The sequence below is a fragment of the Sarcophilus harrisii genome, chromosome 3 (assembly GCF_902635505.1).
Source record: "Sarcophilus harrisii chromosome 3, mSarHar1.11, whole genome shotgun sequence".
Lineage (NCBI taxonomy): Eukaryota > Metazoa > Chordata > Mammalia > Dasyuromorphia > Dasyuridae > Sarcophilus > Sarcophilus harrisii.
The window spans coordinates 169972705-170044793 of NC_045428.1; the positions used below are offsets into that span (position 1 = coordinate 169972705).

Consider the following 72089-nt stretch of genomic DNA (forward strand, 5'->3'; position numbering starts at 1 on the left):
ACAGCTAGGAAAGTGATATTCTTAAAGCACATTTCTGACCATACCATTTCCCTGATCAAAAAGTTTCAATAATTCCTTATTGCCTCTACAATAAGATGTGAGTTCCTTTGTTTGGCAAAACACTTAGTAAGCTTTAATGTGGCATATAAATGTTAGTTATTAATTATTAATGTATTGCTGAGGGTCCAAGAATTCAGAAGACTATTATTCTTTCCATGGAATTTCAGCAATTAGGTTATTTCTTGCAACTATTCAATGGCTATTGAAAGTCTTGGGAGAAGATAGAGGAGAAATATCCTTCTATTCTCAATGGAATGATTGAACGATGGAATTTAAGTCCATGTTCCTCCAAGTATTAAGTTTTGTTTTTATGCACTAACTTCCCAGGAAGAAAAAAACCAAACCCAATATATACAATACTCACAGATTGATGAAGCCTCTCTTGAATTCCCTTTGGGTTTCTTGATTTCTTTATGTAATGGGCTGAAGGTCGAGTTGATGCACTGAGGTCCCAAGCATGTGAGGCTAAATAGTAATTGGACCATACTCTATTAATATATATGTTTGGAGAAAGAATGGCCCCGCCCACTCTTTGTGCAAGTCCTGATGTGTTGTATAGGAAATGAAGATTTTGGTGGATGGAGGCAGAGGAGTGGAGAGAGGCAGGGAGAGACTGCTGAGTGGCTTCTTGTCGCGGCTGCACACATTGCTATCACAATCCCCCCTTCACCTCTGATCCCCCTTCACCTCCCATCTTTCTTCACCTCCACTAAGAATAAAGATTGAAGATTTTCCCTTAATCTGAATTCCTGACTCCAGCTGATTTTAAATACTCAGTCATCACATCTTTACTTTATCTTGTAGGGGTTTTGAGTTTTGGGGGGCTTAGGGCTAGAAAATCAGTCTTGAATTCAGAATTTTCCTTTGTTGAAATTCCTTTGTTGTAGTCTGGTGTCACCAAAATGATGTGTGACTATAAGAGAATACTAGGGAAAACCACTCTTGTCTTAATCCTGTCACTTACCTCCTAGATAGAGGAACTGCTAACACTGATCAGGTTACTTTACCTGTGCTCATGCCAAAGGAAGGAGGAAGTGATAAGTTCAGTCTTTTCATTGTTTCCCTTCTGGATTATTTTAAATCTAATTGTCCTCAGAAGAAGGAAGAGAGATTAATCAAACAATCAACTTATCAAATCAACAAATATTTGTCATATTCCTCACATACAGTAGATAATTTATCAGGCTTTGGAGTTACAGAGATAAAAATAATAATTTCTGCCATCAAAAAATTTATTCTCTTGGGGGTCAGAAGGAGAACTGAGAAACACATAAGTGAATACAAAATAAAGTAAATTAAATATAGAAGAATGTAACATAACACTGTAACGGCAAAAGGGTAGATGGGTCTGTGGTCAGGAAAAGCCTTATGTAAGAAGTTGCATTTGAATGGAGCTTTGAGAGAAGTGAGAGAATCTAAGATTCAGAAGGTGTATTTCAGGCATGGGACCACTGGTGCAAAAGCATGAAAATAGGAGATGGAATAATATATGTGAGGAATGGCAAGAGGGGCAATTTAACTGAAATGTAAAATTCATTATGGGGAGTAATGTGTAATAAAGAAGGAAAAATGGGCTGGTATACTACTATGAAAGGCCTTAAATGTCAAACAAAGGAACTCACATCTTATTGTAGAGGCAGTAAGGAAATGGTATGGTCAGAAATGTGCTTTAAGAATATCACTTTCCTAGCTGCATGATCTTGGGCAAGTCATTTAACCCCAATTGCTTCAGGGGGAAAAAAGAATATCACTTTGGTAATTGGATGGAGGATGAATTAGGGAGGGATTATTGAAGAAGAGAGTCTAATGAGTAAAAAGTGAGCAAAAAATAAGAAAAGAACTTGACATAGAAAATTTTTATGGGAACAAAGAGAATCAACATACAAACTTTGAAGATGACAACATTGTCAAAATGGCTACATTTGAGACCTCATTGAAAATGTAATTTAATTTCAGGAACAAAAAGAATTCCTAGAAGGGCTTATAAAGGATTTTAAAGAGCAAATTAGAGGGAGAGAATTCTGGATAGATGGCAGAGTAGTTCAGAAAATTTCTAGCTCTCCAGGTGTCCTCCATAAACAGAATAAATTTGTGCTTGCAAGCAAACAGATTGGTGGAAAAACAAAAAAAGACTTGGGCTCTATAGAACAAGGTCCTCCTGAGACAAACCAAGTAGACCCTGGAACAGGGTGAAATGCAAACACCTCTAGGCTAACTCCATAAAAACAGACAGCAGGAGCTTTGAGACTATGTGGATTTGGCTGGAGCCTTAGCTGGAACCACAAGAGCTTTCACCTTCTGGACTGTGTGGAGAATAGAGGATTTGAGACTGGGACTGGGTCTGAGAAGGCCGGGGGGAACCTCTGCTGATTAAGAACACCAGGCCTGGCTGTGCTATTGAGAAATAGGCCTGGGCAAGAAGGAACCAACACTCCCAGTGAGTGCAAAAGCAATAGGGCAGGGACACTTTTTAGCTGTGAGCACTTGCAAAAGGATGGAGCTTTTGGTTTGGGTTTCTAGGTCAGAGGAAGAACTCAAATGAAGTTAGAGGCACCATCTTTCCCACCCCAGTATAAGAGGTGCTTAATTAATGAATATTTTTCATTAAAAAATGAATAGAGAAAGAAGAAAAAATCCAACTATACAAACTTACTTGGAAATAGAGAAGACTCAAGTTCATCTTCAGAGGAGGACAGTGAAGTAAAAAAAAAAAAAAGAGCCTATTTTACCACAAAGAGTAACATTAAATGGTTACCTGCCTAAAAAGAATTTATAGAATTCAGCAAATATTTTAAAAATCAAGTGATAACAATTGAGGAAAACTAAAAATAAATAAAGACCATATTAAAAAAACAAGATTATGAAAAAAGTTAACTAATTAGAAAAGAACAGTCTTGAAAAAGAAAATAATTCTTTGAAAATTAGAATTGGCAAGAGGAAGAGAGTTATAACAAAACAAAATATAATGAAAAGATAGAACAGAAGGTGGAAAATAATATAAGAAAAACAACAGATCTGGAAATCAAGAAGAGAAGATATAAGAATAATTGGACTACCTGAAAGCTTTGACCAAAAAAAAAGAATGTAAGGGTCCATTAGAGAGGCCAGGCAAGCATAGTTAGGATGTAACACAGGTCTATGGCCTGGAGATCCCCAGACATGATTGACCATGAGTGCATAGGGACTTCCTTCGTGGGTGGGATCTCCAGCCACAGTGGGAATCCTTAACACTCTGAAATCGAGTCAGGAACTGGAAGTGTCTTTGTCTCTGACTGCCTGTGCCTGTGACCTCCTGGATCCCATATAAGCTCAGTGGAGGAGAAGCCCAACCCTTTTTCACCTGGAGTGTGGCTAGGTGGGGGAGAGACCAAGAGAGTGCAGGAAGTCATAGAGTGAGATGTAAACCACATAAATAAAGTCTTTAAGCTTGCCTGCTAAAACTCCCGGCTGCTCTGTTGTGCTTTAACTGCGTCCATATGAGATAGCAGCCAGAGGATTTCTGAAGACCTCAGGAAGAGGTAAGATTGATTTTAATATTTACCAGAGATTTCTCTGACGCCCTGGGAAGCAGGAGAGACTGGCAATAGCGAATGCAATTATACCATGTTGCAAAAGAACTTTGACACAATTGTGTGGTATAGCAAATCCAATTCAAAAATACTGAAGAGATATCTCAAGTGAAGAATAGAAGTGTTTATTAGAATCTCATGAGAAGCGGATGGTCTACTAACTGTAATCACAGAAAATGGAGGTCAGTTTCCACAGAGGCTGAGGGGGCTTATATAGTCACAAATACAAAAATCCATGACATCTCCCCTTTCCCTCATCGATCAATTCTCACTTCCCTGCTTAGTGGCACAAATTCACCAAATATCCAGTCCAGGCCCATATGGTCAATTTTACTGTTGGCAGGTGTGTTTTCCTAAGCTTATGAATTTATGGTTTGTCATTTTCACAAGGTTTACAACTGTTTACTTGAGTCAGTATGAAAATCCTATTTCATTTTCCCAAACCCCTCAGATAAACTGAATCCAAATTATAGGTTCAATCTACCTTAGTTAATAATTTTATCAGAAACCATATAATCCCCCACTGTGGTGGATAAGGAGATTTGTTCAGAGGTAAGTAATCCATTAAGCTAGAATAACCAAAAAGAATCCGTTTACTTCAGGCTTTCTCAATCAACAGAGATTAGCCAGTTTATAGATTTCTCAAAATATCTCCAGGTCATTAAATAATTAGATTCTTCCCTAAGCAGTTAAGTAAAGATCCAGGAGATCACCTCAGATGTTTCTACTAGAAGAGCAAGTCTGAACCACTCTTTCCTCCAGCATACTTTTAACTTTGTCCCTGAGCCAACTATAGGAGCAAGCAGAGTTTTCATTTGGTTGAATTATTTCATTTAAATGTATTGGTTAGTAGTCAGTCATAAGAAAAATATTCCCTCTCCCCTCCAAGAATAATAATGTGAATCTGAACATCAAAAGGGGCAGAGAGCAGGGAAAGCACTTGTGCTCTCTGACCTTGAGCAATTCAAACAGCACCTCTGATGCCTAAAATGAAAGATTTGGACCAGATGACCCAAGCAGTTCTTTCTAAATTTATAATCTTTTGGTAGTGACTTACAGTAAGGACCAGGGGAAATTAAGAGTAGAAAGAGATTATGGAGGATTAATATAACCAGAAAAGCTTTTGTGACAAAGCACAAAGTTGAATGTGATTGGAGTGGGTCAAAGGGAAAATGTCATTTCTCTTGAGGAGAATAGAGTGAACTAATATATGAAGTAGGGATAATGTGAAACTTGTTGGAGGCATAATGAACAATTTGATCATTTGTACCCATAAGTCCCTGTTGGGTGGAGCAGCAGGTTGATATTGGACAATGAGGCTGCAGAGGTATGTTTCATTGATATTTTGAAGGATCTTACTCAATTTTTCATCTAAGGAAAATGACAAGACAAATAAAATAGCAATGCATACATGCAATTAAAATACTTAATTGAGAGACCCATCCTGATCCTCCAAGGTGTACTGAGGTCAGGCAATGCTACATAGAGCCCGATTAGCAACCAGACCACCCATGAAAAGGGGACCATCCAAGACATCAATCTCTGATTGACCAAAAGCATTTTGCAAGAATCTCCAATGTTTGGATTTGGGGATAGAGCCATGAAGGCTTGTATATATATAGGGATCTCAGACCATTTCCTTTTCCATTTACAGAACAAGTCCAATTGTAAAACAGTATCATAATTTAATGACCCATTCACTGACCATTTCTTGCTGAAGTCCTGCTCCAGTAGTGATAAGAGTGTGAGAATCAGGGGCCAGGCAAAAGAATTCCTTATGAAATCTTCAAATTTATTGATCCAACAGACAAACATATATATGATTTCAAGTTTACATAATACACTCTTTGATATTCCTGTATCCACCCAATCCACTGAGATGCAAATGGGTAGGCCTGGATTTTGGCTAACAGAATTGTAAATAGCTGTGATACTCATCAGAGCATAATTATCACACCAATGTCCTCAAATACATTCCTCCCAAATGTCTTTAGTCTCCATTGTGGGCTGCTTTTCCTGTCCTAAGTTCAAAGGTATGTCTGATCCATTATATAGCTCAGTTTGCATTTTGCTTCGGTTTTGAGGAACTTTATCAATGTTTTAAGTAGGTCTATCTCCGCATAGTAAATTGGAAGGGAAATTGGTGAGTCAAGTTACAGTAAATTTTAAAACCTCAAATGGACTCGTGTGTATTGTGACAATGCCATATATTGCAGAGAAAGATAGGTGTTTTCAATTAAGATCATGTGCCTCAAATTTCTCACAATTCATCATCAAGCAACCCAGAGGTGAATCTCTGGGTACTGACAGTCCTTGTTCCATACCTCAAGCTTCCTTTCAAACTTCAGCATCCCAAAGAGTGGAAGGAGAAAAAGCAAAATAGATGTTGATAAAGTGAAAACCACTAGTTGCTGTTGAAGAGTTAGGGTCTTCTGGAAGCTCTGGAAGAGCTCTTTCAGAGGACCCAGCTGTGAAGTTGAGGATGAGAGAAAAGAGAGAGAGAGGGAGAGAAAGACAGGGGATGATCCAGGGAAGGAGCTATATCTGCTTCTTTTGACTGAGAGTTCCAGGATCTGTAAAAGGGATTCCTTTTCCCAGGTTCACATTTTTCTTAGGTTACAGACCTGATTTAATGAATACCCTACTTAATAAACATTAGTATTTCTCTATGGCATTTTGGATCAAATATAAATTTGTTTGCTATTTATAACATAGATTTATGTCATACATCTGACCTAATTTATCTTCCCAGCCTAATTGTATGTTTCCCTCCTTCATGAGCACTGGTTTAGTCATATTGGTCTTTTTGCTGTTTCTCATAAACCGGACTACATAGTCGTTTTCTACACCTTTGTACTGGCTATCCCCCATGGCTGGAGTATTCTCTTTTCTCATCTCTGTCTTCCTTAGAATCCTTAGTTTACTTCAAGCTTCAGTTCATGTTATTTCACACACAAAGTCTTGCCTAATTCAATTAGCTGCCTTTTCCCAATAAATGTTCTTGTGTTTGTCTTATTATCCCTCGACCTAATTTAGCCTTTCTGCTGAGATGGTTTAACTGGGGCATGATCGCTGCACAAGCTGCAGCTTCTTTGGGTTAGGGGTATAGCTGTCATGCCTCAAACCTACAGGTGAGGGAGGAGGATGCCTATTCCAAACATGTGAAGACTTTCTCTGGTGGAATGGACAGGTGAGAGTAATTGTTCCAATGGCTATGAAGGTGCTATGGAGCACTTTGAGCATAGTCAGACACTGAAGATGCCAGGATCATCTACTACATCCTGAGCCATTGCTAGTCATCTTGATTTTTGTTCTGCCACTGATATTTGATGATTCTGGAAGAGATAGTGAAGCTGATGATTTTGTTCAACTCTGGTTTACTCTAATTCACGTGTAAGTCAAGATTTCATCCTGTGATATTTTTGGTTCTTTTAAAAAATGAAGGAAAAAAGCAATGTGGATTTTATACACTAAATGGCTCACCTTGTTCATCAGATACAACACCCTAGAGTTCATGTATTTTCATTGATTGTAGACTATGCCTGGAATACCTTTATTCCTCATCTTCACCTTCTAACTTCCTCTAGGTCTCAGTTAAAATTCCATCTTCTGTTAGTTTGCTAGTTGTTCTTAATTTTAATGCCTTTTCTCTGAGATTACCTCCAATTTATTCTATATATATCTTGTTTGTACATAATTACTTACATGTTTTCTTATCCCATTTGACCTTGAGACCAGGGACTGGTTTAAATTTTAAAAACATTTTTATATCATTAGCACAAAGCATAGTATCTTTATTAAACATAGTTTAACAAAAGCTAGTTGACTATGAATACACATACACACATACACACTTTTGTTCTTATTTAGTTGTTTTCAGTTGTATTTGATTTTTTGTGACTTTATTTGGGATTTTCTATAGTATATTTATGAAATAGATATACATATCTATATGTATAGACATATCGCTATATATAGATAGATAGATATGCATGTCTATTTGTATATATGCATTATGCTCTAAAAATCTTGGTGCATAACACTTCCTGGGCAAGTCACTCAACCCCAATCACTTCAGCAAAAACAAAAATTAATAAAAATCTTGATGCAGTTTTAAATTATTAAGGTTTAAAATTGCATTGAGAATCTTTCTGTGTATATATGCACATGTGTGTGTGTATATATATATATATGTATGTATGTATATAAATTCCTGTATATATACATATCTATGATATATAGATAGTAAAACACATATATACACACATATAATACATATATAGATATAAACATCTATATGCATATTTATATCTACATACCTAGACATAATTAACTTTTATTGTTGGAGTACAGAAACTCAATGAAGCAAGAATTGTTTCATTTTTGTCTTTGTGTCACCAGTGCATAGCTTAGTGTTTAGTATGCAATAAATGCTTGATAAAAATTGTTGGTTGATTAATTGATGAGAGATTAGAGGGCTGGTAAAAAAAAGCTAGAAAGGAAAAGGCTTAGTATACATGTGGTCATGAGATTACTGGAGAAAATACAGAGGAAAATTTTAGTGAATTTCCATTATTTTCCCTCTTAGATCTCTGTGCGAAAAGTCAAAGTGGTTCCCGTCATCTTCTTCTTATAATCTTCATCAAATTTCTCATTCTGGGCAACAGTAAAATGGTTCTTCCAATCTCCTGGCATTCCTGAAACAGAACAAAACCACACTGTTAAAATATCAAGGTAGAAGTTTTAAAAATGGGTATATATTCATAGAATCATTAAGTGAATGGGAGATAGAAATTTGGCTTTTCAAGGAACACATAGGGATGTCATTGACTGGTATATATGTTACAGTAATAGTTTAAATTTTACAGTTTACAAAATGCTTTTCTTCTATCTTCTCTTATTTCATCTTTACAATGATTTTGTCATTTAGGCAAGTTAGGAAAAATCACCTGCTCTTAATAGTCGAGTAAGCTGAGACTCAAAGACTTATTGATTAGAGGAGGAGTTGGTCTTCTGATCAAATTCTGCTGCTCTTTCTGCAGTGTTATGCATTCTCTCCATAATATAGAGTGTTAAAGGAATTCTTAGACAAGTTACAATTAGCAAGCACTGGAGTTTGACTTCTCACAAACCATGAACTTCACATACCTTTTCTCATGAATGGGGAAATGGAATGGTCCATTATGCTTGTAGGCAAGGCAGTGTAATTTGCCATGGGATTTTGCTTCATGATATCAAAAGAAGTGTGATAAATGATCCTATTGAGGATTTCCTCTGATAAATCCTTCTCCATGAACTTCATCATCTTCTGGATTTCCCGCTTTGGGTTCTAGATGAGGAGGAGCCAATAAAAAAAATATAAAAAGTCCTTATAACAGACAAAGGGCCTTTCCATTTCTGTAAATATAGATGGATTTGAAGTCAGAAGAGAACTCAGAGGTCATCTAATCCAATATTAAAAATGTTTTTGATTTTATCAGTCAAAATTCCCACTCTACTCTTCCACTAAATGAGAAGAAACAAACATGTACAATCAGTCAAAACAAATATCCACATTAGCCATGTTTAAAAAAATTTGTCTCATTCTCCTGAAGTCACTCTGATTAAATTATAAGTAGTGAATTTTAACTTAGGACTTGATCAGACTGGTCATTTATTATAAGAGAGTAATAGGATCTAAAAGTAAGAAAGAGGTCTTATGAGATTTAATCCCTTGATAGTTTTTCCTTTCTCTCTAAGATGAGCTCAGCTTCATCTCACTTAGATGATAAATGCTTGTAAGTCCACAAAATGATGTGTTATATGATCCCCATGTCCACTAAATAAAAGTTAATTTAGAAAGAAACAATTATGCAGTGTTTGTGTTGAAGTATGTGTACATGAATATATATGTGTATGTATAATCTCTCTTTAGGAAACTTAACATCAGCAAACTGAATTGATGAATAAACATTTATTGAACCTCTGTCTGGATGCCATGGTAGATGTGCATAAGATGCACAAGATGTATAAGATACTAGGTTAGCCTCAAAGAACTTGAAATCAAATGGGGAAATAGATTATTTATATAAAAAAATAAAACAACAACACAAGACTACATAAAACAACTTTTGGGTTCAGAGGAAACTAAACAGAAGCCAGGATGATTTTCAAAGACAATATAAAATGTGAGACTTGAATTTGGGACTGAAGGCTGAGGAAACTGTTACGAGTAACAAGGTAAAGGCAGTAAATCAACCATGGAAGCAGGAATATATGTATGGGTTTTTCAGGGCTGTTAATTCTGACAAATTTAACTAGAGGAATGGGTTGGTATAGGGGAAAAATGAGAAATAATATAGAAAATGTAGATTGGGGGTCAGCTTGTGGGGGTTCTTGGATGCCAAGGTAAAGGATTAGCCTATGAAATATCCTTGTAAATCTAATAGCTGTTATAGGTCACATAAAATGGTCTTTTAGTCTTAGCCTTAATTTTAGCTTTAGCCATTTAAAGATAGCTAAATGGCTTAGTGGATAGAGCGCTAAATTTGGAGGCAGGAAGACAAATTTAAAACCAGTTTTAGAAACTTTCTAGCTATGTGAACTTGGACAAGATACAACCTCTGTTTGCCAATGGAGAGGGAACTGGCTTCCAGTATCTTTGGCAAGAAAATCCCAAATGGGATGGCAAAGAATTGGACATGATTGAAAATGACTGAACAACAACAAAATATTTGGATTCTTTTAGGGAAACCTGCCCATATGATTTCCCTTTCTTACACCCTATGTAATTTCTGCATAATATATACATACATATATATATATATTGCACTTAATTATCTGTATTTGTTTCATTTTTATTATTTAACCTCAGTAAACCATAAGCTTCTTTAGAGAAATGATTGGTTTTTTTTGTTCTGACTTCTGGCTTCAGTGGAATACCACCTAATTCCAGACATATAATAAGCTCTTCAAAAATACATGTTTATGAGTGAATGCTATAGTGTGGTATTCTCTTTTTTTCTATAATATATGATGGTTCTATGTGAGCAGGTTTCTTGGGGAGGTTTCTGGAGGCAGTCTTAGTTTCGGTTCAGAGTAATAATCACTCCAAATGCAGCCAGGTGTTAAAAGTTCAAATCTTTTATTGTCTCTTCAAAAATAGCCTGGTTAGCTTTCTTAGAGGCCTCTCTCCCTCCTTGGTTCCAAGAGCTCTTGCAGCTTGTTTTTAGCTCTTCCAGCTTCTGCCTCTAGCTCAACTCCGACTTGTGGCTTCTCAATCTCCAACTGAGGCTCCCCTCTCAATCTTTTCAACTGAATCCTCCTGACTGAGCTCAGCTGTTTTTATGCTCTCTTAAAGGTTGACTCCTCCTCTGAGAGTGAGATTATAGGAGGTGTGGATTTGGATATCTCATACTGAACCCTGAAATCTCCCAAACATGTGAACTAATATGTGAGCTAATGTGTGAACTCTCAAAGGTGTGAGCTCTAATGTGTGAACTCTTAAAGGTGCAAACCCAAGCACACAAGCATTGCTTCCATCAATTCCATTGAGTTATCACCTTGTTTCAAGTTCTGGCTCATAACACTATAGTGTCACTGTGACATTGGCAGACTTCCACAACTCTGTTTAGCAATACAACTTGGTACCATTAGCATAAATAAAGAAATCCACAGGACTTATGAGTAGGTTCAAACTTATTCAAGTATGTATAGACAAAAATATCATGTGATTCAATTCAACAAATTCATTATATTAAGCCCATAGCATTTATCATGCTAGGTTCTGAGGAAACAAAGTAAAAATTAAACACAAACAAAAACAAAACCAGTTCCTGACTTCAAAGAGCTTCATGGGCATAAACTCTACCTACTCAATTACTTCCTCACCATTGCATCATGAGGGTTTCTGGCTCTTTCCAATGGCTCTGCAGGTGAACTGTCTCTTAATATTATCTTCCCCACTTTTCCATCTCAATTATAAAGGAGTTATTTGAAAACAAGACAATCTTGATTTTTTTTTTTTTGGTTTGGCTTTTTACAGTGCTTAATACAATGCCTAGTACATGCAAAGTGCTTAATTATTTTTCATTCATAATCTGGAAAGAGGTGGATGACATAGAATGTAGAACAAGATGACTAAAAGAAATTCAGGATGAGCTGGTAATTTAGTATTTGATCGAGAAAAATTTAACAATGGAAAGTATTTGTTTAACTCACAATTAAGGAGGAAAAGTAATTGAGAAGAAAATGAAGCAAAAAGTATGGAAAGAAAAAAAGTCAACCCATATATATTTGGTGAGAAATCAGTAATGCCATTCAGAATCCTAACAGGGAATTATTTTTGGAAGCTTCCATTTCCAGAAAAATGTCATAAAAATTGTGGAAACTTGAAAAGAAATTTCCTTTAGGAAGGAAAACATTATCGGTATTTAAATGTTGGAAGGGCTATCACTAAAAGAAGGATTACATAGATTTTTCTTGGCATTAGAGGGTAGAACTGAGGTAGGAATTGAAAAGAGATAGATTTAGCTTCGAAATAATCAAAGTCTTCCTAGCAACTGGAGCTATTGAAATGTAAAATGGACTGCCTTAGAAAGTTGTGAGTTCTCCTTCATTAGAGCTTTTTAAGAAAAGGTTGGATGAACATCTATGGGAGACATTGTAATGGCATTCTTGGACTCTGACTCTGAGGACCCTTTTGACTATGATTCTGTAATTCTTCAAAAAAAAACCTTGTTGGGCCCAAGAACATTAAATCAGTTACTCACCTCTTTCATGTCTTCATAAAACAGATAAAGAATGGGGTGTTTTTCTTTTGCATCCCACCATCCTTTCACATGATCATACCAGGAACCCCAGAGCACTGGAAGTGAATGGAAAGAAACAGAACAGTTAGCATCAGTCATATTAACTGTGGAATGACGATTCATATTTCACTGCCTGACAAAATACATACTCAATTACTATTATTGACCTTATTGACTGCTCATAAAAAAAAGAACATCAGGAAAGTTAGATGAGATTTTTAGTAAATTCAATTAGGAAACAGCATCATAAGAATCACAGATTATTCTTTGCAGCAGAAATAACAGTACATGTGTAAATGAAGGTATATGTATATTTAAAGGAGTTGTTATCACAAACAGTGACAGTATTTGGGGGTTTCTTGGCAAAGATATTGAAAGGATTGACCATTTCCTTCTCTAGCTCATTTTAAAAGATGAGAAAACTGAAGCAATTGCTTCATTACAATTCAAAGTACAATTGCTACTATATCTATGTTGTTAATTGTTCAGTTGTTTCATTTGTTTCCCTTTTTTTTTTTGTTTCCAGTCATGTTAAATGAAGAGGAAACTGAAGCAAATAATAACAAGTAGCTTGTCCAGGGTTAGACATGATAATTTATTTACTATCAGTAAGTATCTGAGGCCAGATTTGAGGTCAGGAAGACTTATCTTCCTTACTCTAGACTTAACACTCTAACTACTTTGCCATAGCTGCCCACAAGCAGTATACAATTATTTAAAAAGCACTTCACTTGATCTCTAACATCTTCAGCATTTTATTTTTGATCTTTTTTGATCAACAGTTGGTTGAGAACTTGTGTGTACATACCTATAGAAGGCAGAAATGAAGGTTAGATAGAACCAGTGAAAATTTCCCTGTTAAAAAATATTCCATCCTCTGCATCATAGTGGGAGTGAAGAAAACAATGTTAATTCATCAGTAATTGCCTATATAGGAAACTCTTTTCTTATCAGAGCACAGTCTTGACAATCCTTCATTCTCATTCTTACCTTGGTGCCCTTGACCAAATTATTTATGCTTAACATAACATAGGGACAGTCTGATATGTTGGAAAGATGGATGAGTTGCAATCTGTACTATAGGAAGAACCTTTTAAATCAGTGAAATCACTGAAGCATATACTCATAGAGGTTGAGCATAAGATCTTTATGCATTACCAAGTTAATATCTTCCTGCTCATTTGATCCTTCCACCAACTGTAAGATAGGTATAAGATGTATGATACTAGTTTTATAGATGAAGAAACTGAGGTTCAGAGAGATTAAATGATTTGCCAAGACCATATGATTGTTACTACTTTTAGTAGTATTAAGATTATTAAAACTATGAAAATGCTGCCTACATTATATTCGAGACAATGCTCTACATATAGTAAGTTCTCAGCAATTGTTCTTTATTAAGAAACTGTTTTAGAAAAGAAATTATAAGTATTTTTTATTTTACTTTGAGTAATTTGTAATATCTGATTTTTAAGGGTGCCTGATTATATCACTGAAAACTACATACAAGTACAATTAGAAAATTTCTTCCCTTGGTTAGTACTAATATAAGGTAATTGATGAATCAGGTGATCACAGATCTAATTCCACTCACCTCTTCCATTCATGAATTCCTCAATGAATTCTTCCAAGGTACCTGGGTCAGGCACCATTTTATTCATTCTTGAGAAATGATAATAAGATATCAGGCAATCTTTTGCATTTCTTGCCACATAGATTATCTGCAGATGTAGTAAAATCCAATGAAAGGCAGTGAAAAAGAAAATAGGAAGGAAATGTTAATTCTTGTTATTAGGAATTATTTAAAAAATTTTTTTATTTTACTCTGAATCTCTGTTCTCCTCATTGAGAATGCAAGAAAAATAAAATTCATTATAAACATTTAACTTTACAAGTTTAAATTTACATGCAGCAAAATAAATTGCTGCATTAGCCAAGTTCCAAAATATGCCTCAGTATTCTCTCTGCATCTATTACCTCTCTCTCTGGAGGCATGTAGCATGTATCACTGTGTGTGAATGTATAATCTGTTCCACTGCTTAGTCTTACTATTTTTTATACAGTGCCAAATTATTTTAAAGATTACAGGTTTGTTATTTAGTTTAAGTTTGTGTCCTGGTTCTGCCAAGTCTTTTTCTTTCGTACTTTTTCATTAACTTTTTTGATATTCTTGAAATTTTGTTCTCCTTCCAGAGGAATTTTTTTTTCATTATTTTCCTAATTTAATATTTTTATTGGTACAAAATGAGAAAATTAGTTTAATTACTATTGTTATTTTGTTATATTTACTTACCCTGAACAATTCCTCTTCTCCCTTTATTTGTATGACAAATGTTTTGTATTTGTATACTTTTTGCATGTCTTGATAGGTAAACTCCCAAGTATTTTAGACTATCTTTATTTCAAATGGAATTTCTCTTATTATTTTTTCCTATTGAATTTTGTTGGTGATATACAGAAATGCTAATGTATGGGTTTATTTTATAGTCATCAATTTTGACTAAGATGTTATTTCATTTAGTTTTTTTCACTAAGTTTCTAAGATTCACTGACTAAACTTTCATATTATTTGCAAATGTAATAACTTTATTTTCTCCTAGGTTATGCTTATTATTTCAGCTTCTCTCTCTCTCTCTCTCTCTCTCTCTCTCTCTCTCTCTCTCTCTCTCTCTCTCTTTCTCTCTCCCCCCCCATTTCTATATGCCTCTGTCTCTATCTTTTTTTTTTTCTGTCTCTCTCTCTCTTCCAGTCTTAAATATTATAGTTAGCATTTGTAGCTCTATGTTGAATAGTAATGGTGCTAATGGGTATCCCTGCCTTACCATTAATCTTACTGGAAAGGCTTCTAGGTTATCCCCATTACAGATAATTCTGGCTCTTGGTTTTAGATAGATATTACTTGTCAAATTAAGATATTTTCATGTTTTCTAGGGAATGACTATTCTATCTTGTCAAACCTTTTTCTGTATATATTGATATGATCATATAATTTTGTTGTTTTTGTTATCAATATGATCAATTGAGTTAATAGCTTTCCTGGTATTTGAACTAGCTCTACATCCCTGGTATGTCACCTGACTGTAGTGTGTAATTTTTGCTGAACATGTTATTTGTTAGAAACCTATTAATGATATGTGCATATGTTGCTGACATGCTGCTAGAATCTCCTAGTTAATATCATGTTTAAACTTCTTGTACAACTATATTCATTAGAGAAATTGGTCTATGCTATTTTTCTCTGTTTTGACTCTCCTTTGTTTAGCTATCAAGACTACAATTTTGTCATAGGAGAAATCTGGATTTTTTTCATATTTTTTCAAATAATTTATATGGTATTAGAATTAGTTGTTCTTTAAATATTGTATAGAATTTGCTTTCAACTCTTCCTGGTTCTGACATTCTCTTCTATTCTTTCTGCCTTTTGACTTTGCTTTAATACTTCTTGAAGTCTCATGGATTCATTAGTTTCTTTTGAGCTCGTTCTAGTGTTCAGAAATTTATTTTCTTTAGTAAAGTTTGCTAACTCTTGTTCCAAACTGTCAATTTTCTTTCCATATATTTCTTGCTAATTTTAACTTCTTTTTTTCATTTTCTCAGGATACTGGAGTGACAGAATCAACCAAAATTTGGAGTGAAACAATTTTCCAACTTAAGATAACTTAGAACTTCACTCAGGTAAAAGGAAAGCAAGGCCCAGCACAGGCAGGCTGTGTGGAATCTAGTGGGAAGCTCCTAGCCATAGAATGGACCAGTGGAAGCCCTTTGGTCCTCACTCAGTGGGCCAGTGGCTCAGCAAACCAGCTGTAAGACTTCAATACAATAACAGAAAGAAAATTGTAAGCCCTCAAATCCTGTAAAAACAGGCAGAACTATGCTAGGCCAACCCAGCACAATGAGAAAGCCAGCAGCACCTCTCTTCCTACTGTAGAAATCGAACGAGAGACTTCTGTCCCCTTGTAAAAGAAGCCTGGGACAGTCTCCCCTGTGTCCTAGAAACAGAGCTCAATTTTAAAGAAATGGACAAACCATCATTTGGGGAATGATTAAATAAATTATGGTATATGAATGTAATAGAATATAATTATTGTTCTATAAGAAAGGATAAGCAGACTGATTTCAAAAAAGCCTGGAAAGACTTAAGTGAATGGATGCTAAGAGAAGTGAGCAGAATGAAGAGAACAGTTTATACAATAATAACAAGATTATATGATGATCAACAATGATGGACTCAGCTCTTTTCAACAATGATGTGATGCAAGGCAATTCCAATAAACTTGTGATGGAAAGTAATATCCACATGCAGAAAGAGAACAATGGAGATCGAATGTGGATCAAAGCATAGTATTTTCATCTTTTATTGTTGTTGTTTGATTGTTTTTTTCCTTTCTATTGTTTTTTCCCCTTTTAATCTGAATTTTTTTTTACACAGCATGAAGAATACAGAAATATGTTTAGAAGAATTGCACATGTTTAACATATATTGGATTGCTTGTTGTTGTGGATAGCTTAGAAGGGGAGTAGAGAGAGAAAACTTTGCAATACAAGGTTTCATAAAGATGACTGTTGAAAACTATCTTTGCATGTATTTGGAAAAAGAAAATACATTAAAATTAAAAAATTAAAATGAGCATAATAGTAAAAAGAGCCTTGACCATAGGAAGATTCTATGGTGACAGGGAAGATTAGAATGCAAATTCAGAAGAGAAGAGCAATGGCCAAATGCCTATATGTGAAACTCATATATTTGTTATTTGGTTTAAATTTTTTTTTTTTCATTTTCTTACTAAGGGGTGAAAATAGGAGAGAAAGAAAATACACATGTGAATCTGAATTTGAAAAAAATAAATTAAATAAAACATAAAAATCTCTTCATATCTTAATTTTGAAGCAAGTATTATATTTGTTCATCAAGGCCTTATCACAAGAATTCTCAGGTGAAGGGATTCTCTCTTCTTCTGCAGGTTGCCACATTCTCTTCAACTTAGAATCTTAGAGATTTGCCTGATATACTGAGAAGTTAAGTCACTTGTCCAAGCTCTTTTTTTTTTCTTTTTTGCTGAGGCTATTGGGGGTAAGTGACTTGCCCAAGGTCACACAGCTAGAAAATGTTAAGTGTCTGAGGCCATATTTAAACTCAGGTCCTTGGAACTTCTGGGCACCAGCCCTGCTCTGAACTCCACGACCTAGCTATTCAACTTGTCCAGACTCTTAAAGCTATTATATGACAGAGGTAGGACTTGAAATCTGTTTTTTTCTGACTATAAGGCTGACTCCCTAATGATTACACCATAATACCTCTCCATATGTGAGTAAATGACAATCATCTTTTAAATTATTTTCTACATGTAAAGTTAGAGAGAATGTTAAGAATAAAGCAAAGTGGGAAACTGACCCAAACACAGGTAATAAGAAAACTTTTGATCAGAAAACTCCATTCTTGATATGCAGAGTAATGAGTTCTTGGCACTTTAAAAGTACAGCTGCCTATCATGTATATCCACTTGATGCTTCTTTTAAAAATGACTTGCTTGGAAAACAAGTTCTGGGGATGGAGTCAAGATGTTGGAGTGAAGCCAGTAAACTATTTGAGCTCTCCCAGTTTCCCTTGAAAACCACATAAAACCAATACTCTGAACAGTGTGTAATACAATGAAACTACTCTCTAGCTCAAGATAGATTGAAAAGATTTCTTTTTTTTTTTTAACTTTTTTTTTTACTATTTTTTTTTTTTTAAATTTAATAGCCTTTTATTTACAGGATATATACATGGGTAACTTTACAGCATTGCCAAACCTCTTGTTCCAATTTTTTACCTCTAACCCCCCCCCCCCCATCCCCTCCCCAGATGGCAGGATGACCAGTAGATGTTAAATATATTAAAATATAAATTAGATACACAATAAGTATACATGACCAAAACGTTATTTTGCTGTACAAAAAGAATCAGACTCTGAAATATTGTACAATTAGCTTGTGAAGGAAATCAAAAATGCAGGTGTGCATAAATATAGGGATTGGGAATTCAATGTAATGGTTTTTAGTCATCTCCCAGAGTTCTTTTTCTGGGCATAGCTAGTTCAGTTCATTACTGCTCCATTAGAAATGATTTGGTTGATCTCGTTGCTGAGGATGGCCTGATCCATCAGAACTGGTCATCATCTAGTATTGTTGTTGAAGTATATAATGATCTCCTGGTCCTGCTCATTTCACTCAGCATCAGTTCGTGTAAGTCTCTCCAGGCCTTTCTGAAATTATCCTGTTGGTCATTTCTTACAGAACAGTAATATTCCATAATTTTCATATACCACAATTTATTCAACCATTCTCCAACTGATAGACATCCATTCAGTTTCCAGTTTTTAGCCGCTACAAAAAGGGCTGCCACAAACATTCGTGCACATACAGGTCCCTTTCCCTTCTTTATAATCTCTTTGGGATATAATCCCAGTAGTAACACTGCTGGATCAAAGGGTATGCACAGTTTGATAACTTTTTGAGCATAGTGATTGAAAAGATTTCAAGAAAGGTCACAATCACCTGGATGAAAGGGGAGCTCAGCCCAGATCAGATGGTATCTGGGAAAGCCAGTGAAAGGATCTTAATCACAGCAGAGCAGCAAGTAAGATCCTTGGTCTTGGCAAAGTAGCAGAGCAGACCAGAGTGACTGCCTCCATTCTCAGCACAAAAAACAAATCACCAGCCTTGGAAATCAGGGAGTTCCCTAGAGAGAACAGATAAGATTATACCCTGCTATGAGCAAGATGTCAAACACAAGGGGTCTCTGTGCTCAAAGTCAAGGCTCAAAACTGTACAAGAAGCTTGGAACAGCACCCTCTTTACCCTGGGAACGAGCTCAGCCATGAAAGTCACATAATAGGAAAAAAATAAAAGAAAGGAAATAAGAAAGTGAATAAAAAACACAAAAGAACCTTAGTCATAGAAAGTTACTGTGGTGACAAGGAAGATCAAAATATCAACTTAGATGAGAATAAATGGAAATGAAAAAAAGAGATACAAAAGCTAATTAAAGAAAATCACATATTAAAAACTAGATCTGGCAAATAAAAACTAATGACTCTATGAGACATCAAGAATTAGTCAAATAAACTAAAAAGAATGAAAAAAATGGAAGGAAATGTAAAGTACCTCATTGGAAAAACAGCCAAACTAGAAAGTAGATTCAGGAGAGACAATTTAAAAATTATTGGTCTACCTGAAGGCCATGACAAAAAAAAAAAGAGCTTGGATAACATTCTTCAAAAGATTGTGTCGGAAAACTGTCCTGATATATTGGAAAAAGTCCTGATATATTGCAAAATAGTCATTGAAAGAATTCATCAAGCACCTCTGGAAAGAGATCCCACAAGGAAAACCTCAAGGAACATTGTTGCAAAGCTGCAGAATTTTAAGGTAAAAAAATATACTGCAAGCTGCCAGACAAAAACAATTCAATTATTGAGGAGCACGAGTCAGGATTATCCAGGATCTGGCAGCTTCTACAATAAAAAAATTAAAAGGCCTGAAAAGCCATATATTTTTTCTTTTTTTATTAAAGCTTTAAAAAAATTTTAAAACATATGCATAGATAATTTTCAACATTCACCCTTGCAAAACCTTGTGTTCCATTTTTTCTTCCTCTCTTTCCCTCCCTCCCTTCCCTAGAAGGCAAGTAATCCAATATATGTTAAATATGTGCAATTCTTCTATACATATTTCCACAATTATCATGTTGCACAAGAAAAATCAGATCAAAAAGGCAAAAAATGAGAAAGAAAATAAAATGCAAGCAAAGCACAGCAAAAAGTGAAAATGCTATGTTGTGATCCACACTCAGTTCCCACCATGCTCTCTCTGGGTACAGATGAATCTCTTCATCACAAGACCATTAGAACTGGCCTGAATCACTTCACTGTTGAAAAGACCCATGTCCCATTGATGCATTGTTTGTGGAGTTGTGAACGAATCCAACCATTTTGGAGAGTAGTTTGGAACTATGCTCAAAAAGTTATCAAACTGTGCATACCCTTTGATCCAGCAGTGTTACTACTGGGATTATATCCCAAAGAGATTATAAAGAAGGGAAAGGGACCTGTATGTGCATGAATGTTTGTGGCAGCCCTCTTTGTAGTGGCTAGAAACTGGAAACTGAATGGATGTCCATCAGTTGGAGAATGGCTGAATAAATTGTGGTATATGAAAATTATGGAATATTACTGTTCTGTAAGAAATGACCAACAGGATGATTTCAGAAAGGCCTGGAGAGACTTACACGAACTGATGCTGAGTGAAATGAGCAGGACCAGGAGATCATTATATACTTCAACAACAATACTAGATGATGACCAGTTCTGATGGATCAGGCCATCCTCAGCAACGAGATCAACCAAATCATTTCTAATGGAGCAGTAATGAACTGAACCAGCTATGCCCAGAGAAAGAACTCTGGGAGATGACTAAAAACCATTACATTGAATTCCCAATTCCTATATTTATGCCCACCTGCATTTTTGATTTCCTTCACAAGCTAATTGTACAATATTTCAGAGTCTGATTCTTTTTGTACAGCAAAATAATGGTTTGGTCATGTATACTTATTGTGTATCTAATTTATATTTTAATATATTTAACATCTACTGGTCATCCTGCCATCTGGGAGAGGGGGTGGGGGTAAGAGGTGAAAAATTGGAACGAGGTTTGGCAATTGTTAATGCTGTAAAGTTACCCATGCATATAACCTGTAAATAAAAGGCTATTAAATAAATAAATAAATTAAAAAACAAACAAACAAAAAAAACCCATGTCCATCAGAATTGATCATCATATAATCTTGCTATTGCTGTTTACAATGATCTTATTCTGCTCACTAACTCAGCATCAGCTCATGTAAGTCTCTCCAGACCTCTCTGAAATCATCCTGCTTAATGGAAAACCATATTTGAAAGGAAAAGGATCTAGGATAACAATTAAGAATCAACTACCTAGTGAGACTGAGCATCATGTTTTAGGGGAGGAGATGCATCTTCAATGTACTAAATGAATTTAAATCATTTGTATTGAAAAAACCTGGACAAAACAGAAAATGTGATTTTTAAACACAGAACTCAAGAGAAACATAGAAAGGTAAACAGGGGAAAATATATTATTTCAAGATTAAATTGCTTTATCCCTAGACGGGGAGATGCTATCTGTAATTCTTGAGAACTGATCTGTTACTGGGGCAGTTAGAGGGGACATACAAGGATGGAGGGTATTGATATGAATAGATTCTGATGTGAAAAAAACCATTGAGGGGTGGGAAAAGTATTGAAGAAGAAAAAAGAGAAGGTAAAATAGGACAAATTAGATCACATGAGGAGGCACAAAAGACTTATTACAATAGAGGGAAAGAAGAGAGGGGAATGAGCATTGTCTGAAGCTTAATCTCATCAGTTTTGGTTTAAAGAGGAAATAACATAAACTCAGTTGGATTTAGAAATTTATCTACCCTATCAAGAAGCAGGAGGAAAAAGAGGAAAGAAAAGGGAGGGCCTGGAAAAAAAGGGAGGGCAGAAACACAAGGGGAAAGGGTTAAGAGAAAAGAGGAGGGGTAATAGAAGGGAAGGAAAGGATGGTTGAGGAAGAGTGTGTCAGAAACAAAAACTACTAAAGAGGGACAGGGTAGAAAGAGACAACAAAAGTATATAAGGGGAGAAAATAGGTTGGAGGGAAATACAGAGCTGATAATCGTAACTGTGAATGGAAATGGGATGAACTCTCCTATAAAATGAAAGTAAATAGCAAAATGGATTAAAAACCAGATTCCTACAATATATTGTTTATAAGAAACACATCTGAAATCGAGTGATACATATAGGGTAAGGGTAAATGGTGGGAGAAGAATTTATTATGCTTCAACCAAAGCAAAAAACAAAGCAAGGTATCAATTCTGATCTCAGATAAAGAAAAAAGTACAAATAGATCTAATTAAAAGAGATAAGGAGGGAAACTATATCTTGTAAAAGTGTACTATAGACAATGAAGTAGTTTCAGTGCTAAATGTATATATACCAAGTAGTACAGCATCCAAATTCTTAAGAGAAATAGTTGAGCCAATTTCAGGAAGAAATAGAGAGTAAAACTCTACTAATGAGGGACCTCAAACTTCCTCTCTCAGAATTAGATAAATCTAACCACAAAATAAATAAGAAAGAAACTAGGGAAGTTAGTAGCATCTTTTAAAACTTAAGATATGATAGACCTTTGGAGAAAATTGAATAGAGACAGAAAATAATATACCTTTTTCTCAGTAATACATGACACCCACACAAAAACTGACATTGTTTTAGGGCATAAAAATCTCACAGAGAGGCAGAAATAGTACGTCCTTGCTTTCCAGACCACAATGCAATAAAAATTATATTCCATAAAAAGCCAGGGAAAGATAGACTAAAAACCAATTGGAAATTAAATAATTCTAAAGAATGAATGAGTGAAACAACAAACTACAGAAACAATCCAAAATTTCATTCATTCATTGGTTAGCTACACAAGATTAGATATATATGATATAATAATGACTATAGTAATCTAGTATTTGATAAAGCCCAAAACTCTAACTTCTGGGATAAGAAACTTACTTTTTCACAAAAATTGCTGGGAAAACTGGAAAATGATGTCAGACACTTAGAAGAGACCTAGATTTCACACCTTATACTAAAATAAGTTCAAAGTGGATATATGATTTGGATGTAAAAGATGATACCATAAGCAAATTTACTCTGGAGAGCAAAGGATAGTTTACCTCTCAGATCTTTGGAAAAGGGAGGAATTTATGATCAAAGAAGAAGTAGGCAAAATGCACTACTTTAATTACATTAAATTAAAAGTTTTTGCTCAAACAAAATGAACACAAGATTAAAAGGGAAGCATATAGCTGGGAAAACTTTTTACAACCAAAGTTTCTGATAAAGGCTTCATTTCTAAAATATATAGAGAATTGACTCAAATTTTTAAGAATACAAGCCATTTCCCAAATGATAAATAGTCAAAGGAGAAGAACAGACAATTTTCAGATGAAGAAATTAAAACCATTTCTAATCATATGAAAAGGTACTCTAAATCACTACTGATCGAGAAATGCAAACTCTGAGATACCATTTCATACCTTTCAGATTACTAACATGACAGGAAAAGATAATAATAAATGGTGTGATAAAATTGAGATACTAATGCATTGCTGGTGGAGTTGTGAAATGATACAACCATTCCATAGAGCAATTTGGAACTATGCCCAAAGGGCTATAAACTGTGCATCCCCTTTAGTGTCATTACTTGGTCTGTATCCCAAGGAAATCATAAAAGATGGGAAAAGACCCATATGTACAAAAATGTTCCTAGCACCTCTTTTTATGGTGGTAAAGAACTAGAAAATTAGTAGAATTTTATCATTTGGGGGATGGCTAAATAAGTATATGAAAGCGTTATTGTTCTATAAAAATTATGAACAGCTGATTTTAGAAAGGCCTGGAAAGATTTACATGAACTGATGCAAAGTTAAACAAGCAGAACCAGGAATGTGCACAGTAACAGCAAGATTATGCAGTGATCAACTATAAAAGATTTGGTTATTCTAAGTGTTTCATTGATCCAAGGCAATACCCATAAACTTTGGATAAAAAAAAAAAACAAAAACACCATTTGTATCCAGAGAAAGAACTATGGACACTGAATATAAATTAACATGTGCTATGTTCACTACTTTTTTCTTTTTCTTTTTTTTTTTTTTTGTGGTTTTTCTCTTTTGTTCTGACTTTTATTTCTCAACATGATTCATAAAAAATGTTAAAAATGAATGCAATATATAACTAGAAAAAAATAAACTAAAAATGATTTGTTTGCTATTTTCTAGAATACAAGTTAACACTGAGCAAGATAGGTTTAAATTACTGGCTGATCTTTGAATTTTGAATTACCTTTGAATTTTGCTCCCAGAAGGATGGTGGTAACATCTGGACAGGAAGATGTGTTTTCAGTGTTCTTGGAGAAGGCATTTTATTAGCTAGATCTAGACCTGGGAAATAGTGCAGTGTCATTTAGATGCCATTTAGATATCCTCTGCTATATAGATTTTGTGGAACTGTTCTGCAGACATTCTAAATATGTCTTTACAGTACACAAAATGATCATTTTGACTGTCTTGTTCTCCTTTCTGAATATCAACTATAATAATAAATAGCTAATTTTATATAGTGCATTAAAATTTACAAAGCACTTTCATGTATTAACTCCTGTGATCTGAGGATTTACTATCAATGTCAGCAAGCAATACTAGTAGTACAGATGATATAAACTATCTTAGTTCTCTGCTCCCTGATGTAAGCACAATATCATCAGATATAGAGTAGTTTGGGGAACTAGGGAAGTATATGAGATTTGTGATCTTTTACATGTCATTTGAGAAATTCTTGACTAATCCAACCCTAGAATGGGGACTATAGTGAGGGGAAACAGGAGAGAACAGGCTTGTACTTTTTAGAGGAAGGAATGTGTATTGTTGGATTTCTATGTGACCTATGGCTTGGGTGCATTTCCTTAGTTCATGGGTATCCTACTTATTCAGTATTTTTGAAAATGACCAGAAATCCATATGACTGAAGGTTTTATTAATTGAAGGATATTATTAAATTTAGCTTCTATTATAATTGTTAATAGAGCCAAACTTACTAGCATGGTATCTGAAAGGAGTAAATTATATAATCAATAGTAGCATTGGACAGCTTGTTAGGATCTTTAAGATATTTCAAATATGTTTGCTTTCAAGTAAGAGAAAACTTTAAATAAAAAAAAAAACCTGAAAATCTAAAGTGGAACATATAATGGTCTATAGTCAGCATTCCAGATAATAGGATTTTAATCTTTACTCCTAAGATACTTTTAATTTTCTAAACCTATATTGCCATATATATGCAAACATTTATGTACTATAATACATGCATGCACACACAAACACATACATATATTGCTCTCTGTGATTCTTTTAAGTATAAATTGTAGAGCTTAAACAGTATGAAGTGAAGTAAGATGACCTCACTATTTTCTGAATCTTTATTATTATATCTTACCCCAAGTTGGCTGTTGTATTATCAATGACACAGCAATAGTAAATGCACTCTCATTTTAATGAGGGTGCTTCAGGACTGCCACAACTGGTACATTAAATTTGAGTTGCTTTTTTAGAATAAAAATCCATGATTTTCAGTAGATTAAGTGGTAGGGAAGAACTTCTATAAATGAAATAGGTTATGTCTATCCTCTTGATCACAAATATCAAGCATACATCTCCTTCCCATTTACTTCCCCCTTTTTGTAAAGAAGGGGATGAAATAAAAGAAAATAAAAATGTAAGAGAACTGAATGGAAGGACACTGAATTTAATAATCATACCTCTGAACATAAATGGGATAAAATCACTAACATGATTGACAAGTGTACCTAACTAGAATAGAAAAGAACCATTAATAGTCAAGAGGAATTTTTATGATAAAGAGTAACTAATCTGTGTAAAGAAGAAAGTTATACACATACAGGAAATCAAATTGTGATTTTGAAAATGGTTCTCCTTCAGAAGAGACTAATGGGTTCAGAACCCTAACTCTGAGGCAATTTTAGCTGAATAAACTTACCAGAATTGAGGGGTGGAGGCAGAATCCACTCAATAAAAGGTTGCCTATCAAAGATGTTCGCTCGTTGGCATTTTTTTACATCTCCATCATTTTGGATCATATCCACAATCTCTTGTGTCCAGGTTGTACCTGAAAAAATTTAAGACTATTTTTTAATCTACCTACTTAAAACATTTAAACTCTGAACAATCCATTTATTGAAAACACTTATCTGTAAGATATTATATGAGAAATATATCATGAAATAATATTAATAAAATATTGATATGTTATAAAATAAAAGATACAATTCATTCAGTAAACATTTAACAAGAACCCATTATATTTAAAGTACTGTGCTAGGCTCTGGAAGATGCAATATTTTAGGAAGGATATTTCACAGTCTACTGGAAAGATAAGAAAAAAAACCCCAAAGATAAATACTATACAATAGTTCTGAAAAGTGTTTCAGAAAACTAGAAAACAAACTATTATATGAAGGGATGGTCATTACCAGCTTGGTAAGGGAGAGGACTGGTGTGTTCAAGGAAAGAAAGAATAAGAAGTAAGTGGGTAAGGATGGATATACTACGAATCAGGAATAGTTTAAGCAAAGCCATAGAAACAGGAAGATATCTGATAACATTTAAGGAAAAGACTGTTGGAGCATTGTTTGTGGAGAGGGAGAGATGAATTGGGCATTTTTGATTCTCAAGGAGCTTAGGGGGTTATCTATTCCTCTCATTAAAAAAAAAAACTGGTAAAATGGTCTTATAAAATAAGGGATGAAAACCAATATAATTAAGTGGATAGAGCACTGCTATTGGAGGCCAGAAGACCTAAGTTCAAGTCTTGCCTCTGATACATATTATGTGGCTATAGCCAAGGCATCTGACTATGATGGTCTTGAATGATGGGTATGCTTTTCATAGGGGAACTTTAGGAGGTAGATAGGAGGGAGGTATTCCAAAGGAAGGAAGAAACAGTAGGAAAAAAGGCACAAGATGACTTTTGAGGGAAAGGCCAATAATTAGTTTGATTGGAACAAGATGAGGATTTTTAGAGGAGAGATGGAAAATAATTAAAAAAAAAAACTAAATGGTATTTGGGGTGGGGTGGGAATGAGACTGTGGAGAGTTTTGTACTAGATTTTTGAATTCCCTCAAATGCAGGAAAATTTACTGCAAATTAGTTTGTACATAAAGTTTGTCAGACCAAAAAAAGTTCTTCAATAAGAATGGATTTACTCTTTTTTTAGTATGTTAGCTTTTCAAAAAACAAACAAACAAAAAAACAAATAGAGTAGCCAAAGTACCTCTGGCATTTTCTTTTTCTACTGTATTTATTTGGTTTACTCTTTAAACAGACTGGCAAATATAAATATAATTGGATAGAAAAGGAGATTTTTTTTTTAGTTCCAAAATGTTATAAGGAGCAGAAAAGTGCACTCTACATGGAAATTTTTTTCCTGTATTTACTTCACATCTATAACTTGATTCTGAACTCCTGGTCACTACATTAATTTATGAAAGTGGATTTGGTCTGCACAGATAAAGGAGACTTCATTAGCCTCAACTCCTAAGACAACTGTGGATTATCCCTGAAATCTAGGGTCTCAGTGAGTCCTAAAAGCATTCTAAGGGTGTGTCTTGGTTTGTTGATGGAGACTGAGATGGGGGGAAGGAATTATATATCTCATAAAGGAAATTCATTACATAGTCATTGGGTCAAAGAGGGATGATATACATTTTGTTGCAAGAAGAAAAAAAATTTCCAACCTATTTTGTCATCTTCCTTGTTCACATTTTACTATGTTCATTGGCAGGTTTTCCTTTGTAGTTAACTGTTATGCCAGACAACTGCCTATGGATCCTTAATGATAACACTATATTTATAATTTGTGTCCAGCAAAGGGCTTTACTTGCCTTAGAGGCAGCTGTGATATAGCAGATATAGAACTGGCCTGGGTGCCAGGAAGTACCTGGTAAATGTTTTACTTCTGATATTAACTTCAGTGACGTCTAGAAGGACAGCGGGTGAGAGGATGCTGATCTATTGTAACCAGCTTTTTCCTTTTAGTGACAATTATGAAAATAGGACTACCCCTTGACTTGGATCTAGCCTCTTCTCTCCACTCACTTAATTCAGGCCTATCTCAACTAGATTATTACAAAGGCCACCTGATTGGTCTCCCTACCTAAAAATTCCTCCCTAGTAGATCCCATCTTTCACATCGCTGCCAAATTAATGTTACATTAGCCCTAAGATAACCATGTGATTTCCCTACTCAACCAGCTTCAGTGGTTTCTTATTACCTTTTGAATAAAATAAAAACTCTTTTCTTTTGCCTTTAAATCTTACACAACTTGAATCTAACCTAGCTTCTTTGGAGAGTTCACCATTACTAATACTGTGAACCAACTAAAGTGGCATTCTTTCATTTCTGATATTCCCTCATGCTATATATGCTTTCTTAAAATCTACCTCATAAAGAATCTCTCTGCCTTTAAAAGTCAGTTCAAGAAATTTGAACTGAAAGTCAGTTCAACTGACTTTGAAAAGTCAGTTCAAGAAATTTTTTTTTATCCTCCAAGTATTAGTGCCATCCCTTTCAAATGTGAAAGGTCAGATATTACAGTGTAAACACAAAATAATCAACCAACCATAGAAGGGCATTCATTTCTAATCCCAATGCCACTCATTAGCAGTAGAGTTATGTAAGCTGGACTGATTCTGGTCACCACTATTTTATTCCATTGCATTCTGGAAAATAGAACACATTTGTCTTATACTAGAACAATAGATTCATGTGAATTCCAAAGCCTATTTTAGGGGAAATTGCAAATAGAGCCTTTCTGCCTTTTGTTCTCCACTTCTAAAGAATCAAATAGACTACCCTCTGGTTACTGAGACCTTCCCACATGTGTTTCAATTATTATCATAAATCTCACCCTCTACTATTTCTTACTCAAAATTATCTCTCATTTTTGTTCTTTCTTTCTAATAAATGTTCCATTCCCTTAATTAAGAAGAGCTTAACTTAATGTCAGAAGGAAAACAGAACTCTTGGGGTTGGGGAGAGTGAGCAAAGCTAGTAGGGCACCATTTGACATTTTTCTCTAGGTCAGTTCTGCAATGAATATGAAAATCAATTAGAAACCCTCTTCCTTCTGCCCTGATAATGCTAGATTCATCCCTATTACTTTGATTTCCACATACCTACCTGCTTTTGCATATGTTGCAATGAGCAGATCATCAGGCTTGGCTTGGAAGTTCCAAATTTTGTCCCAGTTATCATTTATCATTTTGGTCATGAGAATTCCATTGATTTCTTTGGTTTCTGGTTTTAGGTACTCTTCATTCAGTTGGAAATTGTTCATCTTCTCAAATGACATTATGTGATGAGACTTGCTAATTGCTTAAAGAAAACATGCACTTCAGTCATTTTTCCATGGTCAATTATAACAACCGCTTTCTTATTATTTCTGGAGGACAAAGGAGGTTTTTCACAGAGAGTCTTCAGGAGTTTTTAAAAATACAAAACCTGACTGAGAGAAGTAAGACTTGTCATACCTGGAAGATTGCTGTTCTGATAATATTTTTATTAGTATCATTTAAAGAAAAACATAGCTCTTTGTTGGTTGAAGAGTTTTCTAGTTGGAAGACCAAGGATTTATCTAGCAGGCTAAACTTTAGACTGGCTACTTAACATGAGGTGAATATATAGTGCCTATGCCTTCAAAAATAAACTATTTACTTATAATTGAAATTTCCTCAGCAAGGAAAAAATATTTTCCTCTTGCAAATATAGGTAAACCTTAAAAAGAAAAGAAACACAGGATCATATCATATACATATATATGAATATATACATATGCATGCATGTATAAATATTTACAAATACCTGTTTATGCATATATGTATATATTTGTTTATATGTATTTGTACGTATATGTGTAAATATATATGAGTATACATACAACTATATGCTTTTAAGTAGCTATGTGACATTATATAAGTACCTTTGGACCTCAGCTTACTCAGACAAATGAAGGAATCTATAAAAATTAAGAATGGAAGAAATGGTAGGAAAAAAATTAGTCTAAATTTCCTCATTTTATGGATGAGAAACATAAAGCCCATAGCAAATTGGCTAAGGGCCTGCAAGAATCAGCGCAAAATATCAGAGGCCAATTTTGAACTGTATTCTTTCCTTTTTCAGCAATTCATGCAAATTAAAATCAGTATGTTAAACATAAAAGAATTGGGGCAGCTAGGTGGTGTAGTGGATAGAGTCCCAGCCTAGAAGTCAGGATGACCTGAGTTCAAATGTGATCTTAGACACTTAACAGGTCCTAGCTGTGTGACTCTGGGCAAATCATTTAACCTGAATTGCCTCAGCAAAAAAGGAAAAAAAAAGAACTGATGTAGAAGACAAATTTTATTCTTGGTGTCCCTTTCTACACTTTTATCACTGGTTCTCCTTTCTTCAACCCTGTCCTTACCAGCACTCAATTATTCCATGTTGCCTTTCCCAATCAGTCTTTCTTTCCCAACCCACACTCCATGTCTTAATTTTTCTCTTTGCCTCTCATTTGAAACTTGGATTTCTCTTGTCCTAGTCCTTCAGTTCTTCTGGGATATACAATTAAACTATTAAATGTGTATGTAGTGATTGATTAATTTGCATTAATAAATTATTGGGTAGCTCTACTCTTGTACTCTTTTCTTTTTACTCCTTTTTCTCCTGCTTAGGTAACATATTTGGATGTTTAAAGAGGCCTTTTGGGCTTAGAAATACCTCATTGCAAAGAAGAGCCAATGGTGGGAATATTAGGCACTGCTTTGGTCAATGAGGGACATCATTTTAGGCAAGTGGTTTCTTAGCTCTCCTCAAATCCTGTCACACAGATGATGGCTCTCCCTCCTATAAGGTCAACTCTGAGTTATATTGATTCTGCAAAATTCTCCTTCCTTCTTGCTGAAAGGAAACATGATCTGCCATTCCTGTTTCTTGTTTTGATTAGGAAAATTCCATTTTTGCCTCTTACTATTACAGGTCCCCAGATGTGGGATAGGAGAAGGAAATAGATCTTGTTTTCAGGTAGGCAGCTATGTATATCTCTTAACAAGGAAGCATTTTATAGCTGGCAAGCTTGCCCACTAGTCTAATGCATTGTACTTGTCAACTTGTCCCCTCATCAGGGGACTCATCCTAGCATATTAGAAGTGTCCTTTTCTAGTTTATATTCCTAATCAGGATCATGGTCCTAGTCACAAGTCTCTATCATCAGATGAGCCTATGTAGAAAGTTCTCAGAGCTCATTTAAATCCAGTCTATCATGTTTACACATGAGAAAATGGAGGACTAGAAAATATACTGATTTGTCTAAAGTCACATAGAGAAGAAGTAACAGGATTTGAATCCAGGTAAATCTAGTATTCTTTCCACCAAACCATGTATCAGAAAACTATGATTTTGGGATCAAACCTTGTTTTGAGATGGTCTGCAGGATAAGAATGTGTTTTATTTTATAAATGTTTGAAAAACAATCAAAAAGAGGATAATATTTTGTGAATTATGAAAATGATTATGAAATTCAAATTTCAGTGTACATAAAGAAAATATTATTGAAAAACAACTACAATCATTCATCTACTTATCATTTTTGACTGTGTTTATGCTACAACATAACCACCATAACCCATTGTTGGCTAGATCATACTCATAGGTAAACATTTCTACAATCTGAGGTACTTATTTATAAGCATTAGGTAAGTACCTTTTATATGTAACATTCTGTGTTAGGCTCTGGGATTGAAATATATTGCATTAAAAGTATTAAGAAGAGTTTGTGTACCTCCCTAATGTGAACTTATATTATAGGATTTGCATCACATGGTAAGCTTGGTCCAATATTATCATGCAGAAGGAAAGAGGTTTTGCTAATAACTGCATTTTCCTGATGAGCAAACTAAAGTATTAAGAGGAAAATGCATGTATTTACAGGCTGGAGTTCGAGATATTTTAAGGATTTCTTAATCCTTCTGGGAGAGGATCAAGGCTCTATTGACATTTGATAAAACTATGAACACTTTCTAAGAAAAGCATTGCTAAATGCATAAAATAAGAAACAGGAAAGGAAACAAATTTATTAAAACATAAAAGCCCACAAATTCATTGGCCTCAAGTTAAGAACCCTCATACTAGATGATCTCTAATTCATCAATGGCAGGATTTGGATAATATGGCATAATGGCAAATCCAATGGATTTAAAGTCACAGAATTTGGTTTCAAGTACTCTCCTCCTTAACTTAAAAAGTGCAAACTTTGGTGTATCACTTCACTTTGGGAGGGTCTTTGCTTTTTCATAAGTAAAATGGATTAAAATATTTAAATTTCCAGATAGCTCCATTATCCTGTGAATGAATGAAAAAGCATTTATTTAACATTTTTGTGCTAGGCACAGTTCTAAACAGTAGGAATGCAAAGATAAGCAAGTTATTCAGTTCTTGCCCTCCTAGAGCTTACATCCTAGTAGAGTTGTGACCAAGGAAGAATGTTTTGGATGGGAGTCACAGAGATAGTGATTGGAGTTGTAGGGCGATTGACTACATATCATATGAAATGGAGTTCAAGTCATACTGAGAGACACAAAGATGATTAAGAAACTTTAGTTTAGATGATCTTCTGAGGACCTTATTAGGCTCTAACATTCTGTATTATATATTATCAATAAGAAGGCAATCATGACTTGATTTTATAATCAAAGGGAAGAGTTAAGTGACTTATCCAGGATTTCACAGATAGCAAGTGTCTGAGGACAAATTTGAACTCAGAATGATTTGAGGATGTGTCTTCCTGACTTCAAGTCTAATATTCTATCCACTTGTTCATCCAGCTGCCCCAAAATAATGAAAAGAAAAACTTTTTCCCCCTAATTTTTGCTTCTTCAAAGAGTTCATAAGAGTCAAGTATCTGTCAAAAACTGACATTATTGTAGTAGACCTTTATGATAGTATGGAGGAGATAGTCCTGGTAATTTGAAAAAATGAATTTGAATATTATGAAAAACCTCTGAATGTGACAGGCCAAGTGGCAAAAAAATATAATTAAGAGTTAAATACAGATTTTCAAAAAAATATTTTAGATAGAGAAGTTTGAATCAATTGCCATAACTCTGATTCTGACTGTTATAACAGTTGATTTTAAATATATATAATACACACATACACACACACACACACACACACACACACACACACTTGTGCTCAGGCAAAATATATATTTGGACTAGTTAGATGGCTCAGTGGAAAGAGTGCCAATCTTGGAACCAGGAAGACTCATCTTTGTGTGTTCAAGTCTAGCCTCAAGTCATTAACTCTGTTTGCCTCAGTTTCTTCACCTGTAAAATAAGCTAGAGAAGAAAATGGCAAACCACTTCAATATTTTTGTCAAAATACATATTTGGACTAGTTAGATGGCTCAGAGGAAAGAGTGCCAATCTTGGAACCAGGAAGACTCATCTTTGTGTATTCAAGTCTGGCCTCAAGTCATTAACTCTGTTTGCCTCAGTTTCTTCACCTGTAAAATAAGCTGGAGAAGAAAATGGCAAACCACTTCAATATTTTTGTCAAGAAAACTCCAAATGGGATCATTAAAAGTTGAACACAGCAAAAATGACTGAACAAAAACAAAAGTAACATACATTAAGAAATATACACACATATGATATATGTGTATATATATATATAACACACATAGGAAAGAAAAAAAGATTTTTGTTTTCATAGATCTAGATGTTTATGTCTATTAGTATATGCATATATATATCTTTATTTGTAAAAAATATGGCATCATCCTTTCTTATTTCAAGACTATGAAGTTTAATAGTAATGATGGATTGCTTTCTGAAGATGGCTTTGGTCCTGCTGAAGTCAGAGAAGCATGTCATCTGTGTAATTTACAACAAAGTCTCTCCATATATAACCAGGTAAAGGTAGGAGAAAGACTATGCTGCATTGAAATTACTTGTTCTCATACCAAAAGAAGGAGATGGTCCCTTAATAAGTTTTAAGTAATAAAATTAAAGTTCCTTAATAAGTTTTAACTGATTATTTTTGGAAATGAAGACATTTCCAAGGTCAGTGATGACCTTTTGAATTCTTTTGGAAGACTGAATTCTTATATCAGCATAACTTCAGATTTTTGGAAATATTGAAGTAATCTTATTGACTAAAAGTTTAGGTGAATATTTTTCTTTTTCGGGAAACTTGCGCTAATATTTGGTAAAGGAACTTGTTAGCCTGATTCTTTCCTGCTAGAAGTGCTCAGAGGGATAATTCAACCATAGATTTATATAGGTTAGTGATAATAATAACTTTTATATGCCATAATAAGCTTAGAAAGTACTTTGCAAATATTATCTCATTTTATTTTCACAATAACCTGGAAGGTAGGTATTTTTATTATCCTCATTTTGCAGGTGAAAAAACAGAAGTTAAAGGTAGTTCAATGTTTTATTAAGGGTCAATTGGCTAATAAGTATAAAAAACATTTGAACTTAGGTCTTGATCACTCCAAACATTCTATCCCAGTTGCTTAGGTTGAAGATATATTTTCTCTTTCAGGCATATGTGACTTAGCCGTATATATTGTCTGCACATTTACTCAGCTATGTTGCCTGATAACAATACCTAACACTTAGATGGAGCTTTAAGTTTTATCAAACACTTAACGTATATTTTTGCTTTATTCTTACAAGAACTCTGTGAAGTAGATGTTATTTTTCTTCATATTTTATAGATGAAGAAACTGAGGCAGAGTGAGATTAAGTGCCAACAAGTACCAGCAAGTAGAAGAAACACCAGCAAGTAGATGAAATGGGATTGAAATCTAGGTCTTCTTACTCTAATTCAAATTCTATCCACTATAGAGTCTTTGCTGTCTATAGTTTAGTCACTTGGTATTTTTAGGATCAAAGATTTGTAGTTGAATTGAATATGAGAAACAATTTAATTCAACACCCTCATTTTAAAGTGACCTGCCTAAGGTCATACAAATGGAATTTAAACTCAGGACCTCTGACTCTTTTCACTTGGCCTAGTTAGGGAGGTAGCAACAGCCTGGAATAAGTAGAAATAGAAAAGGGCCAAATGTGATATTAGAGAAATTGTTTTGGCTCTCTAGTTCATCAAGTGTTTTTTCTATATACATGTTCTATATACATTACTACATACATTCTATATACATTATTCTTTATACATTTATGGTTAAAAGATAAAAAATAAAAAACTTCAACAACAAACATTCCTGTTTTAGGCAGAAAAAGATGAAGCCCTTATCCATTGGGCAGGTGCTAGAAGTAAAGGATAAAGAGTCTTCCAATGTATTGCTGAGGGTCCAAGAATTTAGAAGACCCTAATATTCTTTCCATAGAATTTCAGCACTTAGATCATTTCTTGCAATTATTCAAAGGCTCATTGAAAATCTTAGTGGGGGGCTGCTAGATGACTTAGTGGATAGAGCACTAGCTCTGAACTCAGGAGGACCTGAGTTCAAATCTGATCTCAGATACTTAACACTTCCCAGCTGTGTGATCCTGGGCAAGTCACTTAATCCCAATGGCCTCAGCCAAAAACAAACAAACAAACAAAAAGTCTTGGGGGAAGATAAAGGAGGGACAGTTTTCTATTCTGATTTTAGGAAAATGTTTTCTTGAGACAGAAGGAATTTAGTTCCATGTTCCTCTAAGTATCCTGTCCTGTTTTCATGTACTAGGGTCCCAGTAGGAAAAACCCAACAAACCCAATACATACAATACTCACAGAGTGAAGAGGTCTCTCTTTAATTCCCTTTGGGTTTCCTGATTTCTTTACTTTTTCTTGTAGATGTTTTGAGTTTTGGGGTCTCGGGTACTGGGAGAGCAGTTTTGAAATCAGAATTTTCCTTTGTTGAAATCAGAGGTAGTCTGGTATCCCCAAAGTGAAGTGTGACTCACAGAAGAATCCTAGGGAAAACTACTCTTGACTTAATCCTGTCACTTACCCCCTAAATATAAGAACTGTAACACTGAAGAAAGATCAGGTTACATTGTAACCACCTGTGTTCATACCAAAGGAAGGACGAAGTGAAGGTATAACTAATGAAAGGTTCCGTAATAGAATAAGCCCATTCTTTCCATGGTGGTCAGAATGAAATTATTTAGTTACAGATGAATGAATGTTAGTTACAGATGAATGATGATCTTGGTCTGAATTTAAAGATGTGTGTGAATGTGTGAAGGAAAAATATGAAAGTTAAGACAGTGAGAAAAGAAATTGCTTTTTCCCCCTGCAAAGCCCAGATCTTTCTAAAAATTCCAACCCTATAAATGAAGCATCTATAGGTAAAATAGAGAAAACCCTGACTTGGAAGTTGAAAGATAGAGGTTTTAGTCCCAGTTCTACTAAGAGTTAGGAATGGGTTTGAGTTTCAGTTCTGTTACTATCTCTTAGATGTGTGACTATGGTTAATGTTTAGATTAAGATTAGGAAGGGAAGAAAGAGCAAGGTTGAAAGTCTAGAATAGCATTGAGAGATAGAGGGATTAGAGGTCATAGTGAAGACATATTACTGGTTTAGGAGTAAGGCATAAACTAAAGATGGAAGGATAGGAAGATATGGTCAGATACAGGAATTTCTATATTTTGATAATAGAAGTAGCATATCTGGGAGTGATGATAATGTAAATGTCTCTACCTATGATTGAAATGGAGTGAAAGCAAAAGTTATGTGAGTTGAGGAAGTTGAGGAACCAGGGTGTTTGAGAGAAAATCAATATCCATCTATATTTATCTATATATATATGTACATATATATCCTTTCTCTCTGTATACATATACCCACAGGCACACACATAAATGCACATTCATAATTTTTATATGTGCTTTTATGTGTGTGCCTGTGTGTATATGTGATTTTATTTTTTAATTCCTGTATTTTAATATTTAGTACAGTGCTTTTTATGAAGCAAGCACATAATGAATTGTTTATTGAATCATATTGAAAAGAGAAATGTAAATGATTAATCTTTATGCAAAAATATTTTATTGTTTTGATAATTAGAGAAATGTAAATTTATGATATGTCCATAATGCTTTTTCATTTGATATTTTATTTGAACCACAATAATTCTGTGGGACTTTTTTGTATTTCTTCCCATACCATAGATAAGAAAACTAACTTGTTTTTGGTCACATGTCAAAGTTGGGATTTGAACTAAGATATTTCTAACTCTAAATCTAACAGTCTATCTAGTCAATCTTGATACCTTTACAACTTCTACATATTATTTAAGAGAAGATAATTTCAAGTGATAAAATTCAGTATTCCAGTCCACTGTTCACAGTACTACCTTACTACCTTTACTACTAGCACTATCATTTCTTCTTCTTCTTCTTTTTCCTCTTCTTATTCTTCTTCCTTTTCTTCTTCTTCTTCTTCCTCCTCCTCCTCCTCTTCTTCTTCTTCCTCTTCTTCTTTCTCCTTTTCCTTCTTCTTTTCCTCTCCTTCCTCCTCCTTCTCCTCCTCTCCCTCTTCCTCCTTTTTTTCTTCCTTCTTCTTCATCTTCTTTTTCTTTTTCTTTGACTTCTTTCTCTGTTTCTTCTTCAACTTTGTTTTCATTTTTCATATTGTAATATTTCTATTTGTTGATTAAAGCTAAAATAAAAATAAAAATCTTAAGAATGGAAAAAGAAAAAGAGAAATGCACATCCCTCTAGTGGAAAAGATGTGTTCACCACACCCTGTTGATTTGTCTATATCACTATATATATCAGATGTGTCAAATGTACTATGCATGGGCAACATGGCTGCCTCAATACTTCAGAGTAGAGACTTGAACCAGATTAAAATGCAATTGGGAAAGATTTAACAAAACAAAATTTAAATCAACATGTGGCTGAAGGGATCCTTATGTTTAATTAAGTTGTTTCTGAGTTTGACACCACTGGTATACACTGTAAGGCTCAGTCAATATGCTTTCCTTCTCTTTCTTTTATTTGTTACAAGGAATGGTTCTCTAAGTAGTTAGATGATAGATTTATTAGAAAATGGAAGTGACATAAAAATAAAAGATAGTAACAAAATTTTAAAAAATATTCTCAAAAGAAATTGCTTTTTCCCCCTGCAAAGCCCAGATTTTTCTAAAAATTCCAACCCTGTAAATGAAGCATCATAGGTAAAATAGAGAAAACCCTGGCTTGGAAGTTGAAAGATAGAGGTTTTAGTCCCAGTTCAGCTAAGAGACAGGAATGGGTTTGAGTTTCAGTTATGTTACTATCTCTTGGATGTGTGACTATGGGTAAGGACCTTAACATCTATACGTCTCAGTTTTCTTCTCTGTAAAATGGAAACTATCTTTTCTACTTACCTTATAGGACTAATAAATTAATGCATGTGAAAGCACTTTGAAAATTATAAAGTATTTAGGTTTTATTCTTATTCCATTTCTAATCCTGCAGACACTCCTTACATAGGTTATCAGGAAGAAGGAAGTCAATTGTATTTCTTTTTCTGCTTGGCACTTAGTTGAGTTCACAGGGTACTTCAGTGTACTGTACCTCTGGTAAGAAGTAGTAAACAATTCTATAATCCCTTTGTGAATACACACTTTTGAGCTTATTTGCACCAGAGGTTAAATTGTGATAAGTACATCATGAATCTAAGGGGCTTGGGAGGTTTTGGGTTTCTTGCAGGTGTTGAAGGGATCTAACACCAGGTGATATCACTGGCAAGGGACCAACAAATGGACTAATTTCTTTGCTTGGGTTCCTTTCTCATAAGATATAGGATCACTGTTAATGCCAGAAAAATTATTCCACATCCATTTGAAAAGTGAATAAATTAGGAGAAATGAAAAAAAAAGTACTTTTTATATTCCTTGTGCAAAGGCTGAGTGGAGCAAATGTGTTCTTTCAGTGTGAGAACCTTTCAGAGTGCATTTCTCATGTGAACTTCATAAGTTAGGTAGTACAAATATTATCACCCTCATTTTGCTAAAGAGAAAACTGAGGCACAGAGAAAAGATATGATGGCCTAAGGTCACACAAACAGCAAGTAGCAGAATAGAGCTTTAAATAGAGATTTCCTGATTCCAAAGTCAGAATTCTTCCCATACTAGCAAATCACAAATGTGATAGTATATCTAAGAGCTGTATAGATGTAAATTTCCACTTGAGTTAGTAAATACTAAAAATCCTTGATAATTCATAACACTCTACCACTCAGTAAATGGTGACATAAAACTGTAGGATCATGTCAATGTGACAGATATTAAACTTCTGAAATTTATAAAAAAGCTATTGTAGGAAAATCTTTCATAGGCACCTCTTTTCCTTTTCCTTTTTTTCAGAGAAATGCATTCAATTCTATTGTATTTTTTTCTAAATAGTATTTTATTTTTTTCAAATATGTGTAGAGAGAGTTTTTAACATTGATTTTTATAAGACTGCTACAATTCGTAAAGATAAGAAGTAGAACAACTCACCGGCCGAAGAAAATCTGCAGTCTCACCAAAAAAAAGGTTGGTTCCAGGGCCAGGGGGGAGATCAGCGCAGACGGGGAGAGAAATTACGTTCAGAGGAGAGCCTCAAACAGAAAGTGAAAGCACAGATCTCAGCACAAGCACGCAGCCGCAACCCGCAGTACGGGGCTTTTCCTTGGGGCAGTTGTGATCCTGCACGGCAGGAGGACGCAGCCCGGGTTAACCTCCAATCTGCGCAATGGGGAGCTCGGCTTGGGGCCATAGAGCTTTTCCAGGGCCGATTTGCATCAGGCAGAGACGCTGGGGCAGAGTTTGCGGTGGTCTGCGGTCAGCTGCTAATACTCACAGTCCCACAAGAGGCTCCGGCCTGGGGCAGTGACACTTTCACCCCTTAGTCTCTAGCCGAGGGCAATCACTAACCCACACAGCCCAGCTGGGCACTTCCATATCTTGGCCAGTGCTGAATCCACTTCCTGTTGGGGGAAGGGAAAACTCTCACTCAGAGCACTCCCATACCTCGGAGCCGGAAATCGGTTTACATCTCTCCCTGCTCTGCAGAGGAAGCTGGTAACCCCCTTGCCTAGGAGACATACCCTAAAGGCTTTAAAACGTGAATAAAAAGATGAAAAGAACGATGGACGGCTTCTATGCAGAAAAAGAGCAGGTCAGCAAACCTGAAGAGACCTCAAACAACAAAAATGCATCAGACTGTCCTCCTTTACATGATGCTTCATCAGAAGAGACCATTAAAAGTCTCAAAAGAGAGTTAGAAGATAAATGGGGAAAGGAAAGAGAAGCCTTACAAGAGAGCAACAACTTCCTGAAATACGAATTGGAAAAGTTAAAAAATTCCCAGGAAGTGCAGGGAAATAAAATTGGTGAATTGGAAAAAATAAAGAATTCACTAGAAAGTAGGATTTGTGAATTGGAAAAAGAAAATAATTCACTAAAAAATAAAATTAGTGAAATGGAAAAAAATTCCACAGACCAAAACAATACATTTAAAACTCAATTGGACATATACAGAAAGAAGTAAAAAGCTAATGAAGAAAATAATTCTTTAAAAATTAGAACTGAATAATAGAAACTAATGATTCATTGAGACAGCAAGAATCAGTAAGCAAGCAAAACAAAAAATGACAAACTGAAAAACCATGAATTATCTACTTGCAAAAACGACAGACTTGGAAAATAATTCTAGGAGAGATAATCTGAGGATTATTGGACTTTCCAAAAACTATGATGAAAAAAAGAGCCTAGATACTATTTTACAAGAAATCATCAAAGAGAACTGCCCAGATGTAATAGAATCAGAAGGTAAAATAGGTCATTGAAAGAATTCATCGAACACCTTCTGAAAGAAACCCTAAAATAAAACCCCAAGGAATATTGTAGGCCAAATTTCCAGAACTATCAGATTAAGGAAAAATTTTACAAGCAGTCAAAAACCATTTAAATACCGAGGTGCTACAATAAGGATCACCCAAGATCTGGCTGCTCTACATTAAAGGAACGAAGGGCCTGGAATATGATATCCTGAAAGGCACAAGAACTTGGATGCAGCCAAGAATAAACTACCCAGCTAAATCTGAGCATTTTCTTCCAGGGAAGAAGATGGATATTTAATGAAACAAATGAATTCCATTTGTTTCTGAAGAAAAAACCAGAACTAAACAAAAATTTGATCTCCAACCATAGAACTCAAGAGATGCAGAAAAGGTAAAAATAACTCTTGAGAACTGTATTTCTGTTGTGGATATACAAAAAGAATACATGTATAATTTGATTGTACTGATATAACATAAAAAAGGGAAGTAGATATGGAAAAAGGATGATGGCAGAATAAGGTGGGGAGGAGGGATAAAAGAGGGAAACCACATCCCACAAAGAGGCAAAGGAAACTTACCATATCTGAGGGAATTTAGAGAGGGGGAGGAACATTGTGTGAATCTTACTCTCATCAGAGTTGGCTCAAAGAAAAAATAATTGACATTTGTTTTAGAGAAAATTCTCTCTCGCCTCATTAAAAACAGGGAGAGGAAAAGGGAAAAGAAAAAGAGTAATAAGGGAAGGAAGGGGAAAAGACTCAAAGGGGGAGGGAGGGATTATAAAGAGGGTAAGCATCGTGATACAAGAGGGGTACATAAATTTAAAAGGGGGAAAGAGGGTTGGGGGAGGCAAGAATAAGTAAAGCATAATCTGGGGTTATTAAAATGGCAGGAAATACAGATTTAGTAATTCTAACCGTAAATGTGAATGGGATGAACTCCCCCATAAAGAGGAGGCAGATAGCAGACTGCATCAAAAGTCAGAACCCTACAATATGTTGTTTACAAGAAACACATTTAAAGCAGGGAGATACATATAGAGTAAAGGTAAAAAGGTAAAAGGCTGGAGCAAAATCTATTATGCTTCAGGTGAAGTCAAAAAGTTAGGGTAGCCTATCCTTATCTCAGATCAAGCAAAAGTAAAATTGATCTAATTAAAAGAGATAAGGAAGGAAACTACATCCTGCCTAAAGGGTAGCATAAACAACGAAGCAATATCAATATTAAACATATATGCACCAAGTGGTATGGCATCCAACTCTCCTAAAGGAGAAGTTAAGAGAGTTGCAAGAAGAAATAGACAACAAAACTGTAATAGTAGGAGATCTCAACCTTGCACCTCAGAATTAGACAAATCAAACCACAAAACAAATAAGAAAGAAATTAAAGAAGTAAATAGAATATTAGAAAAATTAGGTATGTTGGATCTTTGGAGAAAATTGAATGGAGATAGAAAGGAATATACTTTCTTCCTCAGAAGTTCATGGAACCTATTCAAAACTGACCATCATATTAGGACATAAAGACCTCAAAATTAAATGCAAGAAAGCAGAAATAGTAAATGCTTTTTCAGATCATGATGCAATAAAAACGACATTCAACAAAAAAGTTAGGGAAATAGACCAAAAGTAATTGGAAACTAAACAATCTCATCTTAAAGAATGATTGGGTGAAGCAGCAAATTATAGATACAATTAATAATTTCACTCAAGATAATGACAATGATGAGACATCATACCAAAATTTGTGGATGCAGCCAAAGTGGTAATAAGAGGGAATTTTATATCCTTAGAGGCTTACTTGAATAAAACAGAGAAAGAAAAGATTAATGAATTGGGCTTGCAACTAAAAAACTAAAAAGACCAAATTAAAACCCCAATCAAATACTAAATTGGAAATTTAAATTAAAAGGAGAAATTAAAAATATTGAAAGTAAAAAACTATTGAACTAATTAATAAAACTAAGAGTTGGTTCTATGCAAAAGCCAATAAAATAGATAAGCCTTTGGTAAATCTGATTAGAAAAAGGAGGAGGAAAATGAAATTAGTAGTCTTAAAAATGAAAAGGGAGAACTTTCCACCAATGAAGAGGAAATTAGAGAAATAATGAGTTATTTTGCTCAACTTTATGCCAATAAATTTGATAACCTAAGTGAAATGGATGACTACCTCCAAAAATATAGACTTCCCAGACTAATAGAGGAGGAAGTAAATTGCTTGAATAGTCCCATTTCAGAAAAAGAAATAGAACAGGCAATTAAACAACTCCCTAAGGAAAAATCCCCAGGACCAGATGGATTTACATGTGAATTTTACCAAACATTTAAAGAACAATTTGCTCCAATGCTATATAAATTATTTGACAAAATAGGGAATGAAGGAGTACTACCAAATTCCTTCTATGACACAGACATGGTACTGATACCTAAACCAGGTAGGTTGAAAACAGAGAAAGAAAATTATAGACCAATCTCCCTATTGAATATTGATGCTAAAATCTTAAATAAGATATTAGCAAAAAGACTAGAAAATCATCTCCAGGATAATACACTATGATCAAGTAGGATTTATACCAGGAATGCAGGGCTGGTTCAATATTAGGAAAACTATCAATATAATTGGCCATGTTAATAACCAAATTAACAAAAACCATATGATCATCTCAATAGATGCAGAAAAAGCATTTGATAAAATCCAACATCCATTCCTATTAAAAACATTTGAGAGTATAGGAATAAATGGACTTTTCCTTAAAATAATCTGTAGCATCTATTTAAAACCATCAGTAAGCATCATATGTAATGGAGACAAACTGCAACCATTCCCAATAAGATATGGAGTGAAACAAGGTTGCCCACTATCACCATTACTATTTAATATTGTATTAGAAACGCTAGCTTTGGCAATAAGAGCTGAGAAAGAGATTAAAGGAATAAGAATAGGCAAATGAGGAAGCCAATTATCACCTCTTGCTCGATGACATGATGTATACTTAGAGAACCCCAGAGATTCTATTAAAAAGTTATTAGAAATAATCCACAACTTTAGCAAAGTTGTGGGTTATAAAATAAACCCACATAAGTCATCAGCATTCTTATATATCACTAACAAAATCCAACAGTCAGAGTTATAAAGAGAAATTCCATTTAAAATAACTACTAATAATATAAAATATTTAGGAATCTATCTGCCAAGGGAAAATCAGAAACTTTATGAGCAAAATTACAGACCACTTTTCACACAAATTAAGTCTGATCTAACAATTGGAAAAATATTAAATGCTCTTGGATAGGGCGAGCAAATATAAGAGATGACAATATTACCTAAACTAATCTATTTATTTAGCGCTATACCAATCAGACTCCCCAAAAAATATTTTAATGACCTAGAAAAAATAACAACAAAATTCATATGGAAAAACAAAAGGTCAAGAATTTCAAGGGAATTAATGAAAAAAAAATCAAATGAAGGTGGCTTAGCTATACCTGATCTAAAATTATATTATAGAGCAGCAGTTACAAAAACCATTTGGTATTGGCTAAGGAATAGATTAGTTGATCAGTGGAATAGGTTAGGTTCAAGGGATAAAACAGTCAACAAATATAGCAACCTAGTCTTTGACAAACCCAAAGACCCTCAGCTTTGGGATAAGAACTTACTGTTTGATAAATATTGCTTGGAAAATTGGAAACTAATATGGCAGAAACTAGGCATTGATCCACACTTAACACCATGACACCAAGATAAGGTCAAAATGGGTTCATGACCTAGGCATAAAGAATGAAATTATTAATAAATTAGAGGAACACAGGATAGTTTACCTCTCAGACCTGTGGAAGGGGAAGGTCTTTATGACCAAAGAAGAACTAGAGATCATTACTGATCACAAAATAGAAAAATTTCGATTATACCAAACTGAAAAGTTTTTGTACAAACAAAACTACTGCAGACAAGATTAGAAGGGAAGCAATAAACTGGGAAAATATTTTTACAGTCAAAGGTTCTGATAAAGGCTTCATTTCCAAAATATATAAAGAATTAACTCTAATTTATAAAAATCAAGCCATTCTCCAATTGAAAATGGTCAAAGGATATGAACAGACAATTCTCAGATGAAGAAATTGAAACTATTTCTAGTCATATGAAAAGATGCTCCAAGTCATTATTAATCAGAGAAATGCAAATTAAGACAACTCTAAGATACCAGTACACACCTGTCAGATTGGCTAAGATGACAGGAAAAAATAATGATGATTGTTGGAGGGGATGCGGGAAACTGGGACATTGATGCATTGTTGGTGGAGTTGTGAACGAATCCAACCATTCTGGAGAGTAGTTTGGAACTATGCTCAAAAAGTTATCAAACTGCATACCCTTTGATCCAGCAGTGTTACTACTGGGCTTATATCCCAAAGAGATTATAAAGAAGGGAAAGGGACCTGTATGTGCACGAATGTTTGTGGCAGCCCTTTTTGTAGTGGCTAGAAACTGGAAACTGAATGGATGTCCATCAGTTGGAGAATGGCTGAATAAATTGTGGTATATGAATATTATGGAATATTACTGTTCTGTAAGAAATGACCAGCAGGATGATTTCAGAAAGGCCTGGAGAGACTTACACGAACTGATGCTGAGTGAAATGAGGAGGACCAGGAGATCATTATATACTTCAACAACAATACTATATGATGACCAGTTCTGATGGACCTGGCCATCCTCAGCAACGAGATCAACCAAATCATTTCCAATGGAGCAGTAATGAACTGAACCAGCTATACCCAGAGAAAGAACTCTGAGAGGTGACTAAAAACCATTACATTGAATTCCCAATCCCTATATTTATGCCCACCTGCATTTTTGATTTCCTTCACAATTGTACAATATTTCAGAGTCTGATTCTTTTTGTACAGCAAAATAACGTTTTGGTCATGTATACTTATTGTGTATCTAATTTATATTTTAATGTACTTAACATCTACTGTCATCCTGCCATCTGGGGAGGGGTGGGGGTAAGAGGTGAAAAATTGGAACAAGAGGTTTGGCAATTGTTAATGCTGTAAAGTTACCCATGCATATATCCTGTAAATAAAAGGTTATTAAATAAAAAAAAATAGAATATTATCCAATCCAAAAAAAAAAAAAGGAGTTTGGCAATGAGAAGTCAGCTTTGGTAGTTTAGTGACAAGGTCCTATTAGGAAAATGTCAAAGGTTAATACTGAAAAAAGAATATCTTCACAGTGGGCAAGAGTCCTGGCAGGCAGATTTGCCAAGAAGAGAGTTTCCTTAGCAAGCATAATCCTTTTTCAGACTTCTGCAAAGATTTGGAGTCCTGAGTTGTCTTTTATTAGCAAGCTCAGGCTTGCATTCAAAATTGAATGAGATTCTTTCAATGTTGTCAATGCTGAGGGCTTAGATCTCTAACAAAAAAGAGATCACTATCTTAGGAGTTGAGCTACTGGGAGTGGTCCTGGACTAATCTTTAACTCAATAGAGGTGCAACCATATCTCTGGCCAGATCTCCAACTGAATGAGACCTCTTAACTGGGTATTGTTTGGGAAAGATATGCTTTTCCCAGGGGAGAGCCTGATACCCCAATCACTCTTCTTTTACAGATTAAAGGGGACAGAGTTTCAGGGTTCACCCCATCAATATTTTCTTCAAATATACAGGAAAATGGAATTAAAGATAGGTCCTCTTATAGGTTTATAGATCATCTAAGTGAAACCTCTCATTTTATAGTTGAGAAAACTGTGGCCCATATAGTTTAAATGTTTATAAAGACACATAGGTAATGAGGGACAGAGTTAAGATTTAAACTCTGGTACCATGAAACCAAGTATGCCATGCCATTCAGAACTCTTTGTGTCACATTGACCCTCCAACCATGACAAAGTGATTCTCTTTGAGAATAAAGTTCTCTAAACTTTATTTTTTTTTTTTTCATCTTTAAAATCAGTATGGAGGGATAGAATAAGTGATTCTATGGTACTTTCCGAGTCTTTAAAATTTTTTAAAAAAATTATTAACTTTTATCAGCCCAAATCTTTTTCAACTCCCTCCCCATTTGAAAACACAACATAAATCTTTTATTTTCCATTATTTCCTTCAAGCACTCTCAGACTATGAAATAAAAACATTTTTGACACTTAAAAAACCAACTCTTTTTTTTTTTCTGGGCATTCTATCTAGTTGAGTTTGTATTCAAGTTTTTTTTTTCTCCCCTCAGGCTTTGTTTGTATATTTTGGAATTATTCTCTTCTATACTGTTTCTTGAATTTCCCTGCCATCCTAATTAATAGCTCTGTGTGGTGGAGCTCTTTTTTGTTTTCTCATTCTTCCACCCTATTACCTGATTTTGAATTTAATGTTTTTGCTTCCCTACAAACTTCTGGAGAGAAGAGCTGGACTGCTCCTATTGATGAGTTCTTGTATTATTGAGTTTTATGTTATTCTAAAACCTCAGGGATAAGTTGGGACAACCTTTCATTGTTCCATCCAAGGCAAAGTCTGATTCTTGTCCTCCCTGCTCTGAACTCTCTACTTCCTGAGGGTTGAGCCTGAAGAAGAACAGATTGCTGCTGGAATCAGTCCTTTTTAGTTAGCTGTAAAGTGTTGTTGGTTTAGAGGGTTAGAATTGTAGGTTTCCTATTGGTTTGGGATTTCTCCTCTGGTTATTCCATTGCATGCTTGGCCGGATGCTGGAAATGAAACCCTACTCTGCACCTGGGAGCTGAACCACCACCTTTCTCCATATATAGCCTACTTCTTGGGAATGCCACTTCCCTCTACAAGTCTCTACAAGTGATCTGAAACTAGGTAGGGGGTGACAAGGCTTCCAGTTCAAACCTGACTCTGTTGTAGTACCCTACTGTGGTTTTGGAGACACTCAGGTATGGTTCTGAGATGCTTTCCCATAGTGACATTTGGCCCAGCCAAATGATACACTATGACTGGTATATTTTCTAGATTTTGTTTGGAGAAATGTTGAAAAGGAGAGCTTGCTGTATTGCTTCCTATTTGACACTACCTTTGGTCTCATTCAAATAGCCTATGAGTTTAAAACCTGTGATTTATTTATTTAGTAAATGTAATTCCTATTTTAAAAGATATTGGACCAGAAAATAGATGAATGACCAAGGATTATAACTAAGAGAGGTACTCTTGAACTCTCTGACTGATTATTATTATATAGATGACTAAGATTTATTTCAAGGTTGATTCTAATCCATGGAACTCAAAGTATAAACATTAGGAATAGTAAAAGATAAAAGTAGCCCAAACAAACAGCTGCAGTGGAAAAACTATCCCCAAAAGATAGCAAGTAACCTGAGGGAGTTTCAAGAGAATTAATGGGAGGGAGAGGGAATAGCAATATTGTTAAGGAAAAGAATGGGCAAGGATAAGAAGAAAGAGATTCTTGGGGAGAGTCTTGATTTGGATTCAAAGGATGGGAGTTTGAATTTCATTCCTTATGCTTACCACTTGTGTGATTTTTGGCAAGTCACTTAACCCCATTCTTCATCTGTAAAGTGAGGGGGTTAAACTCTGTATCCTTAAAAGTCCCTTTCAACATTAAATTTATGGTTCTATGACTGGAGAATTAAGAGTCCTCAGTATGGAAATGTTCCTGGAAATCATAAATCTAAGAGGTAAGCATTTCAAGGAAAACTGGTTAGAGATGGAGGACAGGGTCCAAGATGGAATCTGGATTTAGAAAACTTTTTACAAAGCTCTATTTTAATATTTATTGTTACAAAAAAATTTAGTAGAATAGATAATACATTGCTGACAAAGATGAGTTCACAGTTGGAAGAATTGATCTTCTTTTTTTGCTTTCTGAACATTCATCAAAAGTGAATTCAATCCCAGTTTTTATCCTGTGATTTTGGAAGGTATATTAAAAGTTAACATGTAAACATTAATATTATAGTTGGTCTTTAGTGGTCAAACTAAGGGTAAGATTACCCCACCAGTCTATTAGGCCTTTCTTCAGGGAAATGTAGGTTAATCTTAGATTAATACTACTGTAGGGCAAAAACAGAAGGTAAAAAAAAATTGCTACTTTTGGGAATCTTGCACAGTGAGTGGTCTGAAGTCACAGACATGCTTTGTTACTTTAGATGCTAACTAAAGCAATCTAGTTAGTCTTTCTTGTTAATAGGCCCTAAATGACCATTCATGCCTTATTATTCTGTCTGCAAGTCAGAGTAGGGTTGGTCAATGTTAAAAAAAAAACAAAATTAAATCAATCATCAAATAAAGACTCATCAACAAAGCATCTGAAAAAAAAAAGTCATTTGATTTGAATGGAAAAATATTTTTCCCTACTGAAAAGTATGCATCTATTTAATTCCCTGCTTTCAGTCCCCACTCTAGGCAGAGTCATTCTTCTCCCTTGAGATTTATTATTATGTAACAGATATGCTGTTGGTTTCAATATTATCAGGTAGAAATTGAGAGATTGCTATTGAATGTTATGAGTTCTGAGCATGTAAACATGAATACCCTAGAGAAAGCAGGGAGCATACATGATACTGTGAAATATAGATGCTGTGTTTATCTGTTTTGTTATCTGAAAACACCAGAAACCAAATTGGAGATGTCAGAAACTTATGTTTTATGACAAACCAAACAACTCTGAGAATATAAAATCATGCTAGCATCTGTGGTTGGTTTATAAAGGCATTTTATAATTATTTTCCATGAGTCATTTCTGACAGTCCCTTTTTTTCCCATCATCAAATGCTGGAAGTCAGTGATATGGCACTAGAAGTGCTGTGATATTTTGTAAAGAACTGACAGCAAGTGTTAAATATACTGGCAATAAACTGGCTCCTAGATGCAGAGCAAGCTTGATTGACTATGAAAGGTGAATGATTGGAACTGCATAAATGCATTGGTAGACCCTGAGCAAAGTAATCGTGTCTCCCAGTTGAAGGCTATGATGAAATGATGGTCTCTTGGGTTTCTTTCAGCTGTGAAATCCTTTCCCTCTGTGGTACAATGACAGAAAAGGCCTGTAACTGGACCTTCTGCCAAGCAGGGTTACAATTCTGTGTACAGGCTTTGGAGTTTTATATTATGATCACTTTGCCATTTATCCTGGGATTAGTTTGTGGTATTTGGTGTTTTTTTGTTCTTGTAACATTGGTTTATTGAGAGAAAGAGAGGGGGGGGGGGAGGAAGAGAGGGAGATGGAGAGAGAGAAAGGGAAAGGAAAAGAGGAAGAGGGAGAGGGAGATACTTGATGTGACTTTTGAAGAGCAAGATAGTCTTCTTATCTAAATATCTTTTCAACTGAAGAAACAGAGTATGATGGAGAAAGATTATGATAAAAAGAAAAGAATATGTCAGAAAGCCTTCAGAATCATCTACTATAGAAGGTAAATGATAATACTCTGGAACAGAAAGTTCCAGTTCAATTTTTACCACCAATTCCTTTTCCTATGTGTTCATACTATCTCCAGCACCTTTGAAAAAATGAGAGTGAGCTCAGAAGGCACTGATGAGGTGGGCAGCTTTCACTGAGCCTGAATTCATATACCAGTCACAAGTGACTCTTACAGGTATGACTTTTTAATCTGGGATCCATGAACTTGTTAAAAAATACACACACACACACACACACACATATAAAGTGCATATACATACACATATATAAATTTTTGTTTGTTTTTTGTATTTTGTTTAATTTAAAAACATTATTTGTATCTTCAACTATTTGTAATATGCCATGCACATATATTTAATAAATGTTTATTGAAATAAGCTGAAATGAATGAAAATCAGCACTGTATGTAACACCTGAACACCCTCTTTGTTATTATACATCTGCATTTGGTGAATTGTCCTCAGGTCTGGACACAGGTAAAGACTGAGGTTTTCAACCTTTTTTGTGTGTGTATTAATGGACCTCTTTGAACACTTAGGGAAGCCTATGGATTTCTTCTCAGAAAAATGCTGCATTTAATGGGAGGACCAGGTGCAGAAGACAGAGCAAAATAAGTGGGAAATTGAGACCTAAAAAAGTAGTTGAGGTCCTCTCTTCATGAATTTTGAAAAGCTGTGCTTTCTTACTGTAGTAAAATATATATGAGTGAGTAGTCCTCAGACAAATGGCATATTAATGCACTGTTGATAAAACTTTGATCTGTCCAAACATTATGGAAAGCAATTTGAAACGAACACTTCCAAAGTTTCTAAACTATATATTCCCTTTGATACAGAGTTATAGTATGTATAGAAATATTTATAGCATCTCTCTCCCTCCCTCCCTTTCTCCCTTTCCCTCCTCTCCCTCTCCCTTTTCTTCTCTTTTCTTTTGTGGTAGCAAAGAATTAGACACAAATGGTTGCCCATTATTTGGGAATGGTTGAACAAATCACGTCATAGGAATATAATAAAATAATAATGTGCCGTAAAAATGATGAAATTAATAGTTTTAGAGATGCTTGGGAAAACTGTGAACTGATGAAGAGTGAAGTGAATTGAATTAGAAGAACAACGTGTACGATAACAGCAACATTGTAACGACAAACACAGCTTGGAAAAGCTTAAGAAATCTAGTCAGCAATGATTAATTATGATTCCATAGTGTGCTACTTCTTGATACAGATTCAGGTTGCAATAAGAAACATACAGACACAATCATCTCCACCCCGTTAATCTAAGAAAGGCAATGGGAGAGACAGTAGCCTAAGCATTCTCAATCGGCAATGAGCAAATTACTCAAGACTAGAAGCCGGTTTCTGTTTATCCACCCCTAAGTGGTAAAAGTGACTTGGAGCACTTTGTGCTTAGAACGACACCTCGTGGCCTCTGGTGATATTGCGCCCTGAAACAGCTACTAAACTAATGGTGCTAAAGTAAATCAAGCTCAGATCGAACAGGACACAAGAAATCATGATCCTTTGAACACCGAGATATAGGTAGGCATGTCTGGCAAAGCCACCATGCCCATCCTTCATAAACTGCCCTTGAAAATGGTGATGGACTTGCTACTTTTTGACACAGTTGCCACCGTGGAAGCTAGATGGTATAGTGGGTAGAACACTCACAAAGTCCTGAATTCAAATTCAGAAACTTACTAGCTGGGTGTGACTTTGGTTGAGTCGCTTGATATCTGTTTGACTAAGTTTCCTCATCTGTAAAATGAGGGTAATAAAAGTGCCTACCTTGTACAATTTTGTAAAGATTGAATGAGATAATATTTATAAAACGCTTAACACACTGCCCCGCACATAGTACATACCGTGTACAATTAGCTGTTATTATTATCAATATCAGCATCTAGTTCTGCAACTACTAATAGCATAAGTAATATTTTTAATAAGGCAATACTGAGAGCCCATTTAATCTAATATAATTTTTCTTCTTCTTTTTTTTTTGTTTGAATCAATGAAACCTGATATTTTGTGTTTTACTGGCTAGATTTCTTTCGTAAAGACCATACTTAGACCCACATCACTTAGGCTCTCATTGATTGCCTAACAATAGGTCTCAGGCCAAGCCCAGTTGGTCATTATTTGGACCCTGGTTGACTCAGAGTAAATGTAAATAGCAATTCTTTTTATTTTGGCCAGAAACCCTAAGGGTCTTCCCTTTCCTAGTTGGATTTGTTTAGTTTATTGTTCTCTACAGTAATAAGGATTGTAGGAGGGAGGGAGAGTTTATGAGGCTTTAATAATGAACATTAAATCAGGGGACAAAATTATCTTAAAGCACCCTCTAACTCTAGCATCCTGTGTTCCTCAGTTTGTGTGTGTGTGTGTGTGTGTGTGTGTGTGTGTGTAGGCAGTATACAAAGCACCAAAGACACAAAAGAGAAAAAGTAAGAAAGTCACTGCTCTCAAGGAACTGACAATTGAATGAAGGAAGACAACATACAAAAGAAGGTTGAATAGGAAAAATCATGGAAAATGGAGACTTACTTGCAAAGTACTGGGAAGAATTTATGGTTCCACATTCTATTCCTACACTCAGAGAGACAACTGAAGTAGCTGAAATAAGCTGACCACATGGTGATCAACCTATCCTGGGAGAGAGGTGAGGTTTGAGTATAAACCAAGCAGAGATGCTAAATGGAAAGGGGTGAGTGAGCTGATGGAGAAACTCCCTTTGACAATTCATGTTGGCACTCCTTTACAAAGTACAGTTTTAGAGAGTTGTTTGGAGCCCTGAAGGGTTGCCACTTGCCCAAGATCATTAAAGCTAGTTTATTTCCAGGAGTGGGACTTCAATTCAGGTTTTCTTATCTCTGATGATAGTTCACACATAGGTACACATACGCAGGTTTATGTGTCTATGTATAAATATGTTTATATAATATGTGACGACTGCGCTCGCACCCAGGACACTCCAGAATCAGATGGAGTCAGGATAAATAAAAGTCCTTACTCTTTATTCTTGGTCTTTAGATGCAAGACTGAACAGGATGGAAGCCGAATCTCCGCCACCGCCTTCTCCCTTGTCTACTGAAAAGAGTGACTCTGGCTCCTCTTACTCCACCCCCTAGTCCCTCCTATAATCCTCTGTATACACCAATCATTGAGCCAGCACAGGATAGTGGGATAGTGCCCATAGAGTATTGACCAATCAGTAGTTAGCCTCAAGTGCTCAGCAGTCCTGACCTCAGTGCATCAACTCAATAGTTTCAGCTCTCTACATAATATGTATTCATATTAGATGAATTTATGTAGTCTTAGAGTTTTGTAAACCTTAAAATACTATATAATGTTTTCTTCTTTTCTCCTCTTCTTCCTCTTCTTCCTCCTCCTCCTCTTCCTCTTCCTTTTCCTCTTTCTCTTCCTCTTCCTCCTCTTTCACCTTCTCTTCCTCTTCCCTTTCTGTCTACTCCTCCCCCTCCACCTTCTTCCTCCTTCCTTCTCTTCTTTCTTCCTCCTCCTCCTTTTATTTTCCTCTTTCTTCCTCCCTCCTCTTTCCTCTTCCCCCTGCCCTCCTTCATCCTCCTCCCCCTCCTTCTTTTCCTTCTTCTTCCTTCTCTACTTTCTCCTTCTTCTTTTGTTGCTGCTGCTGCTACTACTACCATCACTACCACTCCATCCTGCCTCTCACTGTGTCTATATGAGTCTAAAAAATTATATATCTATTCACTGAAAAAACAATTTATCTTAGACATTTACTATCATATAAACCTCATGATAAGTCATTGACTGATCTCTAAACTTTCCAAACAGTAGACACTACTCTTTGAAAGTTTAGCCACATCAATTATTATAATAACCTTTTGTGTAGAACAGTATTGACCACAAAAACAATCAGAAACTCTCAGAGTAAGAAAAAGCAAAAAGAGATTTATTACAATCTCGCAAGAAAGGGCATATCCCATCTGATAAACTGTTTGCAGCAAAAGGAGTGCAAGGTAAAAACTGCAAAACAAGATTAAAGAGCCCCTGAAGGCTCTCCCCATCCCCAGCCTGGCTTTTTCTCCCATTGTTTGGGGAAGTCCAGGCTTACATTCTAATTGTGAAAATCTAACCCAGAAAAAAGAGAATAAAACAAGAGATACTAAAATGATAAGTTAGAGGTGGTGGGAAACAGGAGGGGACAAACACCTGCAACTTTTTTTTGGTTCTAGTTCTATTTGTTATTATGAAATCTCAAGTCACAATTAAGGTATAGTTTAAAACTATATTCCCACGAGAGTGTCTTCACTCAGTTAATTCCCCACAATCTCTCCTCATTTATTTATTATCCTTTGAAGACCTCTCACAACATTCTTGATACATTTCCTTAATTATCTTGTTCTCAGTCTCCAATCCCTCTGTACCTGCCTTGCCCTTTTTCTCTACTGGGGCCATCCTTTTCTAAATGGACTTCCTTCTCCAGGTTGTTCAATCTTTCTTCTGTGGAAATCCCAGTCATGTCTCTGATGTTAAATGTTCCCTATAAAACCTATTTATGAGCCATCCCATGGCTGCCACCCTCCTTTGGGTCAGCCCACCATAGCATCCTGCCTTGTGGTATCTTTTCCCTTCACCATGCCACATTATATCTCTCCTAACTTCATTATGCTTTCTGACCCTACCTCTCCTCCAGATAGCTCACTAATTCTTTTGGGTTGCTAAGTCCCTTTCAAGATTTAACCTGCCAGCTAAAGGCATGACCCAACCTCATGATTCTATTGGGAAATTGTGAGTTCCACCAAGAATCTTATAAAAGTCCTTTCCTTGCTAACTATATACTCTCTCAATTCTAAACAAATCCAGTGCCTTTTTTGTCCAATTAATAATTATTTTGACCATGGCCTGGAGTCTAATGAGCCTATTCAGTATACAAGTTAGGGTTCTGTACCCCTAACTCCCATCTGGACAATCTATCACCCCAACGATTTGTGTCCCAGTGACTAGAGTAGGAAATCTTTCACAAATAAAAACACCTATCAGCAGCAACAAAAATATTAAAAGAAACAGATATCTAACAACAGATAGATGACGAGACCAAATATCCATTTACCTATTTATTTTCAAATATTTTCACATATTTTCAAATTGAAAAGTGCAAGATCTTATATATTTGAGTTGTACTCATGACTTCTATTGATCACTTCCTTTGATTATAGAAGCTTCCCATAAGAGGAAAAAGCATAATTGATTATAATTATGATTATAATAAAAAAGCAGTCCTTCAGGCTTTAGCCTGAGAACACATACATGGCATGATAAAGCATCCTTAGCTCAGATTAACAGTTTAAGGTAGAATCTACCTTATAGCCAGATTTAGAAATCAGGTGGGTTCTTACAACACTGGGAAACTGATTGTGAAGGATTCCCCCTGAAGTGGAAGCCAAGGTTGTCCTCCCAACTCTTGTCCAGATACTAATCCCTACTTGTAACAATTCAGGATCACATTCCTCTAAATAATATGTGACATATTTCTCTCAGATGCTAGATTACTGACTTGATGATTTTGTTAGACTAAATAACTGAATTCAGAACTCTAAATAATATTAGCTACAGTCCCAAGAGATTTTATCTCAAATAGTAAGTCTCATTAATCAAAGCTTCAGGTGAATTTAGCTCTCAAGAATCATATATTCTCAACAAGTATTGACTATAATCTTATGTTGATAACAGTAAGAGATTCATCCTAGAAAGTTCACAGTTTATCTTCATGTCTAAGTAGATGGGTTTGAATTCAACATTACACAAATCATTTTACTTTAAGATGCTCAATAAGCAATCTATATCAAAATATGTTATTAATCATGTTCAAAGGGACAAAGATATAGACCACTGTTCTAAGAATCTCCCTAAACAATGGCAACAGTTTTAAAATGACTCTATATAACCAATTAAAACTTACATGGAACATAGACTATACTGGTGGTCTCAGCCTCCAGACTGCAGTCTCATTCATCTGTAATACCTGGTAATGAACTTCTCACTCTTTTTTTCCCCCAAGACTCCAAAGTTATTGTCTGGGTCAGTAATTCTTGCTTCTTAGGGGCTAAAAAAGGATGAGGTCACAGTCAGTATGTAATTCCTTAAAAACTTGTCCTTTTTCTGAAAGGATGAACCCTCTCCTCTCCATAACCCCACCAAGGCATTCCATACAACATTGCAAAGGGTGATAATTCTATATGCTGCCTAGGGGCTGTTCTGACTCTGAGAAGTGCCAGTGGCAAGCATTTCATTCAAGGTAATCTTGTTTCAATAACTAGTTTAATGATCTGTTGTTTCAAAGTTTGACTCATTTACTCTACTCTTCCTGTAGAAGACAGATACCAAGGGGTATGGAATTCCCATCAACTTCCTGTTCTCGGTTTCACCTTGGAGTGGAAGTGAGGAGGGGCATTCTGGAGCCAAAGCCTTAGGAGCTAGCTAGTATTGAAGGCTCCTTTGAATTATACCCAAATATATAACCCTCTTGAGATGGACTTTTTCTACAAGGAAGCAGAGAACCTGCCCAAACAAAACAACAATATTTTCCTAAACATTTTGGTACTTCATCCCAATTTTTCCTAAAGACCAATCTTCCCGGGATACCAGATAGGATTAGAGCAAGCTACTTTACTTTCCAGGTGTTTAATAATTGTTTATTGAATTGAGTTAATTGAATATTGAATTGAAACTAAGCAGAACCAGGTAAATAAAATATATAATGACCACTATGATATAAATAGAAAGAAAAAAAAGAAAAAATGAACAAGTAGAAGAAAAAAGGGATAGAATAGCATTTTTTAAAAAAAGAATTTACTGTTTCAGAGAAAGAACATTATAGACCAATCTCCCTAATGAATATTGATGCAAAAATCTTAAAATATTAGCAGAGAGATTATAGAAAGTCATCTCCAGGATAATACATAATGACCAAGTAAGATTTATACCAGAAATGTAGGACTGATTCAGTATTAGAAAAACTATTACCATTAGACTTTATCAATAAGCAAATTAACAAAAACCATATGATTATCTCAATAGATGTAGAAAAAAGCATTTGATAAAATTAAAAAAATTAAACACCCATTCCTATTAAAAAACACTAGAAAATATAGGAATAAATGGACTTTTTTATTGAAATAGTCAGTAGCATCTATTAAAAACCATCAACAAGCATCATATGTAATGGGGATAAACTAGAACCATTCCCAGTAAGATCAGGGCTGTAACAAGGTTGCCCACAATCACCATTATTAGTCAACATTGTATTAGAAATGCTATCTTTGGCAATAAGAGAAGAAAAAGAGATTAAAGAAAACCAAAGTATCACTCTTTGCAGATGATATGATGGTATACTTAGAGAAGCCTAGAGAATCAACTAAAAAACTATTAGAAATAATCCACAACTTTAGCAAAGTTGCATGATACAAAATAAATCTACATAAATCCTCAGCATTTTTATATATCACTAACAAAACCCAACAGCAAGAGATACAAAGAGAAATTCCATTTTAAAATAACTGTTGATAATATAAAACATTTGGGAGTCTATCTGCCAAGGGAAAGTCAGGAACTCTATGAACAAAACTACAAATCACTTTCCATACAAATAAAGTCAGATCTAAACAACTGGAAAAATATCAAGTGCTCTTAGATAGATCGAGTCAAAATAATAAAGATGACAATACTAATCTACTTATTTAGTGCTATATCAAACAAACTCCCAAGAAACTATTTTACTGACCTAGAAATAATAACAGCAAAATTCATCTGGAAGAACAAAAGGTGAAGAATTTCAAGGGAATTAATGAAAAAAAAAAGCAAATGAAGGTGGCTTAGGTGTACCAGATCTAAAACTATATTGTAAAGCAGTGGTCATCAAAATCATTTGGTACTCACCAACAAATAGAGCAGTTAATCAGTGGAACAGTTTAAGTTCACAGAACAAAATAGTCAATGACTATAACAATCTGGTATTTGACAAACCTGAAGACTCCAGCTTTTGGGATAAGAATTCACTGTTTGACAAAAACTTCTGGGAAAATTGGAAACTAGTATGGCAGAAACTAAGCATTGACCCACACAAAATACCATATGCCAAGATAAAGTTGAAACAAGTTCATGATGTAGACATAATGAATGATATTATAAACAAATTAGAAGAACATAGGATAATTTACCTCTCAGATCTATGGAGAAGGAAGGAATTTGTGACCAAAGAAAAACTAGAGATCATTATTGATCACAAATAGACAATTTTGATTATATTAAGTTAAAAAGTTTTTGTACAAACAACTAATGCAGACAAGATTAGAAGGGAAGCAATAAACTGGGAAAAGAGTTCTGATAAAGGCCTCATTTTTAAAATAGAGAGAATTAACTCAAATTTATAGGAATTCAAGTCATTTTCCAATTGATACATGGTCAAAAGATATGAACAGACAATTTTCAGATGAAAAAATTGAAACTATTTGTAGTCATATGAAAAGGTGCTCCAAATCACTATTGATCAGAGAAATGCAAATTAAAACAACTCTGAGATACCACTACATACCTGTCAGATTGGCTAAGATGACAGGAAAAGATAATGACGAATGTTGGAGGGGATGTGGGAAAGCTGGGACACTGATACACTATTGGTGGAACTGTTGAACAGACCCAACTATTTGGTAGAGCAGTCAGGAACTATGCTTAAAAAGCTATCAAACTGTGCATACCCTTTGACCCAGCAGTGTTTCTACTGGGATTATAGCCCAAAGAGATTTTAAAGGAAGAAAAGGGGCTCACATAATGCAAAAATGTTTGTGACAGTCCTTTTTGTAGCGGCAAGAGACTGGAAACTGAATAGATACCCATCAATTGGAGAATGGCTGAATAAGTTAGAGTATATGAATGTTATGGAATATTATTGTTCTGTAAGACATGACTACCAGAATGATTTCAGAGAGACCTTGGAGAGACTTACATGAACTGATGCTAAGTGAAATAACCAGAACTAGATCACTATACACTGCAACAACATGACTATATAATGATCAGTTCTGATGGACATGGCTCTCTTCAACAATGAGAAGATTTAAACCAGTTCCAATTGTTCAGTGATGAAGAGAGCCATCTACATCCAAAGAAAGGACTGTGGGAGCTGAGTGTAGACCACAACATAACATTCTTCCTCTTTTTGTTGTTTGCTTGCATTTTGTTTTCTTTCCCATTTTTTTTCTTCTTGATCCAATTTTCTTGTGCAGCAAGATAACTATATAAATATATATGGGATTTAACATAAATTTTAACATATTTAACATGTATTGGACTACCTGCCATCTAGGGGAGGGGTGGGAGGAAGGAGGGGATAATTTGGAACAAGAGGCTTTGCAAGGATCAATGTTGAAAAATTACCCATGCATATGTTTTGCAAATAAAAAGCTTTACTAAAAAAAGAATTTACTGTTTCAAGCAATAAGGAATTCAAATGCAAAGAAGAAGAAGGTGGTATCATATGATTGTAATATTTGGGCTTGCTTTCTGGAAGTCCTCTGGAAGGGCCTTGGTCTCATCAAGAGAGACACCACAAGAATGGTCAAGAATAGAGTCTAGATTCTTTATTCTGGCCCAGTCTTGATCTTAGTTCAGGAGGCATGAGAGCCACTATTAGGTTGGTCAAAGATAGCATGTCTATCTTCCAGGACTTCTCAGCCCTTAAATATCCTATTACAATTACATCATTACAGCATACTGAATGTGTGTGAACTAAAGAACTTTTACATCACCATGCTAGGTACTAAATATATATGTGAACTAGAGAACAATCATCTCATCAATTCCACTGAGTTAACACCTTGTATCATCATCATCCTCTCACAGAAATAGATCCATTCTACAACTCTTGAGTTAGACCTCTAGCAGCCACTGGCTCCTGTATTCCAACAGGTGCTGAAATGTCTATGAAATGCCATATAACTACAAGTGACTTTTATTGGTTAGTGACTACAATGAAAATTAAGAATGGATTCCTGTATTTATCAACAGTATTGTGTCCAATATTAAAAAAAAAAAACAACCCAAAGTGGCCATAAAGGAGCTTCAGTATGCTACCAATGAAAATATGCATGAAGTGGTGAGGACATATATATTTAGAAAAATAAGTTATCTAGTTACACAAAGAGAATGAGAAACAATAATGTAGTTTGAGGATCCCATTGGTATTTTCAAGGAATTGAAAGAATCAGAGAAGGATCTTAACTGGGAGATTCTCTGTGGAGAACTTAAGGGAAGACTTGAACATAGAAAGAGCTGGTGAATGGGAAGATGAGTGGAAGAACAATTTGCACAAAGGAAACCATAGATAAATTAAAGGGAATATGGCAATCCACTATGTTGGGGAAACATTAATCTAAGGATTTCAACTCTAGAGGACTTGCCTGCATTCCCTAGGGGGATATTCAGGACATTATAATTTTTTTCCTTTCATTTCCTTCTTTTTCTTCTTTAAGTTTGTTCCAGTGGCAAATTATATTTCTGGATGTGTTCAATTTTCATGCTTAATCAAAATAATTACTTACTAATGGTAAATGACAGTTTGAATGTATTAGCTGTATTCAGAAGTTTCCAGTTTGGGAAAGTTATTTGTGATACCATGAAAACCTTATTTGCCAAACACTTTTCTTAGGGTATCGCACAAAGTTAGTTACCTATTCCTAAAGAATGTAAAAGCATAGTAACATTCCCATGTTAAGAGATGAAGCTTTAGGCTGAGGCTTTTTCTTGGCTCACCCACAATAGAGGGCAAATGTGTGGAGCATAAATCAATTTTGATTATTTGAAAAAAAAAAAGATTTTTCTCCCTGGTGTCAAGGAAATCCCTACTATAGCTTTTTCTGCATTCATCACTGATACTTTTGAATGCACTGAATATGGAACTTGTCAGAAGGTTTGAAAATCTGACATTATTCAGCACAAAACATTTTCTTTGTTGACAGAACAGTTCAGTTTCCATGTATGGTTTCTCTGCTTCAGTGAGCAGGGGAGTCTGTTGTGTTTGGTTTCACTCATTTTGAAGTCTCTGATGGTCACAACCTGTAAAGTGAAGTGACAAAAGGCAATCAATCAACACAAAATGGTGCTCAACCCCAAGATCTGCTCCTAGGAGGCTCATGTGACTGTCACAATCAGCTTTCAGGAAGTTAAAGCCTTTTAAAAAGTTGAGATAGAATATCTAAGATCAAGGTCTTGGGTTATTTTCTTCAGACCCCAAATACATTATAACTAAAGGTTAAAGGTTGCTTTTTTTTAAAATTGTTTTAAATGGGAAATACTTCCCTCCTCCCCCTGTGCTATTGTGTCCTGAGATGGAGAAACACCCATTAAAACAAGACCAGGAAAATGGACTCAGTTTAGCTCAAGGTTTCAGAAATGTCAAAGAAATGGAAATAATTTTTCATTGAATAAAATATGTACATAAACTAGAATGAATATAATCTTCCCTTTTCTAATAGAGGAAATGCATTCATGAACCTCTCAGTGAGGGATAGAAAAAAATTTGGGTTGGGTTTATGTATGTAAGTAAATACTGTGTGTATGTCAGTATATATATATATATGTATGTATATATATATATATATATATATGTATATTGTGTGTATGTAAGTAAATATGTATACATGTACTTTTTTGTGTCTTTACAAGGGGTCAATTTTGGTCAAACATTTATTAAGAGCTTACTGTGTACAGATCAATGGAGAGTTTAGAAAATTTAGTCCCTGCCCTAATATAGATTCTAAAGGAATCTGACTCAAACACACTGAGCTATAATATATAACATTGTATGACTGGTTTAACACAGTCAGGGCTTTGGAGTCAAGGAATAACTGAAAGAGCCTAAGCAAGAAAGATTTAAATGAGGAAATTGATTGAATATGATGATATGGAAAAAGTGATTTTTGTTAAGGGGAACTTTCATATTTAGTCTCTTGGCTTGGCCTGTGCATTCTAGGCTATTCATTCATAGTAGAAAGAGATTACTTCCTTTCACACTTACAAGTGAAAAGAAGTGAAGTTTACAAAGGAGTCAGAACCATATCCTGGCTATTAGTATTTCCTAGCCAAGAAGAGCTGGGATCCAGATAATGAACCAAATATTCAATCCCAAATAAGATATCACCCATCACAGGACATGGTGTAGAGCTCAGTTTCTTTTAAACTGTGGTTTGTGATTCCATCTGGGGTCTAGAAACTGAATGTGGGGGTTGTGAAATTATGCCTTATTATCAATAAATGTTTCCTTTTTATATCCATTTTATATAGTTATGTACCCAGGGATATGTTTTGGGGGTGGAAAGAAAAAAGGTTCTGAATAGAAAAAGTTAAAAAGTCCTTCATGTAGATTGATGACCACTGACAACTGTTATATTTACCATTCATCAGAAGACAATCTGTAATTTCCTATTTTTTTTAAGTTTTAAAGAACTGGCTAGTGCTATTTTTTTCAATTTTTCCCTCTGCGGATTTTGTGATTTATTTTTCAGTCTTGTCTGACTCTTAGTGACCTCATTTGGGCTTTTTTTTTTTTTTTTGGGCAAAGATACTAGAGTAGTTTGCTATTTCCTTCTCTAGCTCATTTTACAGATGAAGAACTGAAACAAATAGGATTAAGTGATTTGCCCAGGATTACATAGCTAGTATCTGAAATCAGATTTGAACTCAGGAAAATAAATCATCTTAACTCCAGGACAAGGATTCTATCCACTGTGCCCCCTAGCTTCCATTTTTGTGGATGGTAGTGCTTATTTTGACCGATTATATAGATTAGACTGAATAGACTGGATTAAATTAGATTTCTTATGGTTCCAGCACCTACCCTAGAAGGAAAAATATCCAGTCTTTTCCATCTTATGCAATTGACTTAATTTACCAAAAGATGACTGTGCCCATTTTTTAAATGATCATATAGAAAAATTATAAAGATAAAAACAAATACACATAGAATGCAGCTTTCATCCCACTCAATGAATCTTTCCCAGAGAAGGTAGCTTAGAAGACAGGCCAAAATTCAAATGCTCATATTCTTTCTGCCATCCATAGACAGCTAGCTGTTTCCCTTTTGAGACTAACATAATTTCACTTATGACAAAATTCCCTGGAGAGCTGTAATGTTCTTCTCTAAAATATAATGTTCTCTGGGAGCAGGTTTCTTGGAGGGCTTCTGGGAGCAGCCTTCCTTTCAATTTAGTATAATCACCCCAAATGCAGCCAGGTATTAAAGTCCAAATCCTTTATTGTCTCCTTCAGAGTCTTGTCTCCTTTCCTGGGGCCCGATTAGCTTTCTTAGAGGCCTATCTCTCTCCTTGGTTCTGAGAGCTTAAGCTGCCTTCTCTGGCTTGTGAATCTCCTCAACTGAATCCTGGCTGAGGCTCAGAGCTTCTAGTGGGCTTCTGTTCTAGTGGGTTTGTCCTTTAGTGGGCTTCTGTTCTTTGGCCCTGAGAGCTCCTCCTTATATATGCTCTCTTAAAGATGTGAATCTTGTGGAACTATAGTAAGTACTAAGTACATGTAAATTAGAGAATCATTATCTCATCAATTCCACTGACTTGGCACCTTGTAAGAATCCTAACAGAGAGCAAATGTTCAATGAGTGAAAGATGATTTGAAATTTTCACTGTTGGTCTGTGCTTCTCTTTCTTGAAGCATCGCAAACTCTTTCTATCAGCAACTGGGTTGTTAATTCCTCATCTAGTTATCATCTTGTCTTGGCTATGCTGGAAGTCAGAACAGGGTGCTTATTTGTTTCTTTACCCCACTCTTTTCATTAGAAAATGTAAGACTTGAGGGTATAAATGGTCTTGACCTCTTGATCTTGTCCAAAAACTTAGAAGGGAAGGACATCACATTTTCTTTAACCAGGTGACTTTTACTTGAGTCTTTCCATTATGTTCAATGTGAGACCTTTAACCTTATTTGTAACTCCATGGGCATAAAAGCTTCTGAGGACTGGGTTAATGAGATAGTTCCTGTTTATGTGTGTTATCAGTACATTAAAAAGTCACGAAATTAAAATTTACATAAAGTCTAAGAGGGGAAATAATGAATACCCAGTAAGGATGATAATAGCTAAATGGTATATAGGGAATGTAAGTTTTCAAAAATTCTTCTAGTGTTAATTGACATTTAAAAATATTTTTGATCTCTTATTAGAGACTAGTACTGATTTGGTTGAGTAAAAGGCAGGTAGTGGGAGTAGGGAGTATTTGTAAGATAACAAATGCATTATAGAGTTTAGTTACAAAAGTATATCATGATCCTGTAGAAAAGGTGATAAGACTATTAAAATTTAGAATGATTCAAGTCTAATTAAGAAAGTTAAAAAAAACAAACCATTAAAATATATCTGTATTGGGTTGAAGAGTAGAATAAAAAAATGGATAGGATAGCTGCAGTTGAGAGTACATGAAACAATAGAGAAAAGGCAAAGCTCCTCATCTCTAATTTTATGTCTCTTTCCATTGATAAACAACAAAGAAATATTTATTAGGTTTCTAAGCACTGCATGATAAAAAGAGTATGGTTTTGGCTTAGAAAGAATAAATATGGTTAATAGGAAATTGAGGCCCAAGATAAGTTAGGAAATAATAAGAGAACCCTTAGCTATTCTTGATAAAAGTGGTTAATCTATTTCTTTGGGAACTTCAAGTATTTTGATTGTTGAACCACTGACAATGTTATCTGAATGCTATAGAAACAATAGGAAATTTTCTAGGAAAATAATAGAATGGGTCATTAAAATCATGATTAGTGAACATCTAGGAAAAGAGGCATTATAAAAAGCCAGCATTATATTATCAAGAGCATGTCATGTTAGATGTACTTTATTTTTTTAAAGGGTTTTTAAAGTAATAAAGGGATGCTGTATATAGTTCAAATTATATTTTAGTGTTACATTTGAAAAACTTATAGTCCACTTGTGGAAAAGAGGTAGCAATGTACACTAGATGATAATGTGCTTAGAAGAATTTGAAATTGATTGGTCAGACTTAAACAGTAGACTTCAGTGGTTTGATATCAGATAGGAAAAAGGCTTCAAGTAGATCTATTATTTGAGAATTTTTATCAATAATTTGGATGAAAGATATGCTCATGCAACTTGGAGATTAGGAAAAGTAGCTAACATGAAATAGAAAAAATACTTTGACTTTCAAACATTGGGCTGAATCTAATATCTTGACATTGAATAGGAATAAATTTAACTTTGGGTTCAAGAAATTGACTTCAGAAGTACAAGAATGAGACATAAATAAATCATCTGAAAAAGAATTGGGGACTTTAGTGAAGTACAAGAGCAATATCAGTAAATAGTGTGATAGATAGTAGGGAAAATTCTCTCCAAATCCCTCCCACACCTAATTAATTTGTTCTTGGGCTTCAACTAGAGATATAGCTTTACCTATATAATTTCACTGTATTCTGGGTAGAGTATTTTTGATACTTTGTGTTTAGTTCTTTGCATAACATTTTAAGAAACCTACTGGTTATCTGGGAGCACAACAGGAGTGCAATTAGAATGATGAAGTAACTTGAGATCATAACAGTAGGGACAGTTCAAAGAGGTGTGCTATTAAGTCTGTAGAAGAGAAGACAAAGAATATGTGATGGGGCATGATATATAAAAAATTTGAGAGATATTTTCTGGGCAATTAATTTTATCTATCATGCTAGTGATATTTGATAAAAAGAATCAGTGCTATTCTTGAATGCCAAAGATCCTATATGAAACCCACTCATTGCTTCTATGCCCTTGGAAGAATTAGTGTTACTGAGAGTGACAATCAACTCTGATTGGTTAGTAAGTAATGAGTGAATGAATATTATAATGAGAAATGGGTTTATTCTAATGAGGGTCTGGGGAACATGACTCTGTTCACTCAGTCTTGGTCTAAGTGATTGTTAAGGTAATATAAACAAAAGAGGATCCACCTCTGTTCAAATCTAGCTGAATGGCATATAAACAGAATTTATATTAGATTAAATTCTTTATAAGAATGGGTCTTCCATCCAGGATCAAAAGGCACATACTCTGGGAATCTGGGTAATCTCATCCTTCAGAGCTTGAACAACCTACAGGTTTCTAGAAAAATCATGGTCCTAATTCAATAATTGATTATTAATAATAGAGAGAAATAATCATTTCTCTAAAGAGTAAGGGAAAAATATGATGGAAAAATGAATACTATATTAAGATGTTTTGCAAGCTGTCAAATGGAAGAAGAGGTACTCTTGTTTTTTCCCCCTAAAAGATAGAACCAGGCAGAAGGAATAAGAGTTTCAAAGATGTAAATTTAGGGCTTGATTTCAGGAAAAGTTATTCAAAAATAGAATGAGCTGCCTCAGAGTGACTATGGGATGGTTAGTTTCCTCTCACTTGAGATCTTCAAGAAAGGGTGAAAATAGAATTACATTTGTTGAGTTTGTTACAATGGAAATATCTTTTATTTCATAGCCATTATGCTGACTTCAAATCTTGGAAGTCTAAGTTGATAAATTGAAGCAACTAACAGGGAAATTTTGAAATATATTGGACCACAAACTCAGAAACAGGGTATGAAGAATAAGTGTCACTCAACTGAACTACTCCATTTACCACTATCATTGGATTTCCAACCTTAGACCATCATGCTGAGCTGACACTGATATATTTGTCCTAGGCTCTATGAGTTTAATACTCATTCCAATATGATCTCATATGATTCAATTTCACCATTATTCCCTGCCCCCATCCTCCCCAGAAAGTTATTAAGCATCATTTTATGCAAAGCATTATGCTAGGGTCATGAAAATGCAAACACAAAACAAAAAATTATTTGTTATTTGAGCAAATTATTTTCTTATGAGGAAAATCTTGAGAAGTATTCCATCAGAGGATGCATGACTAATTTTGTAAGAAATTCACAAAAAATGAAGAAAAAATTACATATAAGGTCCTATTTAACTCTGAGATTCAAAGATCCTATTGTATGACTTCCACAAAATCATTTAATTGTGGAATAGCAACTTAGAATTAAAGAAATGAAGTAGGACTGAAACTTGTTAAGGTCAGGATCATAAATACCTATATATGCTTTGTGATCTATACTATTTCTTCCCAGAAGATGGCAGTGTCTTCAATAATTATTACAACCTATAGTGAAATGGCTTGGAAAGACAGAATAAAAGAGAAGAAGACACTTTTATAAACACTTGGTACCAGGTATTTTTTCACTAGAAGCCATAATTTAGGGTGCCCAGGTGTGTGTCCTATGACAGACTGTCTTTCTACCATCCTTGGACAAAGTACCTTTTTCTTCCTTCTTCCCCCCATTCTATCTCATCTCCCTCTGTCTCTCCCTTTCTTCTTTCTTTTCTTTCTTATCCCTCCTTCCTTCCTTCCTTCCTTCTTTCCTTCCTTCCTTCTTTCCTTCCTTCCTTCCTTCCTTCCTTCCTTCCTTCCTTCCTTCCTTCCTTCCTTCCTTCCTTCCTCTCTTCCTTGTCTTTTCTCCTTAGGCAAGCTTCTCCCTGAGTAAGCTTCTCTACTTCTAGGATGTTTTTCTGCCACATGACCTGAAAATCACACTACTGTTGGCCAGGTTCTCCAGCCTCCTCCCTCCTCCTCTTCTTGGTTTCTGTGTCTATAATTAACTATATTTCTCCTGTAAGCCCAGGTGGTAGCTGCTATTCTGTCAGATTACCCCTGCTCTGCCTATGAAAGCCATGGAAGAGTCAGTGTTAGCATTTTCTTCTTTCCTATCAAGTATTGCCATCATTCCTCCAATCCTCTCTATTGCTGTATTAGCTTTATTAAAGTTTCCTTTTCAGAGGATTTATTAGTATAATTGTCACACCACTTCTGTGTACCCTTAGACAAAAAGGGTCAAATAGATCTCATTTGATAAATGATCAAAGGATATAAACAGAAAGTTTTCAGATGAAGAAATTAAAGTTATCTATAGTCATATTTTTAAAATGCTCTAGATCAATATTGATTAGAGATATACAAATTAAAACAACTCTGTGATACTACCTTTCACTTATCAGAATGTCTCATATGATAGAAAAGTAAAATAATAAATGTTGGAGATGTGGGAAAATTGGAACACCAATGCATTGTTGGTGGAATTGTGAACTGATCCAGCTATGTTGAAGAATAATTTAGAATTGTGCTCAAAGGGCTACAAAACTGTGCATATTCTGTGACCCATAAATATCACTACGTCTAGATCCCAAAAAGATCATAGAAAAGGGAAAAGAACCTACATGTACAAAATATTTATAATAGCTCTTTTTTTTTTGTGGGGGCAAACAGAATTTTGTGGTGGCAAAGAATCAGACAGATTTCAGAAAAACCTGAAAAGACTTAGGTATTGTGGAACCAAGATGGTGGAGAGCAGACATGGTTTTCTGTAACTTCCTCTGACCTTCTCTCAAACAATAGCAGATTAAGTTTTTAAACTGGTTTTGGAGAAACAGAACCCACAAATATTTGGTGTACAACACATTTCCAGAAGAAAATATATAAAGTCTGGGATAGCTCCCTGGAGGCCTCAGGGTCAGCCAGAGTCAGGATAAGCAAAAGTCCTTCATCTTTAGGGGCAGGAGTGAAGGAAATGGACAAAACTGTCAGGAGTTTTGCCAATGATTTAGAGTCCAGAATCTCCACACTTTTCTCCTCTTCGTCCTGTGGCCAAGTGAAGTCTGGCTCATCTCACTCCACCCTCTAATCCCTGCTAAGATTATCTGTATATATCAAAAGATCAAGCCAGCATGGAATAGTGAGAAAGGTTATTTTTTTCCAAACATATCCTAGTAGATTTATTGTCCAATAGGTAATTAGCCTTAAGCACTTGGTTGTCTGATTGAAGCACACCTTTTAAGAGTTTCAGCCCTTTAAATAGACACCCTGGAAGAATTTCAGAACAGGTCTGCTTCAAATGGACAGGGGAACAGTCTGCTGTGAGAAAGGATTGTTGGATTTCCTGAAAGCCATGATGAAAAAAGAATCTAGACATTATCTTATAGGAAATCATAAAGGAAAATTGCCCTGATGTTTTAGAATCAGAAGGTAAATTAGCCATTGAAAGAATTCAGTGAACACCTCCTGAAAGAGATCCCAAAATGAAAACTCCAAGGAATATCATGGCTAAATTTCATAACTATCACACCAAGGAAAAGATATTGCAAGCAGCCAGAAAGAAAGAATTTAAATACTGAGGAGCCACAATCAGGATTACCCAAGACCTAGCAGCTTCCACCTTAAAGTATCAAAGGGCCTGGAATCTGATATCCTGAAAGGCAGAGGAACTTGGATTACAGCCAAGAATAAGCTATCCAGCTAAAATGTGTATTATCTTTTAGGGAAGAAGATGGACATTCGATAATATAGGTGAATTTCATCTATTTCTGATGAAAAGACCAGAAGTAAACAAAAAATTTGATCTCCAAACACAGAGGGGAAGCATAAAAAGGTAAAAAGGAAAGAACTCTTGAGAACTATATTTCTGTTATGGGTATAGTTAGAGAGTGTGGGTATAATTTGATTTTATTATGATAATATGAAAAAGAAACAAGATGGAAAGGGGATTGTACTGGAAAAAGAGGGAAAAGGTGGTGGAAATTACATCTCACAAAGAGGAAAAGAAGAACTATTATAATTGAGGGAAAGAAGGGAGCGGGGTGAGCATTGTGTGAATCTTACTCTCAATAAATTTGGCTCAAAGAGAGAATATTAGATATATTTGGTTTCACAGAAAAACTTTTTTCACCTTATAGGGAAATGGGAGGGGAAAGGGGAAAAGAAAGGGAAAGAATAATAGAAAGGAAAACAGAAGTATTAGGGGAAAGGTGTGAAAAAGGGGAAAGGACTCTAAAGGGGGAGGGCTGTTTGAGGGAAGTGGTCATCAGAAGAAAAATACTGGGAAGGAGAGAGGGAGAAAAGGAAAGAGAAAAACATAACTTAGGATAAATAAGATGGCAGGAAATACAGAATTAGTTATTTTAACTGTGAATGTGAATGGGATGAACTCTTCCATAAAATGGAAGTAGATAGCAGACTAAATTAAAAGCCAGAATCCTACATTATGTTGTTTACAAGAAACATATTTAAAGCAGAGTGATACATACAGAACGAAGGTAAAAGGCTGGAGCAGAATCTATTATGCTTCAGCTGAAGTTAAAAAAAAAAAAAGCAGGGGTAGCAATCCTGATCTCAGATCAAGTAAAAGCAAAGATAGAACTAATTAAAAGAGATAAAGAAGGAAACTATATTTTACTAAAGGGTACCATAGATAATGAAGCAATATCAATACTAAAAATTTTTGCACCAAGTGGTATAGCATCCAAATTCCTAGAGGAGAAGTTAAGAAAGATGCAAGAAGAAATAGACAGCAAAAGTATACTAGTGGGGCATCTCAACTTGGCTCTCTCAGAACTGTTGAATCAAACCACAAAATAAATAAGAAAGAAGTTAAGTAGGTAAATAGAATATTAGAAAAGTTAGATATAGTAGATCTTTGTAGAAAATTGAATGGAGACAGAAAGGAATGTACTTTTTTCTTGGTAGTTCATGGAAACTATACAAAAATTGACCATATATTAGGACGTAGAAACCTCAAAATTAAATGCAGAAAGACAGAAATAGTAAATGCATTTTTTCAGATCATGATGCAATACAAATCACATGGAATATAAGGCCATGAGAAATAGACCAAAAATTAACTGGAAATTAAATAATCTAATTCTAAAGAATGAATGGGTGAAATAACAAATCATAGACACAACCAACAATTTCATCCAAGAGAATGACAATAATGAGACAACACACCAAAATTTGTGGGATGCAGCCAAAGCGCTTATAAAAGGAAATTTTATATCTCTAGTTGATTGCTTGCATAAAATAGAGAAAAAAAGACCAAGGAACTGGGCTTACAACTAAAAAAAGCTAGAAAGAGAACAAATTAACCAATTAAATACCAAATTTGAAATTCTGAAAATAAAAGGGGAGATTAATAAAATTGAAAATAAAAAAAACTATTGAATTAACAAATAAAACTGAGTTGGTTTTATGAAAAAATCAACAAAATTGATAAACTTTTGGCTAATTTACTAGAAAAAGGAAAAAAGAAAATAAAATTGTTAGTCTCAAAATTGAAAAGGGGGAACTTTCCACCAATGAATAGGAAATTATAGTAATAATTAGGAGTTATTTTGCCCAACTTTATGCCAATAAATTTGATACCCTAAGTGAAATGGAGGAATGTCTATAAAACTATAGATTACCTATGTTAACAGAAGAGGAAATAAATTATTTAAATAGTCCCATTTTGGAAATAGAATAAGCTATTAATCAACTCCCTAAGAAAAAATCTCCAAGGCCAGATGGATTTATATGTGAATTCTAGCAAACATTTAAAGAACAATTAATTCCAATACTATATAAACTATATGAAAACATAGGGAAAGAAGGACTCCAACCAAATTCCTTTTGTGACACAGATATGGTACTGATACCTAAACCAGGTAGGGTGGCTTAAATAAAATATTACCAATGAGATTACAGAAATTCATTCCCATATAATACACTATGAGCAAGTAGGATTTATATCAGGAATGCAGGACTGGTTCAATATCAGGAAAACTATTAGCATAATTGACTATATCAATAACCAAGCTATCAAAAAAATCATATGATTATCTCAATAGTTGCAGAAAAAGCATTTGATAAAGTTCAACACCCATTCCTATTAAAAACACTAGAGA

At 34.9% G+C, this 72089-nt stretch overlaps 1 protein-coding gene across 1 annotated transcript; it reads right to left on the reverse strand.

Moving 5' to 3' along the window:
* Window positions 1-7882: 7882 nt before the first annotated feature.
* On the reverse strand, window positions 7883-36435 carry LOC100920038 (sulfotransferase 1C1). The gene is made up of 8 exons (XM_003766934.4): window positions 35888-36435; window positions 29282-29476; window positions 26080-26208; window positions 24370-24467; window positions 14013-14139; window positions 12380-12474; window positions 8778-8958; window positions 7883-8326 (listed from the first exon to the last, which is right to left on the reverse strand). Exons 2-8 carry the CDS (start codon window positions 29451-29453, stop codon window positions 8214-8216), a joined length of 915 nt encoding a protein of 304 aa, XP_003766982.1. The 5' UTR covers window positions 29454-29476; window positions 35888-36435; the 3' UTR covers window positions 7883-8213.
* Between the last annotated feature and the right edge of the window lie 35654 nt (window positions 36436-72089).

Bases quoted from the DNA above. Each gene is read 5' to 3' on its own strand.
- LOC100920038 (XM_003766934.4), bottom strand. From the start codon at position 29,453: ATGTCATTTGAGAAGATGAACAATTTCCAACTGAATGAAGAGTACCTA. The intron at 26,209-29,281 runs GTAGGTATGTGG...AAATTTTTTCAG, and splicing joins TGCAACATATGCAAAAGCAG to GTACAACCTGGACACAAGAG. The intron at 12,475-14,012 runs GTGAGTGGAATT...ATTCACTTCCAG, and splicing joins GGAATTCATGAATGGAAGAG to TGCTCTGGGGTTCCTGGTAT.